At 41.9% G+C, this 72,089-nt stretch overlaps 1 long non-coding RNA gene across 1 annotated transcript; it reads left to right on the forward strand.

The window, feature by feature from the left end:
* Positions 1-6,177: 6,177 nt before the first annotated feature.
* Positions 6,178-54,279, forward strand: LOC123648360. The gene is made up of 3 exons (XR_006738587.1): positions 6,178-6,215; positions 16,540-16,603; positions 54,183-54,279. It is a non-coding gene; the product is annotated as an uncharacterized LOC123648360 (long non-coding RNA).
* The last annotated feature ends 17,810 nt before the right edge of the window (positions 54,280-72,089 follow it).

Genomic DNA, 72,089 nt, shown 5'->3' on the forward strand with positions numbered 1-72,089 from the left:
CGTTTTATTCATGACTCCTATAGTGACTTTCTCTGTCTTGGCAGCTCTGACCCTCTGCTGGTTCAGATCAGCCTGAAGTGCTGCCTATAACACCTTGCTTCCCCCATCCCACACCACAGAATCCATGATTTGAAACTCAGTCTTTGATAAGCTTTTTGGTTGTTTATTCCAATTTGTTTTTGCGTTTATTCCAGCCTTGAGAGATCATTTAGAACTCCCTTCTGCCGTTCATATGTCAGCTCTCTGACTCAACCTGAGTCAGAGGCATGTTGACCAAGGTGTGCATCACCGGTGGGTTGGTGACCAGGCCACGCCCACGGCCGCAGCACACATTTAGAGTGTTCACCGGGGGCTGGCACGGACCCGTTAATCCTGGGGTGTGATGGTATGACCAGCTCTGTGTGCTGGCGCTGTGCTGCCGTCTATGCTGCCCTTCCCTATCTGGTCACTAGGGAAACGGAGATGACCTTTAGACTGAGTTGAAAGTGGGCAGAATTTCAATAGAGATGGGGAACGGGAGGGGGTTTCTAGGAGGCAGTGCTCCACGTACAAAACATGAGGGAGGAAAAAGGCAGCCACTGTGAGAGAGAAGGGCCTGGAGCAGAGGGACAGGTACAAAAGAATCAGAAGATCATGGCCAGATCCCTGAGGAACTGCATGTCAGGTAGGGGAGTGGCCCTTTGCTGGGGTCAGTGAGGAGCCAGCCCCGGCGTTCAAGGTTTTTGGAGCAGAGGCCTGACGGGCTCAGAACAGCCTTATAGGAATTCCCCTGGCTGCTGGGCGGGGAGGGGCAGGGCCACAGGAACAGACTAGAATCTAGTAGACAAAGGAGGTTAAAGGCCTGAATCGGGACAGAGTGGCAGGGGAGGAGAACGGGAGAGCAGAGAGAATCCATTCTGGAGATAAACTCAAAAAGACTTGGCAACTGTGTATGTGTTGGGAGTGAGTTGGAAGGCATAGGGTGTAGGGTAGCAAGAGAGAAGGAATCATTAATTATAACTCCAGGGTTCTAGACTAGGAGAAGCTGGAAAATGTTAATACTTGGATCAAAAATGGAATAATCAGAAAGAGCATTGGATTTGGAAAAAGAGAAACTGTGAAGGAAGAATTAGAGTTTAGGCCAGTCAGTGGGATTGGTGGGATTCTAATGAAGAGGGGCAGGTGGGTAGAAAAGTGAGGGGGTGGGGGTTTTGGAGAGAAGTTGGAATTAGGTGAGAATTTGGGTGGTTATACAGAAATGAGAACTGAAGCTACAGAATTGGTTGTGTTCAGTAAGGAAGAGCGTGTAAAAGCTGGTGAGGGCTCTGGACAGATGGGCTGTAAGCTGTAGAGTATCATGCAAGTGGAAATTTCTATGATTAGCATCAGAATTACATGTATGAGATAGGATAACAAGAAAGCAATGAAGGAGAAAGATAATGTAGGAGGAGACCTGAGATACTGCAGATCGTAATAACCATAATTAATCAAGATTTGTTTTGTTTTTGCAAGTGATAAGAAACCATTCAAATTGGTTTAATAAGAAAGGAATATACTGACTCACATAACTGGTAAGTCCAGAGTAGTCCAGGCTCAGATGTATTCAGTGGCTCACAGATGCTGGGATTATTTGTACTCCCTTCACTTTGCTTTCTTATGTTGGCTCAGAAATCTTCTCTTTATGGTGACAGAAGAGCTGTCAGGAGCTCCCATCTATCTTCTCCAGCAGGAAGAACAATTTTCCTCTAAGCAGTTCCAACGAAGGGCTCTGCGCTACTAGTCTGACCCTGGTGTAGCTGACGTTACGTGCCCATCTCTAAGCCAGTCTCAGTGGTCACGAGCTTGCTATGTTTTCATGTTTATAACCAAGTCAACACATCTCTGGAGTTGCCAGGAGAGAGAGTAACACCTAACCCACGTGGACTGAGGACAGTAGAGGGCTGATTCTCTAGAAGCAAATTGGGGTGCTGTCCCCAGAAGAAGGTGGAATGGATGCAATAACAGCAATGACTATTTGCTACAGGAACCAATGGGAGAATTTCAAGGAGGGTGGTAGTCAACGGTGACAAATGGTCAGAGAGGTTGAGGACGATAAGAAGTGAATGGGCACAGACTTTAGACATGGTGGCTGAGTCATTTGTTTGTTTAAAAGATCACAAATACGGGAGGAAAACAGATTTTAGTGAGTGAAGGGGTGAGTGGGAGTAGAAACGCTATAAAGGCCGGGGTTTGCTATTTTAAAGAAGTCTATCAGTGAAAGGAAGCGAGAGACCAGCTCTCCCCCAATTCTATCCCACAAGAGCGAGAGGCTGTGCTAGGAACTGGGAGGGCTGAGATTAATAATTCCTATTTGATGTCCTCAAGAAACTTAGACAGGAAGAGGTAATTATAAATGAATGAATTATGGGAAGTACTTAGTGACTCCAAAGTTTCAGAGTGGGAAGGTACAACAGTGAGAGTTTGACACTGAGTCAGAATAATCACAGAATAGAGAATGATGAAACCAATCCAAGGGTATCAGGGAAGGCTTTTCAGGGGAGGTGGTGTCTGAGCTGGGTTTTGTAAGATGAGTGGGAGTTCATTTTACAAAGCAAAATGGGGAAAGTCATGCCGGGCAAAAACAAAGACTCCCTAAGGGGCTCCTAGGTGCACACGGCTAGAAGCACCAAGGGCAGAAGAGCAGGTGGGGAAGGCCTGTGTGGTAGGCGAGGCGCAGGGCTTTGTCCAGCAGGCACTGGGTAGGGGCAGGGACGGGTTTTCAGTCGCGGAAAGCCAGGGTCAGGTTAGCGTGTCAGAAGAATCTCTCTGGACTCAGTCTGGCGGGGAGCTGACTGGGGACAGGGGAGCCAGCTCGGAAGATGTGTTGACAGTCGTGGAAAGGAGTGGCACAGTCCTGCACAACAACAGGGGCCGGGAAGAGGGGACAGAGGGGAAGGATCACCAGGAGAGGGAGAGCCCCTGGCACCTGGGGATCACGGAACGGGGGAGTGAGAAAGAGGGAAGGTTTGCAGAGAAGTGATGGGGCCGAGGGAAGGAGGAACGGAGTCCCCGGGGCGGGGGACACCAAGGCGCAGGTGGGGAGCGGCCGGTGGGGGGAGAACAGTCCCGGGGAGGCAGGGAAGGCCGGCTCCAGACACCGGTGGGGGCGGCGACAGGCTGAGCATCCAGCGGGGAGGAAAGATGGAGAGTAACAAGGATGCGAACCCAGAACAGCACTGACGAGGGCAGGGGAACAGTGGGAGAGCTTTAGTTTTCTCGGTGAAGAAAGCGGTGAGATCACCTGTCGGCAGCGCGTGGGCTCCCGAGTTCCCCGTGGGGAGATGGGACAGTAACAGAGCAATCAATCACTGAGTCACCCAGCGCCGCCCCCGCGCGGGCTCCCCTCTCGGCTCCGCCCTCGCCTCGCCCGGGTCTCGGGTTCCGGGGGGGGGGGGGCGCCCAGGGGCTCCCGCCGGCCCCCACCCGGCCCGGCGTCTGGCCCGGGGTCGAGGGTGAGCCCCGGCACGTGTGTTTTCGGAGCAGCTCCTACAGGAGGCTCTGAGGTGGATCGTCCCCACACAGGGCAGAGAATCACCGAGTTCAGGGGACCGAGCCCCGGAGCTCGCGCCGGCGTGGGAGAAGACGGGGGGCCTCGTTCGCAGAAACCGGGTGGGCGTGAAGTGACTCAGGAAGGGAGGACGAGGAGGAGGTGGCTGTGCCAACAGATACGGGACGAGCGGGGGCTCCTAGTCTCACATCCAGCGGATCCGCCTCTTGCGAGCATCGCTAGGCCGATCCTCACCCCTGCCAGGCTGCCCTTTTTATAGCTTCCCCCCCCCCTTTAGTATCTTCCTTGACGTTCACTTTAGCCTGCGGCCACCGGCATCAGCATGCAGGGTGACAAAATGCGATTTGCCAGTGGCCGCGCGAGAGACTCAGCACTATAAACGCTGAGCTGAGGCTAACCAGGCTTTGCTGAAATATCCTGGCCGTTCTTTTAAGGCAAGGAATGAAGATGGGGAGGGAGAAACCCGTGGGAGGCAAAGGCGCTGGGGAGCTGCGGAGTGGCGGCAGTTTGTGTGCAGCACTGCCCTCTGCTGGTCGCAGGCAGACCTGCAGCTGTATGGCGACAGCATCCCTGACTGGTGAGGAAGGAGGACAGGCGAGCAGGGCTTCTGAGTCGTTAAATCTCCCGCACCATCGCTAAATCCACACGTATGACTTTTTAGGCCCAAACTGAGCCTGCAGCTTTAGGCTTGGAGACTTGCCAGTTAACTATGTTCAAATAAAGACACAGATTGTGTAGGGAAAACATTAAGGCCCTGAAAAAGTTTCCCTGGAAAATATTTTGATGTGCACGTAATGGCTACAGTCACCTGGAGAGACGCTGAAGAGGTAGAAATCTTTCCTGGAATTAATGAAGGAATTTCGAAAGATGTCTGGTAATTCTATGTTGTTAATAATAATGGCCAACATGTATTGAACATTTATAGTTAATGGCACCTCCTGTGCATTACATCAATTAACTTTCACAACCACCCAGTGAGACAAGAACTCTTATCGTCTGTACTTTACAGATAAGGAAACTGAAATATAAGGAGTCTAAGTACCTGGCCAAGATCAGAAAACTTTGGCAGAGCAAGGGATTAAACCCAGAACTATTACACAGCTTCTTTGCTCAGCTCATGCCAGTTGCTTTATCACATAGACCCCAAAATGTATAATTGCTCCAACATTATAGAGGTTTATTTTGTGCTCATGTAGTGGTCCCAAGCAGGTGTTTTTTGTGACTGGGTGCCTCTCCTCCATACCCTGTGATTCAAGGACTCAGACCTCTTCGGGCTTGTGGCTCCGCCATTGTCTGGGTCTGGTCATGCCATGCACATCTAGCCACCCACAAGAAGAGAGGAGGGCAAGGAGAAGGTACACAGCGCAATGGCAAGAACTAGTCCTTTGGCCATACTTAGTTGCAAAGGGGCCTGGGAGATGTAGTCTCTGCCTGCTCAGTCCCTTTCCAGCAGCAACTCCACACCATGAAAGGGGAAGCAGGGATTCTGGCAGTCAGTGGACCGTCTCTGCCCTCCCTCTAGTAAGTGTGATGGGATGGTTCACCGACTTAGGTCACACCTTTGGTTACTACCCCAGGTGAGTGCCACAGCAAGACCCTCGGGTCTTTTAGCAATAAATCTTTGTAAGTTGCTTTTCCTGTTGATAAAGCACTTTTATACCTATTATCCTATTTAATCCTCAACTCTTGTGAGGTGGGTTAATTACCTTCATTTCACAGCCAAGGAAAGCAAAGCTAAGCAGTCAGGTGGCTTGCCCAAATTCCCACAGCTGGGACTTGACCAATTTACTCTCATTGCCAGATCCTGGAAATAGTGGCTGTTGCTAAGCTTAGGTGGGGCTTGACCAGAAAGCTTTATGGTAGGGACAGAGGAGTAGGCAGCGCTGTGAGCAGAAACAGGCACTCACAGATCCATGGCCTGAATTGACACTGCTCATTAAACCTGGTGACTCTGTACAGTCTCTGCCAGGAATTCTAAAGTTGGAAAAAGTTGAGAGAGAACGGTGGTGATACAGGGAGGAATGACAAATAGAGCCTGTAGGAGAGGCGGCAAGGTTCTTGGAATTTTCCTTATCTTCCACCTTGATCAAATGTCACAGAACATATAGAACCATGGCTTTCCTTTCACAATTTAACGATTTACATTGCAGATTTCATTTACCTTGGCCAATTCTATCATGTTTTTGGTATAGAGTTTTCATTCTGGGAGGTTATGAGAGGTCTTTACTCCCCCCCCATTCGCCCCTCTCCCCTCTCCTATCAGAGTCTCTGATAACAATCTAGTAATGAGGTCCTATCAGACCATCATTATTTTAATTGTCACCAAGCTTTCATTCTGGGCTAGTTTAAATGTTTGAAGTTTTTATATTTTTATTGTGAAATGTTTATACAGAAAAGGAGGTACTCAACAACTGCATTTAAAATGTTAGCATTTTTCCAAATATCTTTGTGTTGTTGATTTCTAGGGAAAATCAAGATGGAGGATGAGAAAAGCCGCCAGCCAGAGTATCTCTGTAAGAGAGACAGATTTTAGAAGAAAGTAAAAAAAATAAAATAAACAGGCAGACAAACACAGATCGGATGAAGGTCAGAAGGAAGGGTGCCTGAAAATACAGGAGACTCCACGGGATGAAGTTGCAGAGGAGAACTGGAAAAAGGACCCAGAGAGGCTTGGAGACCAGCAACGAGGGTAGGTGGAGCAGTTAAATTTTCCCTCCTTTGCATCTCGGACTGCCGGTGGGCTCCTGAGCGGTTGGAGAGACCTGCTAACACCAGACCAGTGAGCGGTGAGCCTCTTGCGGACAGGGCACTTCCCAGCCCCAGCCCCAAGCTGATCGGCAGGCACCATATTGCTTCATTCTCCCCTTCCCCTGCCCTCCCCAGGGCCTCTGAGATAGACAATTTAGCCACCACCGGGAGGCATCTTTGGGGAATGGGACCTTTCCTTTTGGGGCCCTACAGTGGACTGAGGGGTACTCAGACTGTGAGCTCCCTACACACCAGCCCTCCCAGGTGCCACTTGCCTGGTGACTCCAGGAGAGCGGGGCAAATCCCAAGGCGGAGAGACATTGATTTCTAAATTAAGCCCCTTATGTTAGGAGAATATACTTTGTTTGCATTCAATTATTTTACATTTGCAAAGGTTTGTTTATAGCACAGAATATGGGCTATCTTGGTGAATGTTCCATGTGCACTTGGAAAGAATGAGCTGCTGTTGTTGGGGGAGGTGTTCTATATAAAAAAACATTCAGGTCAAGTTTGTGGATAGTGTTGTTCTGGTCATCTATAACTTGCTCTACGTTTCCTATTGATTACCAAGAGAAGAGTTGTGATGCCTCCAACTATAATTGCAGATTTGTCTATTTCTCCTTTGTGTTCTTTCAGTTTTTGCTTCACATAGTTTCAAATTCTGTCGTTAGGTGCATACACACTTAAGATTATGCCTTCTTGAGGACATGAACTGTTTATTATTATGAAATGCCCCTTTTTATCTCTGAAATATTCCTTGCTTTGAAATCTACTTTGTTTAACAATAACATAGCCTCCAGTAAGGTATATTTTTCTCCATCCTTTTACTTTTAACCTATGTTTGTCTTTATGTTTAAAGGTAACGTTCTCGTATTCTGTCTTCTACTCAATTTTTGTTCCTCTGTTTTCTATTTCATACCTTCTTTTGGATTATTTGAACATTTAATACTATTATTTGATTAACTTGTGTTTGAATAATTAGTATTCCATTTCAGTTTATCTATTGGCCTTCTGCCTATATCTTTATTTTTTTTTTCAATTTTTGGTGCTCTAGGGATTACAGTATACATACCTAAGCTTTCATCCTCAGAGATAATAGTTTACCACTTCAAGTAAAATATAGAAGCCTTACAACCATATTGGTTCCTTTGCCTTCCCCCTACACTTACATACATTGAAATTTCCACTGTACAATTTTATGGTTTTTGCTTTCAATAGTCATACATATTTTAACTGAAGAGGAGGGAAATAATTTTTATTAACACAAATACTTACTGTATCTATTGCTCTTTCTTCATTTCCTAAGTTCCAAGTTTTCCTCTGACAATATCTCTCTTTAGCCTGAAGAACATCTTTTGGCATTTCTTTTAGAGCAGGTTTGCTGACAATCAATTCTTTTGTTTTTTCTCCATGACCAGAGACCCCATGGAGACCATGACTAGAGTCCACCCTTGAGTCAAAAGCACAAGAGAAAAAAGTGGGGAGGCATCCCTGAAATTCACCCCATATAAGTCACTTTTTCAAATTTTGACTCCCTTTCTCAATTCACCTGCTTTTCATTACTTTTCAGAGTCCTCAGATAGTTGTCTTTTGTACTTTGTTTAGTATTTGTAGTTATAATCAATGTAATATTCTCTCATGGGCTTACTATATCTTGGCCCGAGTCTGCTTGTTCCTGTCTTTGGTTTAATTTTCTCTTCTTTTTCTGGCTTCTTAAGGTGGAAACTTAGATAATTGATTTGAAACCTTTTTCTTTCTAATGTAAGCATTTAAAGCTATAAATTTCCCTCCAAGCACAGCTTTATTAATAGTTACATCCCACAAATTTTGATATGTTGTATTTTCATTATCTTTCAGTTCAAAATATCTTCTAATTTTTCTAATAATTTCTTCTTTGACCTATGATTTAATTAGAAATGCACTATTTAGTTTCTAAATTTTAGAGGTTCTCCAGATGTTTTTTTTTGTTCTTACTGACTTCTAATTTAATTCTGATTGGGTCACAGAACATATTAAGTATAATTTCAGTTCTACTAGGGGGACTTATGAATCCAAAACAGTGGAGTAGACACAAGCTGGCATCACTTCCCCCCACAGAAACCAAAAACAAATACATAGCACTAGGATTATCACCAACACCCCAGAACTAAAATATGAAGATGAGTCAGTTCCTGGGGCTACAGACAAATAAAGATACTTGGAGCAGATAGTAAGAGAATCAGATATTCGTATCTGTGATGCCCCTGCCCCCAGTCTGCCTGGCACCAATTGCACAGAAAATTTCCCCCAACTCACAGTTTCTATAATGGAAAAAGTAAGATGGAGGAGGACAGCCAGCTTCCCCACAATCTTGCATTCTTTGGCAGAAGAACTGTCCATGCCTCAACCCACAAGAAGGGTTCATGACTGCCAAAAGGGAGAAATACACTTGAGGACAGCCAGAGAAAAAGAAGGGAGACAGAACTACCATCCCCAGCCCTGGAATCTGCTCTGTGCTCTGTAACTTGGCCAAAGAAGATGCCAAATCAGAGTGGCTGTTCACCAGCACCATGCTGTAAGAGGTATGTTCCACAGGTCCTCTGGGCATGAACCCCTAGCCAGCCTTCCCACAATGCCAGGATATCCCCTTTGGGACCTCCCCCATTTTGGACAGGTAGCGCTCTGGTTTGCCAGAGCTGAGGCAAACCTGGGCTTTAGGCACCATCTAGTGCGGAAAAGGAGGCAGTGACCTAGTGGGAAAAAAACATAAGAAACTCAGCAGATAAATTACAAAGAATCTCTAAGCAAACATAAGCAATAAAAACCAAAACAAGCCAAACAGCAAAGACTGTAATAACGAACTAATCTTTCAATGCAAAGGCATAGATGTACATCCACAAGAAACAACAGCAAACAGGGAACCATGACTTCCTCAAATAGACAAAACAAGGAACCAGTGGCTGACCCTAATGAGATGGTGATACATAAGCTCTCTAACCAAGAATTCAGAATAGCAGTTTTAAGGAAACTCAGTGATCTCCAAGATAACACAGAAAAGCAATTCAGAAATTTATTGGAGAAATATAACAAAGAGATTGAAATAATAATAAAAAAATCAAACAGAAATCTTGGTATGGAAAAATATATTTCCTAAACTGAAAAATTCACTGGAGGCTCTCAACAGCAGAATGTATCAAGCAAAGGAAAGAATCAGTGACCTCGAAGACAGGCCATATGAAATTACATAGTCAAAGGAGAAAAAAGAGAAAAGAATGAAAAGGAATGAGGGTTGCTACAACATATAGAAAATTACCTCAAAAGTTCAAAACTAAGAATTATTGGTGTTGAGGGAGTTGAGTAGGAGCAAGGGGTAGAAAGCTTATTTAAAGAAATGACAGAAAACTTTCTAAAACTTAAGAAAGATATAAATATATAGGGACAGGAAGGTCAGAGAACACCAAACAAATTCAACCCAAATAAGAGTACCCCAAGGCACATAATAATCAAACTCTCAAAGGTCAAGGACAAAGAGAGGACCCTAAAAGCAGCAAGAGAAAAGAGGTAAATAATATATAAAGGAGCCCCAATTTATAATAGACTTCTCAACAGAAAGGAGGTCTGGAGGGAGTGTAATGACATTTTCAAGGTATTAAAAGAGAAAAATCCCTGCCACCAAAGAATACTTTTTCCAGAAAATCTAATGGTCAAACATGAAGGAGATAAAGTCTTTCCTAGACCATCAAAAGGTAAGAGAAGTCACCACCCCCAGATCTGTCTTGTAAGAAATGCTAAAGGAAGTTCTTCAATCTGAAAGAACAAAACACTAGAATGCAAAAATAAAACTATAAAACCCACTGTAAAATTAAGGACACAGACAAACCTAGTGTACTCCAACACTGGAATTTTGGTGTGTAATCCACTTATAATAACTTTAGTATAAAGCCTAAAAGACAAATCTATCAAAAACAATAATATGTACAGCAACCTGTTAAGAGATAGGCAATATAAATATATGTAAATTGAGACAACAAAGTCAAAATGTAGGGGGGATGGAAGTAAAATGTAGAAGTTATTTTAGTTTTTTCTTTATTTTTATTCTTTTTTGTGATCAATCCTATTAAACATATTGAGACTTGTTTTTTGGCCAATGCAGTTATCTAACTTGGTGAATATTTATGTCTACTTGAAAAGAAGGTGTTATTCTGCTGGTTTGGGGAGTGATGTTCTGTAAATGTTAATTAGGTCAAATGTGGTTCAAATCTTCTATATCACTGCTGATTTTCTATTTGCTTATTCTGTCAATTACTGAGATGGGAGTATTGAGATTTTGCATTTCTTGTTTCAGTTTTATTAGTTTTTGCTTTATGTATTTTTTGAAGTTCTGTTTTTGGATGTATATACATGTAGATTTATGTCATCTTGATGAAATGACCACTGTATTATTACAAAATGTCTTTTTTATCTTTGACAATAATCATTGTCTTGAAATCTATTTTATATGGTATAAATATAGCCATTCCAGTTTTCTTATGGTTATCATTTATCTAGTATACCTTTTTCCATCCCAGCCTTTAACTTTTCTGAGGTTTTGTATTTAAAGTAAGAAAGTGGGTTTTCTTATAGACAACACTTGTTGGATCTTTATGTTTTATCTAGTTTGACAATCTCTGCCTTTTAATTTGAGTTACCACTTATATTTAATGCAATTATTGATATAGTTGTGTTTAAATATAATACTTGCTATTTGTTTTCTATCTGTCACAATTAATCTTTGTTCCTTCTTTTCATCTTTTCTTACCTTCTTCTGGATTTATTGAGCATTTTTTAATATTCTATTATATCTCCTCTAATGGCTTATTGGCTATAGCTCATTCTTTTTTTGTAAACTTATTTTCATAGAGGTTGTTCTAGAGTTTACAATATGAATCTTTAACTTCACACAATCTATTTTCAAAAAATATTACACTACTTCACAGCTTTATATTTCTGCTTCTTCCTTCCATCTTTTGTATTGTCATTGTCATACATTTTATTTCTAAATATATTGTAAACTCCATATACATTGTTATTATTTTTGCTTTAAACAATCAAATATCTTTTAAAGTAAGTTTAAAAATTAAAAATGAGTATTTTATATTTAATCACATACTTTCCATTTCTGGTTTTCTTTATTCCTTTGTACAGATCCAAATTTCTAGCTGATATTTCTTTCAACTTAAAAAATACCCACTTTTACCTCTTTTAGTGCAAGTCTTCTGGCCATGAATTCACCCAGCTTTTGTTTCCCTGAAAATGTTTTTAGTTTTTGTCTTTATTTTTGAGCAATGTTTTTTTCTGGATATAGATTTTAGATTAATAGTTTTTTTTCCAGCACTTTAAACATGCCATTCGATTTTCTTTTGGCTTTCATTGTTTCTAATGAGAAGTTAGTAGAATTTTTATCTTTGTAGAGAGTAAGTGTGTGTGTGTGTGTGTGTGTGTGTGTGTGTGTGTGTGTGTGTGTGTGTCTTTGTGTGTGTGTGTTTATGTGTGTGTGTGTGGGTTCTGGCTGCTTTTGGGATTTTATCTTTGTTATTTGTTCCTAGCATTTTGGTGTGATTTGTCTTTATCTCACTTGGGTTATACTGAACTTCTTGGATCTGTGAATATACAGTTTTCATCAAGTTTGGAAAAATTTGACCATGTTTCCTCAAATCTTACTTCTGAACTCCCCCTCCGCACTCCACCCCACCGCCCGACTTTTCCTGGGACTCCAGTTGCATGTATTATCCCACAAGTCACTGGGGCTGTGTTTATTTTTTCTCTCTGTGCTTTAGTCTGAATAGTTTCAATTGTTATGTCTAAAACATAACAATTTTTTTGATCTTTTCTTCTGTAGTGTCTAATCCCCATTAAGCAAACCAGTGAATTTTCCCCCAACTTTGTTCAATACCATTTTTCCTTAATGATTTTAAATTCTACTCTCACAGATGTTTATACTTAATGTACTTTCTGTTTAATTGACCTATTTTTGTATTTGTACTCTAGAACCATGTTAATTTTTATTACTATAGCTTAATATATGTTGATATCTGGTAGGGTTAGTTCTCCCTTAATACTTTTGCTTCTCTATTCTTGCATATTTATTTTTTCTTATGAACTTTGAAGTCAACTTCTAATGAAAAGAAAATTCTGTTGATATTTTAAAAATTATATTAATATGTCAGCTTAGGAGTAACTAACATTTTTCTGTCTCAGCTTCCTATGCATAATTAGGGCTTCTCTTTACATTTTTTTCAAGTCTTCTTTTGCATCCGTAAGTAGCATTTTAAAGTTTTCTTCATATAGATCTTAAATATTTCTTACTGTGTTTATTTCTAGATATTTTATATTTTTGTTGTTATGGCTATCATAGATGAGATCTACTTATTATTTATAAGTTCTAAGTGGTTATCGCTTTCATATAGGAAGGCTATTGATTTTTCTGTGTTAATCTCGTCTCAACCACCTCAGTGTGTTTCATTATTGTTTCCCACTCAGTGCTGATTGTATTTTTCAGGGGTACATAATAATATCAAAAAATGGCACTTTCTTAAATTTGCATGTTCTTTTTCATTATGTCCTGATATTGCTTTGTTTGTTATTTTTCCTCTCTTTTTGAATATTTTAAACATACTTATTTAAAAACATTTTTGTATTATTCCATTATCTGTAGTTTATGGGGCATAAATTTTCCCAACTATTTCATCTGTTGACTGTATTTCAAGATAGTTCCTTTATTCATGTAATTAGACATATTTTATTAATACCATGAGCTCATCTTCAGTAGGAATAGTTTCCTGTTGAGTCCCATGAGCCAGCATCATGCAGGCATCTGTATCATTTGGTTCACATTTGCCTTGCTGGGTCTGTTCTTAGATAATTTTTATGTTTATTTTTTGACTATAACTTCTTTTAGTTATGGTAAGGAGGAATTGTGACTAACACCTACACATGGTACAGTTTTGGAAGTTTGATTTATGGAGGTCTACTCTTTCACCACCCACAAAGTTGGGCAGATGGTCAACTTCCTGCTCCATCCTTAGACCAGTGGGCAGAGTTTTTCTAGCCCTCATTTCATGGGAAGAACAGAACTTCATGGCTTTTAGCTGTATTCAAAGAGGTCATTTCTGCTTCTTATCACCTGCAGGCCTGAGGCCTAATCCTCTGTTCCTGTGGATCTTAAAACCCATCTTCTGTGCCAGCACCTGCATCTGATGTTCCTATGGACCATTTGCTTTTATTGCCTGCTCAATTTTATGGGTTTGAGTTTCTACTTCTTTCTTGGGACCTAGGAACTTTCCTTGCTTAGCTTTGAGTTTGGCTATGAAATGATAATGACAACAAAACAACAATAACATTTTGTTGTTATATTTTACTTAGCATTTATATGGGTTTACAGCGTAATGGGAAACTTCCCACATCACTTCAATTGACCAGGATTTCCTGATGGTCCTTTAAGTAATTCTTAATTCATTAAGTAAGGCACATGTCCTTTCCTGTCACAGATAGGAATATGTAACCTCAGCAAGTAAAAGATTCCAATTGTTCCTATTCATTCATTCACTCAGTTTTAATTTCACCACATCTTCCTTTCTACTCTTTTACATACAAACATTTATTGAGCAACTATTTTGTGCAAGGAATTGAGCTTGTTATCTGGCATATAAAACTTAATGAAGTGAGGTCCCTTCCTTATAAGATATCACTCTCTTTGGAACAGAGTCAGGGGATAATTTTAATGCACTATAGCAAGTGTCTGAAATAGAGGTAGGGGCCTTGCATTTGTGGGAAATGTTTAAAGGTTTTGTGTGTGAATGGGAAACAGAGATGACCATATGTCTGTCTTTTTCTTTTCCACGTCCTGGGAATAATGAGGAAGAGTGAGTAAGCAGGCCACAGGGGTGGCTGGGTGGGGGGAGGTGGGTGCAGGGTGGGGGGAGGGAGTGGAATGGGGTAGGCGGGGGGGGGGGAGCATTGTCTTGGGGGTCAGGACCCTTGGCTACTACTGCTTCTTGCTGACCAATCCCAGAGGCCCTTCAGACCCCATCCACCCAAGGTCCTGACTCAGCAGTTCTGGAGTGGGGCTCAAGCACCGGCATATTTAGAAGCTTCTGTAGGTGATTTTCATATACAGTTAGAATTGAAAACCATTGACCTCATTACATGACTTTGGGTAAATCACTTTAATTCTTATTCCTTCTATGCCTTGGTGTCCTCAACTATAAAACAAAACAGGTCATTTCCAGATCTAGAAATCTCCTCTAACACATAATAGTTGCCCAAGAGAGGGCTATGTTCACAACAGTTGTTATTGTTGTTTTTGTTACTAATACTATTATGTAATCCCACTGATTCTTAGAAGCTTAGATCGTGTGTTTACTGAGAGAAAAGTATCAGCCAACTCCAACGGCAAGCAGACTAGTTTTTCTATCCTCCAGTGTTGTAATCTGGCGTCCCCAAATTAGGTGATGGCAATTGATGTAACAGCTTTCCCGGTCGATGACCTGCCTTTACACGCTACATTATAAAGTAATGAGGCTGAGTTTTACTGTTTGTGGAATTGAACTTACTGATTTACAGTCACACCTCCGGGGTGTGTGTGGGTAGGCACAAGAGTGTGAACAGTAATTGTTAGTGAACCCAGTTGGAGGACGACAGAGAGGCGCTCGGAGGCTAAGGTTCCAAATGTTTCTCATTAATTATCTTCAAAACAAACTCTCAGCCTAAAAGCCCCAATTAGGGAACAACACATGGCTTAGAAAGCCGTGGTGGTAAATTTCCTGATGTACTGGTTTTCATTTTGGGAATTAGTATAATGCAATGGAAAAAATGTGGACTCTGGAGCCAGCCAGACTGGGTTCAAATTCTGGCTTTACCACTCACCAGCTTTATGACACTGGGCAAGTCACTCCGCCACTTTGTGACCCAGTTTCCTCACCTGCAATCTGGAGCTCATGGTAATAATGGCACCTACAGAAAGCTGTGGTGGATTAAATCAGTTAAAACATGCAGAGCACTTAGAACCATGTGCCTGGAACATGAAAACTTTCAAGTCTTGTATGCAATTATTTGCACCAAGGCAAAGACTTAATCCATAGGAATAAATATTAAAGACAGTTGAGGCAAATGTCAGGCTTGTTGTGAGGATATTTGGGGCATGAGTTGGCCTTGACTGAAGCCCCTACATGGCACTGCCTAATCCTTCTACCTGGAAAGCCAGCCTTGCCTGGGGCATGAGCTCAGCCCCGGATGGCCACACTGACAAGCCCTGAATGAGGATCCTACGGACGATCTCCAGGGTCTGACCAATGGACGCTGGGTCAGGCAGCTGATGGCCCTCTTCCCTCTGCCTCTCCTTTTGGTCTCTCCCGCACTCCTGTCTGTCCTCCTGTCTCCCGTTCCTCCTTCTTCCCCCCAAGCCAGGCCTGGGCTGCATGAGCCTCACGTATGGGCATTGCTTGGCCTAGAGATCACCCTCACCCATCCAAAGTGGGGCCTTTGTGCCCAGTTTCTCTTCTTCTTCCCAGGAGATGGTGGGGACTTGCCTGTGGACGAGCTTCCTGGATCCAAACAGAAAAGAGTCACCCTGGCTAGGAAGGAATGGCTGGCTGCTTGGGTTTGCTGTTGCCCTGGCAAAGCCTTTTCACACACACATCTTGCTGAGGGCAGTTTTCTGAACACAGACATGCCAAGCTGGCTTCACCTCTTATTAACTGGGACTAAGGAGTCAAGACTGCTTAGGTTTTAATTAAAAGAATATGAGGATTGGGGTAAACCGTGCGGCAGTAAGAAACAGGAGCAAAGTAAAGAGAGTAAAGCCATGCTTTGTTCTCATTGGAAAGTTCAATGTTTGGAGTTCATTGAGCTGTTATTGAGTCCTTCATATTATCACCAAAGAGGAGAACAAAACCAACCCATTGCGGGAAAACTGACTAAATCCGTCTCCTTTGATGAATTCTTCTTAGCAACTGGTTTTCATAAAGTTGAGAAGCAGCGTAACGTTGTGTAAAGGGCAGGGGACTCTCATTTTTTACTTTAATGACTTTTGTGGACCTCTGAAATGCAAGCTCCTTTACTCTCACCTAGCCCGACTTCAGTGTGCACATTTCCAAATGCAGAACTCCATGTCGTACCAACAGTAGAAGCTGGAGAAATCCAAAGCTGATGAGAAACTAGCGGGGTCCCTGTTTTAGCTTCCTGGGACTTCTGTAACAAAGGACCACTAACTGGGCAACTTAGAACAACAAACATTTACTGTCTTACAGTTCTGGAGTCCAGAAGTCCAAGACCAAGGTGTCGGCGTGGCCATGCTCCCCCTGAAGGCAGCAGGTAAGGGTCTGCTCCAGGGCTCTCCTAGCTCCTGGTAGTTCCTTGGCTTGTGGCAGCATAACACTAATCTTCACGTGGTGTGCTCTCTGTATGCGTGTCTATGTCCAAGTGTCCCCTTTTTATAAGGACACCAGTCCACTAGGGACCCACCCTATTCCAGTATGACCTCATCTTAACCAATTACATCTGCAACAACCCTATTTCCCAATAAGTTCACGTTCTGAGATACTGGGAGTGAGGACTTCAACATATGGATTCGGGAAAGATACAATTCAACCCATACCAGCCACAGCTATGCCCCCCACACTCAATTCCACCAAAATGGAGATCTGCTTTGCACAGCCCATTCTGCGGCTCGACACTTGAGTGCTCAGAGGCTACACATTTAATAGAACCCCCCTGGTGCTAGTTCTCCCTGTGCTGGAAATGAGGCCAGAGACGTGGGCAGGGCCTGAAGCATGCAGGGCATTGAAGGCCATGTGAGCATTTTGTACCTTATCCTAAGCACAATGGGGTGTCATTGATGTTTACAAACAGGAGAAGGATGATCAGATTCTAGAAAGATCCTTCTAACTTTAGTGTTGAGACATAGAATGGAGTTGGGACAAGGCTGTTGCAGTTATTCAAGCAAGAGGACAGAGCTTGCCTGAACTTCAATGGTGGCCATGGGAATTCCGGGAAGATGAGTTGGAGAAATGTCTATGATTTATGTATCAGGGTTTGTAGAGAAAAGGAATCTAAAGTTTACATTATTTTAGCAAGAGAACTGCCATTTGGGGATTGCTGGCAAAGGGAACTTTCATTTGGGTTCTTGGACATGGACACTGTAATTAATTTTGGCACAGATTCCCTTATTTTCAAGGAAGTCACCAGAATAAACTCTCCCGTTGTAACAAAGTAAAGCATGTTGGTCTTGGAATAAATGATGATGACGTGGTAAACTTGAGTGTGGCAGTTGAAGAGTGAGATGTTAAATGATGAAGAGTTAGAGAAAAGTTTTCCCGAAGTAAAATACTTAGACTGAATTATTGGTATCCCCCATGTTTTAGGTTCCTATTTGTTCCTGCAACAAACTAGCATAAACTTAGTGGTTTAGAACAATACAAATGCAGTATCTTACAGCACTGTAGGTCAGAAGTCTGACGTTCTCTCAAGGCTATAGTGGAGGTGCTGGTGGGCCGCGTGCCTTTCTGGAAGGCTCTTCTGCCCTTCTGAGGCCACCCACGGTCCTTGGCTCTGGCCCTTCCCCCTGCCTTCAAAGCCAGCTCTGACCCTGCTGCTTCTTCCACTTTTAAGGGCTCTTGTGATCACACTGGGCCCACCTGGATAGTCCAGGGTGCTCCCCCAGCTCAAGGTCAGCTGATTAGTGAGCTTAATTCCATCAGAAACCGTAATTCCCATCTCCCACATAGCCTAATGTATTCACAGGTTCTGGGGATCAGGATGTGCATGTCTTTGGAGGCCATTATTCTGCCTTCACACCCTAAATGGTGTTGAAACTGGTATAATGCGGGAAATGCAAGGTCGAGCCGTGTCTTTGTCTTATCTGGGCCCTGGTGAATTGAAGAGGGGGATCCCCCTGACACAAATGGGGGTTCCCAGGGCCAGTCGTGCTGGGGCAGCATGCACAGGCCTGAGGCCAGAAGGGGGTGATGCTAACTGCTCTCTGGGGTGGAGGGGTCGGGGGTCTAGACCAGTGTTGGCATGATCTATTCAAAGACTCTTGTTGAGGTGGGGCAGCTTGAGAGGAGCTAGACAGGGCCCCGAGATTGGGGTTTTAGAGCCTGTGAGCTCCCACAGGAACACAGGGAGCCGCTTCAGTTATCCCCCAAGCATTCAGGAAGCACCGCCATCTGTCCTATGCAGGGAGTTAAGTTTCCAGGAATCAACGATGGGGTGGGGCTGGAGGTCATGTCCCCAGTTGCAGCGAATCTGTCTGTGGGAAAAGCACATCCTGGAGAAATGAGTTAGGAAAGAGCCCGAGGTGAACCGGGAGGCTGGGAATGCAGCCATGGAACCACAGTGGCAGGTGGGAGTGACACGTGCCCACCTGGGCTGCGTTTCTCAGGATGCCCAGAAACGTTGGGGGAGAGACCCGGGTGGCAGACCAGCTGTTCTGCTAAGGCAGGTGGGGTTTGAACATTCAAAGAGATGAGGCTTTGCTTTAGGCTACTGAAGCAGTCATCCAGATGTCGGATGGAAGGTAGCGCCCCGGGATTTAGAGAGGAGGGGCTGGGAGCTTGTGGAGGAGGGAGAGGCAGGCTGAGTCTTGGGGGGGCAGGGAGTGGATTCCTGGGTCCCATACTCCTGAGAGGACTGTGGCTTCCTGAGGTGAGCAGGGTGCTGAGAGAGCACTGGCCCAAGGGCATTCTGTTCACGCTCAACAGCCCAGGGGTCCTGAGGAACGGGAACCCCCCACCTCTCCCAGTCTCTATTGGGGAGGGGGCTCAGCTGTAGGAAGGGGGCACTCTTCTTCTTTTGGGGGTTCATTTTCAAAATGGAGGGGTGCTTCCCGTGTGTGATCGCAGGGAAGGTGCCTTGTTCATGAGGGACTTTGTCCTCAGGCTTCTCACCCTCCCTCTGCCCCACCTGCTCAGCCCCTGCGCCCTTTCCTCCCACCCGCTCTGTCCTTATTTACAGGAAAGGTTTGTGGACAAGACGATTCACTTCATAAGATATTTTCTGCTTAATCTTTAAAAAAAGTTATTAAAGTCTTAGTCTCAGACACGTAGCCCACTATTGTCCGTAGAGGTACATGTTTCTGTGACAGGGTGTTGGCCCAAAATGCCTAGAACAGACCCAGCCGGTATTATTGCAACAGAAAAGAAACAGGTAACCGGCTCAACAAGCAGCTTCTCACATCTGTAATTCCAGCTGGTTCTGGGAGTAGTGAGAGCTAACACCAGCTACTTGATGCACGTTCCAAAGGGCATTTTGTTCAAGCCATGTGCCCTTTTCCTTAGAAATTGTCTGGTTCTGCCTTTCTTTCTCATGCACTCATTCAGCTGCGTGCCGTGAGCCTCCACCCACAAGGAACTGACTAGAGACGAGAACTGCTCTCAGGAAGCAGAGTTACACTGTGAGGCAGCTCGTGAGTGGATCCCACTTAGAAATAGGTGGATTTCTAAGACTCACTGGAAATTCTGTCAGGGTTCAGAGAGGGTAGGAGAAGACTTTTTGAAATCAGCCCTGAAGGATTGGTTCAGCAGAGAGAAGGAGGTAGGGCATTTCAGATGGAGTAGGGAGAGAGCATAAGTGATGTAGTACATATATATGGGATGTATGTGTGTGTGTGTGTGTTCATGTACATAATAGTTATATGTGTAAATGGTGCAAAGTTCAAAAAGTTAAAAAGATACATAGTCTGTCTCCTTGTTTCTCAGTCACCAAGTTCCCCTGCTTAGAGGCAGAGTTTATATTTTAAAATATTTGACAAATACAGAGAACCCATCCACAAGCCCACTCCTGGCTGAACCATCCCTAAGAATGGAAATAAGAAACATGCATGTTTTCATTGTTTTCCCTGCAGTGCATTATGTGGCCACTCTTCACACCACCAAATCCTCCCAGAAAATATTTCACACACCATTTGGGGGGCCAAGTTCCTGCCTTGGGATGCAGAACATTTGAGAGACCTGTACAATGTTAGCCACTCCTGCCCCCACAGAAATCCACAGCAATCTCTGGAGGACTTTGGGCTCCTACAGGGCAGGGGTTGTGGATTGAGCCAACAGTATCGAGATCTCAGGCACTGGAGGCCCAGCTGACATGTGGGCTACAGCTTAGACAGAAAAGGCATTGGCCCATTGGGAGACCAGGCCAGCCTGGGGCAGAGGCTAGGCTACCCCTGCCTCCAAGCCAATGTGTAAAGGGGGTGCCCAGGGTACCCACAGGAGCAGCCCTCATGGTGGGTACCGACAGGAACAGGGTTCACAGACTGTGGGCAAGAACACAGAACACACAGACGCGCTCTGGCTCTTCCCAGATGGGTTTCCTGACCAGAAGAGAACTCCCGCATCGAAAGGTTATGTGGGAACGATTCCGATTTTTCTTCCCCTGCTGTGAAATCAATTAAAAACAGGATGGATATAAAATGGTTTTATAACCTCCTCCACCTCCTGGCTTCCTTTCTTCTTGGGGATGGGCCAGTCCAGAGTGGGGAGAGACAGGAGTCTCATGGTCTGAAAATTCTGTGGCAGTTTAACTAATAGTGACCTATTGCTTCAGCTCTCCCCAAGGGACCTGAGGCTGGAGGAAAAAATGTTTCCCTGGAACATGGACAGATGAGGGAGGGCCCCGGAGAAGACGGGGGCCGGGGAGGGGCCGACCCTTTCAGGTGTGGGCCAGTCCTCAGCCTCAGCCCTTGCTGCCTACATGCTTAAAAAGTCTAACCTGGAGAAATAAGGCCACCAGTTGTAGAAGAGAATTTATTTTCCACAGAACAATTCAAATGACTTATTGTGTTTGCATGTACTTGCTTTGTGTGACCCAACATCAATAATTTTTATTCCTGCTTTGATCTACGAAAAATGATAGTAGATAGCTTTTATTGAGTACTACTTTGTGCCAGGCACATCTTAGGCACCTTTCTTAAATTAACTCTAATTCTTATAACACCACTGAAGATTAAGTAGTATTTTCTCCCATTTGAAAATAAGGAAAATGAGGTTCAATGAGGCTAAGTAACCTGCCCGAGATCAGACAGCTAGCAAGTGGCAGAATCAGTGTCCAAACCCAAGTGTGTTTTCCACTCCCCACTAAGTTAAAATAATAACAGTTCCCATTTGTCGAACTCTTACTATGTGCCAGATATTTAACACATGTTGTTATCTGATATACTCCTAACAAACCCGTGAGGGAGGTTACTATAGCTCCATTTTACAGATGAAAAAGTCATAGTTAAGGAAATAGTTTGAGGTAATAGAGCTGACTTGGTGAAGTTTGGCCTTGAACCCAGGTCCCTCTGGATTCTCTGATGCTGATGTTCATTCCAAGGAAGCCATGCAACTTCAGGGGCCCAGGAAGGTGCCCCTGCCTCAGTGCTTCCTGTGGGTGCTCTGGGACCAGAGATGGGCCCCAGCTGGCTGTGCCCGGTGATCTGAGGTTGAACTGGGCTGTGCACAGAGCACGAGAGCAGCCTCTGCCAACACACATTGTTCTCAGCAGCATGTAATGTTTCCTAGGGCCTTGGCCAACTTGGCTGAGGCATTTTAGACATCTTGAAGGGCAGGGTTCTGAGCATCTTAAATGGATCGACAGATTTTGCCAGGAAGTACTGCCTCTTACCACAGAGCTGCCCACATTTTTCCCAATGAAGAGTATTAGTAGCAACTAGGGTCCTATTTTTACACCTGATGCAAAATCACATAATGAGCTTCCATGGCTTATACGTCCCTACTTCCCTTCTTACTCACCAGGCAGCTCTGGTCTGCTTTTAGGCAACCCCGATCTGCTCTGCACCACTGTGGTATTTTCCAAGGCATAGCCTCCCTCAAAACATCTTGGGGAGTCTTGATGCCCCAGTCCACATCTTCACTTCCCTTTACTCACTTGCCCCATATTCCCCTCACCCTGAAACCTGAGGTCCATAAGCAATAGCAATAGCAAGGCAATCCAAGGTTGGGCTGGCATTGAGAAATCGCAAAACATGTTTACATCTGTTATGTCTTCCAGGGCTCTTATTGACCCAAGGAGGAAATGCAGTATGAGTACAGGTTTCAGAGAAGAAATTTAAGACCCTGTTAGTGTCCAAAGTAGGACTAGAATGTGGATTTCCACCGGATCCCATTGTCCCCATCTCTCCTGCCGCAAACTCTATTCCAAGACATAGTTGAGGAAATAGCCACTGCGATTCAGCAACGTTGCCCCGTGACTAAAGAACATTGCAAACTTGAAATGTTTTTCTCAAGGATTCCTTTAAATTATTTTGAAAACTCAGCCTGAAAGTTGTAAATACCCATAAAGGTGAAGCTTATGTCTGAAACAATCTGTTTCAGAGGAAGCACATACCCTAAAACTGAGATTGTCACACAAGTTGATTTATCTCACCAGCACCAGTAACCAGTCATTCACTTACTCACTGAGTGTCTTCCAGGGGCCAGGTACTGTGGATTCTGTGCAGAACAAGCCAGACACAGTCCTGGCTCTCCTGGAAAAACTTGTAGTAAATTTTGTGCTATTGGAGCAGGGAAGCCTAGTCAACTCTAAGGTCTGGGTTGGCTTCTCTTGAGGAAGTAACATTTAAACTAAGACCTGGAGGATGAGTAGAAGCTGGCTGGGTTGAGATGAGGCACGAAGTCCTCCAGGTGTGGCAGCCATGAGCATGAGCCTCGTAGACCTCCAAGATCAAGGAACGTAATTGCCCAAGGGCCCAGCTGCTGCACTCTGAAATCCATCACCACGCTTGTGCCAAGGCCATGCTTCCATAGCTACTCCCAGCAATGACTGAGTGTGGCAAGGGTGCTAAGGTAGCCTTTTCCTTCAAGGCTATGACTCCCCTGGTGGCCAACTTTGCTCGAGAACAGCCCTGTAGCCTTGCTGGACTTCCCTAGATTGCTGGGTGGTCTAGCATGTTTCTCCCCACCCTTCTTCCCCTCCCTCCTTCACTTGCAGTCAGACTTGTACTGTGCTCATTATCCACCCCCCATTTTCCTGTGTGCCTGGGAGTGGATGACTTCACACAGGGAGGGGGACAAGGTAGCCAGAAGCAGGGACAAACAGAGGGGAAAGGGCCCAGGGCAGGGCTGGCACATTCTGTTGTCTCAGCAGGAGGAAAAGTCAGACATGAAGAGCAACAGTTTACTCCAGGGATTGTTTTAAGACTAGAATTCTTTAAAAATTCCAAAACAACTCTGGCTAAAAGCACCCTGTTTCAGGACAGAGTCCCAAAGTGTTCCAAGGCATGAGAGAAATTGTTTGCAAAGCCATCCTTTAGTCTACCTGTAAGAGCTTTGCCCATCCTCTAACGTTTTAATCTTTGTGGGTGTCAGAAGAAGGCGACTCTCAGGAGTCCCACCTTCTCACTGGGAGAAGCCCAAGCAGGCCTCAGACTTGCTGTTCTTGTCCAGGTGCCATGTGTGTTCTCATTGTGCCGATGGATGCTGAGGCTATCAGCACCTGACACCACTCAGCATCTAGAGCCTTCTAACCAGCAGCTGAGGCTCAGATTCTTCCCAGCTGCATGGGGAGAATGGCCGCCCTGAGTCACTTGGCAGATCTAGTTCTCATTGCATGTTAATAAATTGATTTTCCGGTGTTATTTTTAAACAAATAAAAGAGTACCATTAACATCAAGGGAGGGCATCAAAGAGGGAAAGAGTTACAAAAAGGCAACATGCAGCCTGTGGGTATGAGGTGGAAGATGGAGCGGGGGTGGATTTTGGCTTTTCGGTAGGCATGGCTACCCCAGCCAGGGCTTCAGTGGTGCCTTTCAAATCTATTCTTTATCTATGGGATGCCTGCGGATTAGGTAGGAGTACCAAAATACTGTAATTATAAAAAGAGGAAATAATGACTCTGCTGGTGATCATTTAAGGAAGTATTTTAGGACAAATAATAGGAAGTACATCTTTACAAAGCCTGGAGCCTATAAATGGAACCCATTACCCCCATAAGGTGTTCAAGAAGAAAGTAAAAAATGGGTCCCAGCAGAGGCCAGATAAATTCATGGATATTAGATGTAATAATCATTAGGATCAACCTATGAAGACCAAGTCACATGTTCCTACAAAAATGTTCCTGGTGCCCCTCTCAAGGAACCTGTGTTCTGGCCACAGCAAGTTCCTAAATATTTCTGGAGTGCAGTCTTTTTTCTCAATGCCACGCTTCCACCACACTATTGCCACTAGGTTCCCTTGCCACTCTTCCCTAAGACTCATAAACTACCACTTACTCGTCAAGACCTGGTTCAAGTGAAGCCTATTCTAGAAAACCTTCCCCAAATCCTCCAGGGCAAGGGTCGTCATTCCTTCCTCTATACCCCCAAAGCACGCCATACAAAGCACACACACACATCCATCATTGCACTATAATTGTTTGTCTACTTAACAAGACTATAAACTTCTCCAGGGTAGAGATTGTGTCTGATTCACGTGGGCTTAGCACAGAGCCTGGCCTCTGGCCCCTGCATAAGAATGAATGAATGAATGAATTTTGCACTGTATCAACCAATGGTCTCAACTACAACATTCTTGTGACATTCTCAGAAGATTTGCTTCTAATATCAGTTGGACAATACTCTTCTGCCAGGACATATTCTTGTGTATCTCAGCTAATACATATGCTGGTCTCCAAAGCTGCCATCTTTGTAGTTGAAGTGAAGTAGCCAAGAGAATTGTTGACATTTTAGCGTCTTTAACTTAACTGCATCTCTCAGACAAGTGAGCCAGCCAGTTCCCCAGAAATTTGGTCTAGAAATATTGCCAATGCACATTCCAGTGACTTGGAGATGTTAGAAAAACAGACATATCACCTTTCAGGCTGAAATCACTGGGAACTGCATTTTGAAGTTGGGTTTCCTTCCAGATCCTTAGGTTATCACTGACACACAGTCTGTGGAAACTTTGTGAGATCACCAAGAAGCTGAGGTCTGAAATTTTCAAGAAGTGTTTACTCACAGATCAACCAAATACAACATTTGCATGTTTTTTTCCTTAAAGAAACAAAACAAAAACAACTCCAGCAAACAATCCAGCGAGCAAAATGCTGCCCAAGTCAAACCAACGTGAGGGGCCCACTCAGGCACAAATGTGGAGATTCTGATGATGGCAACTTGTAGATGGAGGGAGGGGAGGAGGAAACCTGGAAAATAAGAGGAAATCTAAGAATAAGGAGGGGCCCTGCTCAGCCAATTAAACAGCTATCCCTAGAGAAAGACTCCTGGAAGTCAACAATTTTGGGTTTCAACGGCAGTTTTAACCCCTTTAGAAAATCATTTGAACTTAACTGCAAAATTTTGGTAGACGATTTAAAAATAAATATCTGTACATGCTATTAACTTCAAGGCAAATGTAAAGTGCTTTCAGGGGCCACATGCAGGTGTACATTCATTCACCAAATAGCTGTGGGGCAGTGGTATGTTCAGGGCCATCTGCCGGACCCTGGAGATGGAGCAGGGAGCAGGACTGAGGTTGCCTCTTCCCCTGTGGGGTGGATAGGCTGGTGAAAAGGATGGGCCCAGGATAACTGATTATAATAATGGCCAATGAGGTTTTGTTCTGGCGCATCCAGAGGATTCTGCTAATGTACAGTAAGGGAACTTGATCTATTCCAAAGAACGGGGAAGATCTCCCTAAGGAAGTGATTCTTAAGCTGATGCTTCATACTGAGGTTATAGGGAGAAGAATACTTCAGGAAGAAGGAGGACTCTGTAGAGTTGAAGCTTCCAGAATTGCTGCAGCACAGAGCAAGAGGAAGAGTCGTGAGAGGAGGCTTGAGAGATAGGCAGGGGCAAGACAAAAATATTTAACAACTGACACATGAATATAAATTTGTAAAGAATTACATAATGCCCAAATTTTAAAATGGGTTCCATTTTAGTCTCTATATTTGCTAAATTATAGATATTATTCAATGTCTTTCTTACTCAGCGATTTAAGTAATAATACAAATTGTTCATTTTTTTGTTTGATGTACCTGCCACCAGATAAATGATGCCCCTGAGTCATGATAAAATTTTTCCAATAATTTTCCCATTAAATTGCTGGACATTAAGCAATATGTAGACTCTGTAAGAGCAAAATTGATGTAACTTCAATCTGCTAAAATAACAGCAATTACATTAACAAAATTTCTTAGCCCTTATAATACTTTCTTAGATTTTTATCTGTTCAATGTATTTATATTTACTAAATCATGGAAACTCTATATTGGAATCACATGCTTTGCTTTAATCTCATCCTTAGGATAGATGAGAGCTCCAGCGAGCAGGTAAGTACTGAGCTGGGAGTTTAGTATTTTGGCTCCTACAGGCTATAGATAAGTTCTCTGCACTTCAGTTTTCTCGTGCATAAAATGGAGATTATGATATCTGTAGTTCTCAACTGAATTAGTATACGTTTAGAATGGAACAGAGCTGGCCCTCTATGCCCATGAGTTCTCACTTTTAGTACTAAAATTAATATTGCAAATGCCCAGGACAGGTGAGCATTCCTGTTTTATCCAAGCTCTTCCAATAAATGAAGGAAGAATTCGACAGGGATGAATTTCACACTGGTCTCCAAACCATCCTTATGCTGCCCATCTTTCTCAAGAGTGCCCATTAGTCCTGAAGAAACTCTGCCTGGCACCTAACCAGGACCTGTAGTGGCCAAATTAACATCCACCCTTCTGCTCTCTCACTTTTTATCCCATACGCTGGGAACCCAAGTCCAACACAGGCTGCTGTTCCCACGTGTGGCCAGGTGAGGGTGACTCTGAGGGAGCAGTGGCCTGTGGTAGTCGATCACACCCTGAGATGGCCCTGGGACACCAGCATCCCTGTCAGGCATAACATCACCCCCTTACCATGCAGTTTGGAAACACTGTGGTTAGGGGAAGTTACCAGGACACGGCCTGGAGCATGGGAAGGCTGGTGCGCTGAATAACCCCAGAATGACCCCCAGGCAATACCATACCCCTACCCCTACCGCCCCCACCCACCCCCCAGGTTGGGAGGAAGGAAGCACCAAGGCACAGGTACCAGCCAACCCTCTCATTGTGGAAGCCAAGGGAAACTGATTGGCACAAGTGCCAACCAACCGGAACAGACTCAGCATTAACTCTTTAGTTGATGGCTAGTGAGGAGGTAGGGGAGGTAGTTCCAGAGTATGGGAGGATTTTTGTATTTAGAGAGCCAGTACAACTAACCAAACAGGTAAACACAAGTTGAATGTTAGCCTTGGGAGCCATGTTAATGGCTCTGGGCTGCATCCTACAGGTATGGAGAGCCACAAGGGTTTTAAGAGATCTGATATATGCTTTTGATGATGTTTTCTGAATACAATATGAAGGACAGGTTGAAGGGAGGCAAGGAAGGAGGCCAGGAAACTAGTTGTGATGCCCTTCCAGGAGTTTAGGTTGGGATATGAGAGATATTTAATATGTGCAGTTCTCGAGGCTTGGTGATTAGCTAGACATGGGAGGTAAGGAGAAGGAGGAGTCAAGGAGGACTCCTAGGTCTCTTGCCAGGGAAATTAGACAGATTAGGTCACAATAGGAGAATCAGGAGACAGAACAGGTTTGTGGAGAGGACATGACCAGTTTCGTTTTGGGTATGTTCAGTTTGATGTGCCTATGACGTATCTAGGCAGAGACCCAGTGGTCAGTGGAAATATGGGTACTACATGGGAAAGAGGCCTGGCTGGAGGTGATGATTTTAGAATTCTTACATACTGAGTGCATGAAATCGCCCAGAGAGAGAATGTGGAGTGAGAAAGGGATAGGTCTGGGTCCTGAGTAACAACTATATGTAAGGAACAGGTAGAAGATGAGGCATCACAGGGTTAGGAGGAAAACCAAAATATTGTGCCATAACAGAAGGAAGGATAAAGGTGTTTTGGGGATGGTCGATGGGCACTTAGCATCCATTCCTACTTTTTGTCTTCTTGGACAGCTGTCTATTTTGTCTTCTTGGACAGCTCAAGACTACTTTTCCCAGATTCCCTTACAACTAGAGACCTGGATGCAAATTAGGTTCCACCAGTTACATGTACCATTCTAGAACTGAGGCAGAGGCTATAATCCCACTGCTTTTGGCTGTTTTCTGTTGGCAAGTACAATGTTGAAGTGGTGGAGCTTTTCTACAGCAGTGCGCCTGTGTCCAGTCATTAGCTTCACGGTTGCTCAGTTGTCATGGTGCTGGTAGCAGCTTCCTAATACCTAGGCTGTAGCCATAGTAGCGTGTTCTGGATCCTTCTTATACCTTCCTGATTTTGGCAAACGTACTACCTCTGCCTGGCAGGCCATTTGTGATGGGCATTCCTGGAGATCCAGCTACATCTCGAGACCTTCCAACATTTCAGTATTAAACCTGATTCCTATATTAAATCCCTCTGCTTAAAATATAAAGGGTGGCTTTTTTTCTTATTAAAGCCTGACTGATATGGAATATTTCAGGGAGGGAATGATTGATTGTATCAAATACTGCCAAGAGAGCAAGCAATATAAGAACTGAAAAAGTCCACTGGATTTGGCAATTTGCTTGTTGGTTATTCTGATGTAACTACATCATCATCTTATTGAAGCTGAAAGGAATATGCACAGCATCAATCCATCTCCCTACTTTAGAAAGGACCTCAAAACTCTTGCAGGATCACAGAAAGAGAATCACAAGGTAGAAATGGTAAACTTAAAATAGGATTCCAAATCATACTTCCGGAAAACATCAGCGTGCACCTCACAGAGGTCTCCAGGGGGCTTCTATCTTAGCATCACTAACCAACTGCCCTGGGCCTTTGCCAAAATCAGAAAGGCATAGGAAGGAATCAGGACATACTACTATGGATACAATCTACGTATTAGGAAGCTGCTACCACCACCAAAGAAATTCCTTTGATCCCCTCCTAAATCTCTGGGTCCAGACTCCCAACTCTTCATTTTCCTCAGGAAAAAGGAAGAAACTCTCCCTAAAGGATAATAAATCCTGTAGCAACATACTTGCCCACAAAATACAATATGATTTGGCAGGGAGGTTTCTGTCTTCATTACTTCCACCTTGCTATTCTAGAAAAGGCTTTACAGTTTATCTTGCAATAACCAAAAGGCTAGTGGGAAGGTTAGGCATTCACAAAGCAATCTTCCCCAAGTTTGAATTTTTCTACCTACCTTAGAGGAGTAGGCACAAAATGTACGCACATGTTTAGATGTCTCCCCACTTACAAGGGGATATAATTATTTTACCATGACAATCTCAGGGGGTTTATATTGTAAGAATTAATAATGTATTAGAACATGGAATCAGATTGCATAGAAATACACACACACACACACACACAGAAACACACTGTTGCCTGTGAAACTGGTAAACAGCTAAATAAGGTCTGTAGTTAACAGTATTATACCAATGTCAATTTCCTGATTTTGATATTGTACTACAATTACATAAGATATTGCCACTGGGGAAAGCAGGACACAAGGTTCAGGGGACTCTAGGTACTATTTTTGTAACTTCCCATGAGTCTATAATTATTTCAAAATTAAAAAGTTTAAAAAATGAATTCGAGGGAGACTATCTAAACTCTGTGACTCTGATATGATAATAATCTGTTGAATGTCAACAGTGAAGTAATTTTTGCCAAAAATTTATTACCTGAATCTATTTAAGCATTTAAAACTTAAATTCCAGTTTACAGGTAACACCAGAGAACAGAAACAAGTAAAACTACACCATGAAAAAACAATCAAGAAATTAGAATGTAAGACGTTTTACTAAACAACTGGCCTTCATGATGAGTCTTCTTCAAAAAGTCAATGCCACACACACACACACACACACACACACAAAGTGTATGGGTAGTGATGATATGGTAAATTAAAAGAGATGAAAGCAACATAATCAAATGTAATGCATTGACTGGTTACTAATTTTTTGAATTATTTATGTTTTAAAAATTATAATTTAAAAATTACATATATTTTAACAATATATGTAACATGAAATTGGCCATTTTTACCATTTTTAAGTGTACAACTCAGTGACATTAAGTACATTCACATTGTTATACAATCATCACCACTATCATCCACAGAACTTTTTTCATCTTGCAAAACTGAAACTCTGTACCTATTAAAACTAAATCTCTCCCCACCTCCTCTAGAAACCACCACTATTTCTGTTTCTATGAATTTAAGTACTCTAAGTATCTTGTATAAGTAGAATCATACAGTATTTGTCCTTTTGTGACTGGCTAATTTTACTTAGTGTGTCTTCAAGTTTCATCCACGTTGTAGCATGTGTCAGAATTACTTCATGTATTTTTATGGTATATTATTAGGTGTATAAATGTTTATAATTGTCACATCTTCTTGATGTATTGAGCATTTTATTAATATATTATATCCTTCCTCATCCATAGTAACCTTTTTTTATTTAAAGTCTCTTTTATCTGATAGTAGTATAGCTACCCCTGCTCTCTTTTGGTTGCAGGAAATATCTTCTTCCAGCCTTTCACTTTCAACCTATTTTGTCTTTGGACCTAAAGTGAGTCTTTTATAGGCAGCATTTAGTTGGATCATGTTTTTTATCCATTCTGTCAGTCTCTGTCTTTTGATTGGAGAGTTTTTATTCATTTACATTTAGTGTAATTACTGATAAGGAGGGACTTATTTCTACCATTTTGCTATTTGAGTTTTATGTGTCGTATAGATTTTGTCCTTTTATTTCCTGCATTTCTGTCTTCTTTTGTGTTCAGTTGATTTTTTATCATGAAACATTTTAATTTCCTTCTCATTTTCTTTTGAGTATATTCTATAGCTACTTTTTTGTGGTTATCATGGGGGTTGATTACATTTAACATCCTAAAGTTGTTACAACACTCTAATTTGAATTTATACCAGCCTAATGTCAATGACATTAAAAAAAAAAACCCTCTCCTATCCTATACAGCTCCTTCCCCACACCTTTAGATTATAGATGTCACAAAATTATATCTTCATACATTGTACGTCTACAAACATAGACTAATAACTATTTTAGTGCATTAGTCTCTTAAATCAAAAACAAAAATTGGAGTTACAAACTAAGGTTACAATAAAACTAGCTTTTCAAATTGTCCATGTATTTACCTTTACCAGAGATCTTTATTTCTTCCTACAGCTTTGAGTTACTATCTAGTGTCCTTTCATTTTAACCTGAAAGACTCCCTTTAGCATTTCTTGCAGGAAAAGTATAGTGCTAATGAATTCTCTCAGTTTTTGTATATCTAGAGATGGCTTAATTTTTTCCCCCTTTTTTTCTGAGACAGGGTCTCATGTTGCCTAAGGTGGTCTTCGATTCTCAGGCTCAACCAATCCTCCCACCTCAGCCTCCCAAGTAGTTGGGACTACACGCTGGGCATCACCACTCATGGCTTCTCCCTTATGTTTGAAAGATAGTTTTCTTGCCAGATATAGGATTCTTAGTTGACAGGGTTGTTTTTCCCCCTTAAGCCCTTGGGATATATCAACCCATTGCCTCTGTCCTCCAAGTTTTCTGATGAGACAGCTACTAATAATCTTATTGGGGATCCTTGTATGTGACAAATCACTTCTCTCCTGTTGCTTTCAGGATTCTCTCTTTATATTTGGTTTCTAACATTTGATTTAATGTGCCTTGGTATGGATCTCTTTGAGTTTATCCTGCTTGGAGTTCATTGAGCTTCTTGGATATTCATATTCATATCTTCCATCAAATTTGAAGAATTTTCAGCCATTATTTTTTTAAAGTGATCTCTCTTCCTCTTCCTCTGTCTCTTCTCTTTCTGAGCCTTCCACAATGCATAAATTGGCCCATTTGTGTCCCACATATCCCTTAGTTTCTGTTCACTTGCCTTCAATATTTTTTTTCTTTCTGTTCATCAGATGATAATTTCAATAGTCCTATCTTCAAGTTCACTGATTTTTTCTTCTGCCCATTCAAATCTGCTTTTGAATCCCTCTAGTGAATTTTTCAATTCAGTTATTGTACTTTTTAGCTCTAGTTTCTTTTGGTTCCTTTTCCTATCTTTTTATTGTTATTTCCATTTTGTTCATACACTTATTTTTTACTTTATCCACATTTTTCTCTTTTCTTTCTTCTTCTTCTTCTTTTTTTTTTTTTAACTCTGAGTATCTTTACAATAGTTGTTTTTTGAAAGTCTTGTCTAGTAAGTTCGCCATCTAGTCTTTCTCAGGGACAGATTTTGTTGATTTCTTTTCCTTTGAATGGGCCATACTTTTCTGTTTATTTGTATGCCTTATAATTTTTTGTTGAAAACTAGACTTTTGAATCTAATAATGTGGTAACTCTGTAAATCTGAATCTCTTCATTTTCCAGGGTTTGCTAGGGTTTCATTTTATTTTGTTTTAAATTGTTGTAGGATATCTTTGTGCCAGGGATCCGCCTGAGGTATAAGCCTAAGGTCTATGCAGTTCTTTTCTGAACCTGTGCCTTTCCCTGGACATGCACGGTGACTTTCTAAATTCCCTCATAAATGTGGTAGCTTTTGAACGTTCCAGTCCTTAATTGTCTGGCTTCCATAAGGGAGAAAAAAAGAAAAATGAAGGGGGCAGAGAAAAGCATCAGTCTTTTAAATTCCCTGGAAGTTGCTTTAGTCAGAGGAGGCAGGGCTTGTAACAATGGCAGTGGGGTTGCAATAAGGCTGCCCTCCCCTGTTGTACGCACCTTTGGAATCAGCAATCAAGGCACAGATCCTTGATATTTGGAGGACAAGGTCCTTATTGACCACTCTGGCTTCCACAAGCTGTGTACAAACTGCTCCTGGAACATGTGCAGTGTTGCCTGCAGCTAAGCGGGGTGGGGGGGGGATGGGTATTCATACTAAGAGCTGAAATTGACCAAAATTAATCACAATTTACCACCCAAGCCTTCCCATTGAAGTTGCAAGCCTTGGAATAGAGTCCAGAGTTCCAAAATAGTTACATCAGACAGATCCTGCTAGGTGTGGAGATGAATTCCAGGTGTTCCCTACTCTGCCATCTTCCCAGAATTCTCTTACCTAATTGGTTACTAATTTTCGAGAAACAGTTACAAAAGGCATTTGGGGATGTCAATTATATTTCAATAAACTTCTATTAAAATATATTTGGGGGACAACTGGGAAAATTTTGATATGGACTGGATATTAGATGATGTTAGGCATTTATTGTTTATTTTCTTAAAGGTACTAATTGTACTGTGGTTATACAGGAGAACACCTTGATTCTTTAGAAATGAATGCTGAGGTATTTCTGGGTAAAGAGCCATAACATCTGCAGCTTTCTTTCAAATGGTTCAACAAACAAACAAGAAAAGCGTAGATATATAAAGAAAAGATGGCATAACGTTCACACTTCTTGAATCTACAAGATGAGTATGTGGGTGTTCATTGTCCTATCCTTTCAACTTTTTTTGTATTTCAAATTTTTTATAGAAAGTCATAACAACCAGTAGATAGGAGATGCGAGGGAAGTGATTTCCTGTTTGGATACCAGTTTCGTGGCCAGATGGATGACAGGAACCATCCAAATTTGCACATGCCTGATTTAAGCATGTCATAAATAGTTGGGACTATGTGACTCCATTCACTTAGAGGCCAGAATCTTCAAGGCCTGTTATACCACTCTAAATAGTTTCTAGTTCATACATGAGCAAAAGGAAGCCCATAAATAGTTTTAAGCAGAAGAGTAACAAAAGCATATTTGCACATTTTGGAAACATCATTCAGGCTGAGGAATGGCTGGAAAGGTAGCAAGGCTGGAAGGGGTGTGCTTGTTAGGGATTGTTGGTTAGTCTCTCGGGCAAATTATAATGGGACCTAAACTAGGGCAGTGACTGTGGAAATGGTGAGAAAGAGGGTAGATATGAGAGAGTTTTAGGAATATGGAACGAAAGATTATAAATCTCAAACACCTATTAACTTCAGTTAAAATTGAAGACTTAAGTCATCACATTTGATGAGAATCCCTGTAAAGTGAAGAAATCATACTGTTGCTATAAATACTTTAAGAAATTAAGTGCTATGTTATGTATGGCCCCCCTCAGCAAAATAAGGAAAGCAAGTTCATAGAATATTTACATTTTAGCAACAACAGGAGTACAATGAAAAAAAAATCCAGGTGAGGCAAGGGTCTCAATTAAAATGTACGTGTTGTGAATCATGAATTATGATTCCAGTTCTTCTCTATGGTGAAAAAGAGCAAGGAGTTTGCCAAGATATACAACTTTTATAAAACTTTTATTTAGTCTTTCAGAAATATAACTTTCAAAGGCTTGTGACTAACCTCAGAGGATAGAAAATGCATTCTTTTAAGAAATTATTTGTCTAAGTCATAAATTTGTTTGTTATGGGAAAGTGAATTTACTTGCATAAGTTGTAGGTGGACTCAGTAATTATATTAACTAATCTACCATTCAGTGCATGATGTTAGATAGAAAGCACCCAACTAACTACTTAGTCTAGTTTTCTCCTTGTAAAGCACTTGAAATTAAAGCATGCCTTTGACCAATTCTGATCCAAACACATGACAAAGTTTTGTTCTTCTGTAAGTGGTAGAATAGTCAGAACTTGGTGATCAGTTTGAAAGATTGGGCAAAGAAGAATCTTCCACAGTAATGCCCAGGTTGCTGACTTGGCTAACTAGGTGGTGGTGAAGCTGTTCAGTGAGACAGGGCACAGAAGAGGAGGAGGAGGAGCAGGTTTTCAAGGAAGATAGCAAGTTTGACTTTGAATATGAGGAATTTGAGGTGCCTCTGGGACATTCAAGTAGAGCTGATTAACAAATAAACGGAGATATGGATGTGGAACTTAGAAGAGAGATCTGAAAAGTTACATTTGGAGCCAACTGTACATGACTCAGGAAGAGCCACTCAGCCGAGTTTGGGACTCTCGTAATGTAATTTGACCCACTAAGGTTCTTAATACCTCAATGCTTTGCTCATTGAGAAAAGGCCATATTGACTTTGGAAGAAAATCAACAGTCACTGTGTTGAATATTGCCCCTGGGTAATTTAAGAGGAAACCAGCCACAGCACTGATGTTGAATGACCAAAAGGGCATGAAGAACCCTCCATCTTGCTCCACCAGGGTCCAAAGTATAGTACGTATTCGATAACTATTTGTTGAATGAACAAATGGCCAAATATCTCCATTGCCCCCAGCCTGACCCAAAATATGTCCTCATAGAATGAAACTAAAAATGCACTGGATAGAAGTATTTTTTTAATTAAATGGTTGCCCCTGGGTACTTCTGGGATGGGTAATGCTTCAACTTCCATCAGTTATGCAATTCCCCAGCAAAATCATTTTTTGGAAAATGGGGAAAGGAAGAAGCTTGGGGGAAAGTGGGAGGGGTGGAGAGAAGAGGGCTGCAGTGGTCAGGCTGTTTCCTTCTCATCTTTCCCTGGGGTGCATCTGGCCTGGGCCCAGCACTCTTAAAAATACAAAAAACATCCTTCTCTTCCTTTCCATTACTTGCTTTCAATGTGTTTCTGGGAACCCCCTGGGAATAGCAACCGAGTCTGAGGCCTGCTTCCCACCTCCACTTATTTTTTGTTATCTCACTGCAGTGATCTTTGTGACTAAGCAGCAACTTGAAAAGCCAAGGAACAGCATGCCTCCCCAACAGTAATTTTGAAATCTCTCGGGGACCAAGGTTTGCAAGTGGTGCCGCTCGCAATGGACAGGCAGGAGGGAGAAGGGCGGGGAAAGGAAAGCCTTTGCTGCAGCTGCAGAGATCTTAACCAAGGCTCGGCGGGCCAGTCAGAGTGAGAGGAGTTGCAGACCTGGCAGCAAGACTGCCCCCACCCTCCACTTTGGTTTTGGCCATTGCTTATTATTACGTTTTAGCTTTTTCTTTCCTTATGTCACTGTTGGCTTCTGTCTTGATGAGCAACAGCTCACAAAGCATAAACCTGTTGCTGGAATGTCATCCATTAGAGACTAAAATGGAATATTTGTGGAATAACCTTTCCCCTCTTGTCTGCACACAGCCCTGGGACCAACAATTCTACAGTAGAGAGTGGAGACTGAGGCCACCAACCACATCACTGAAGCTTCCAAAATGCTCTTCCCTGATATAACACAAACCTATCTGGGAAGAAGGAAAGGTTCCAAATGAACAGGTTAATGGCCTCAGTTAGAGACCTCTTCCTCAACAGCTGCCATCCTCAGATAGCAGGTGCTCAGTAAATATTTGTACCATGTACTGGGGTTCAGTTAGGTTAAAATGGTCAGCATGAAATGCCAGCCAACCCATCTCCTACCTCTGCTTTGTTCTAGGAGCTCCAGTGTCCTGTCTTTAGCAGCACCTAGGGAGAACTCTCTCCCAGCTTTCTTCTCCTCATCCTCCAAAATTCTGGTGAATTCATCACCTGAGTTAAAATTATCATCCTCTTGCAAAGCAGACTCAGAGATTGCTTCAGCTAACAGCTGGAGTTAAGAGTTAATATCCTAACTCCAGCTGTTTGTTAAAGCCAGAGCAACTTGACTTAATGTAAATGGATGAGTGGGTGTTGGTGGTAAAAATCACTCAGAGAATGACCAAACAAGAGGTTCTAAGATTCCCTGAATAGTTCTCCTCCTCGGAAGACGTAGAGGTGTGGCGAATGTTAGGTGCACCCCATCTGAGCAACACCTGTTGTTTTGGGAGCCAATGGTTTATTTGCTGAAGTATATCTGAGGAGTCTGATGTGGTTTTTCTGTTTCCATTCTGGGTTCTGATTTTGCTTTGTGGGGCTCTCAAGGGACAGGTGCATCCCATCTGCTGACTTCTTGTTGGCTCTGAGGTGACACATTCTCATTAAGGCAGCTCCTATTTAAATGTTGTGGCTTCTGCTGTTTGTGTCTCTGTATCTTTCTCCCTTCCAGCATTCTTTCTCTCCACTGGTCCCGGTGGGCTCAGATGGACCACTTGATGTTCTCCTGCCTCAGTCCCCCACCTGCATCCCATCAGTGTGGAATATGTTAATTACTCTATTCGTCTTTTAATTCACTGGACTATAAATAGGAGCCAGGGACAGCCAACAGCTCCATTTTCCACTGGAAAATGCCCAGGGGTGGTTAACAAGAGAAGTGCTCACAGGAAAGGAAATGAACAGCTGGATGAGAGGTCAGGGTGTGTACTGGGGAGGAGGACCAGCCAACGGGAAACCTCTACCCGATGCTGAGGCCATGGACATATTCTATACCAAAGCAGCATTTGAAGTGGAGCTCTACACTTGCACCTCATGTTTCTCTATGAGAGTTACTTGTTAAGCATTCTCTCAAAAGGTGAGTGTTTAACTGGGTGAGCACATTTTGTTTCTGAAGTGGGAGGGGTGGAGTAGACTGGAAATGATATCATTGTCATCATGATCATCATTGTACAATAAAGCACATGGCTGGCCTCTGTCCCTAGTCCTGAGAGGTAACCTAAATCCTTGGAATTTCATGAGGGACAGGAGCGTCTTTGTTATTCAGGCCCCTCAGACTATACCTGAGTTTATGCCAATGCCACGACTCTGGATGGGGTCTGGCTCTTCCAGAAACACTAATCATGTGATTAGGGGGTTGGGGCTTTGAGCCACATGATATCAACCCAACCTCCGGGGAGGGGAGGGAAGCTGGAGATTGAGCCCAACCACATAGCCAATGACTTAATCGTTCGTGTCTATGTAATAAAATAAAAACTCTGGACATGGAGGCTTGGTTGAGCTTCCTGATTGGTGATACATGGATATGCCTGGAGGGTGACACATCATGAGGACATAGAAGCTTTGTGTGTGAGACTCTCCCAGACCTTGCCCTTTGGGTCTCTTCTTTTGGCTGGTCCTGATTTGCATACTTTGTAATAAAACTATAGTCATAAGTGTAGCACTTTCCTGAGTTCTGTGAGTCATTCTAGTGAATTGTCAAACCTGGGGGGAGTAGTGGTAACTTCTGAATTTGTAGCCAGTTAGTCAGAAGTGCCAGTGGCCTGGGAACCCTGGAACTTACAGCTGATGTCTGACATGGGCCAAATCTTGTTGAGTCCATGCCCTTGAACCCATGGAGTCTAACACTAGCCAAGCAGTTAGTGTTAGAATTGCATTGCAAATGTCACCTTCATCATTATCATCATCATCATTGCCTTACTTTTTTAAGTTCTTACCAAATGGGTCTTTGTATATGTAATGGGAACCACACATTTACACACTATACTCAAACATGCAAAAAAAAATGTTGCTCTCACAATGGGTTTTGTCTGCCTAACAACCTCCACTTTCTCTCTCTTAGTCATTGAATAGTGGGGGAAAAACAGAATTTAAACTTAATAATTTACAGTATCAGAATGTCTTTCAGTTTAAACTTTTTCTCTTATGACTCTATCTCTCTAAAGCACATGCTCAACCTTCCAGAGTCTCCCTTCCTACTCCCAATCCTCCTTCCTACCTCCAGTCCTCTTTAAGGTGATATTTAGATTTTGGGGCAGAGTCATGGCCTAAAGGTCATCAATGCCATAGCAGAAAAAGAGACTCAAATTATTGGACCCATACTGTCCTTAGACTTGAGCAAGAGGGGACCTTTCCCTGAAGGGGCTTGCTCTAGCCTCCTCTAGGCACGACCAACACAAAAGGACAAGAAGTCCAGGCAGCCAAGGGCGTGTTCTCACTGGAGTCTGCACCTCCACTTCTGCACCACACATGGGGTACCCAGGATGCTAGAATCCCTTTCTTCCAGACTTCTCCAGTCTACTTCCAGGCCCTGTGCAGGCTTCTTCCCCAGGTTCATCCTCCTGGTGGTGGACCTCAAAACTGGAATGCACACCCTTAGTTCCAAGAGGTGGCCAAGAAGAAGCTGTACCAGGGTGAGTGGGGGTGAAGGAGCCTGGCCCTGAGGCCTGGGGTTTTATGGCCCTGTGCATACCTGCCAGACAAAGTCATGCTTGGGAATAGGTGGGAGAATGCTAATCCCAGAGCTGCATTTGTACTCTCACCTTGGAGCCTGCTCTGGATTCTCACTGTTCTCTGATGTACTGTGACTGGCCTGACCCAGCTCTTGGACTGGTGACGACTGGGGTGTCAGGCCTTTAGCTATGATGTGCTGGCATCTGTCACTGGAGTCTGTGGTCCTTGACATTTACCCTCAATCATGAAGTCCACATACAAGGGTTTGCTTTGTCCTGACTCTAGGACTCAGCTGCCAAACCAGCCCTCTCATCTCCTTCTGTCCCCTCACTGAAGCACAGGAAAACTTCTAGAACCCCTACATGCCATATGTAAGCTATGGGAAAGCAGGAACATTGCCACCTCTCTGCTCGTGCTGGGCTACCACTTCTGCTGTCCTGGATGTGGCCACACGTGAGGGTTCCCTTACATAGTTGCACCATTCAATACCTAGTTTACATATGGTATGCAGGAGTTCTAGAAGTATCCCTATGCTCTTGGAAAGTGGTTAATCTGAATTGAAATGTGCTATATCAAATACACATCAGATTTCAAAGACTTAGCCAAAAAAAAAAAATAAAAGAATGTAGAATATCTCATTAATTTTTTATTGATTACATGTTGAAGTGATAATATTTTGGATACACTGAGTTAAAGTATATTATTGAAATTAATATCACTTGTTTCTTTTTTTTAAGATTTTTTTATTGTTTTATTTATTTGTCCTGGTTTTCTGGCACTCTGGGAAGTCAAAGCAGAAAGCTTTTAGGGGTTCAACCTTGAGCAAATGAAGATAGAAAGATGGTTAACTCTTTGTAAATAGCAGAGCTGTTGCAGTACCCCCAAAATGGCCAGGTCGACATGACTCAGCAGACGACCTAGAACTAGGGGTCCAGGATGAACCATTGTTTCATTACTTCCTCTGGAAAGCGTTACAGGGCCTGTCTCACCCTTCTCCCTTTCTGAGGGTGACCAAGAGTGGTAGCACATGGCCCATCACTGCAGCCACACCAACAGAACAAGGGAGCCATTGGTGGGCCAGCCAGAACCTGTGGTGGCCCTAAGCAAGAGCTCCACCCGGTAGAGGCAACTCTACTGGCTGGTGAGGGCTGCCCAACCAGATACTCTGTCGGGATGTCTAAGGCACAAGGAGAAAGTCTGCTGCTAAAGGCAGGAGCAGTGGGTGCAGAGGCAAAACACAATATGTGCATCATCAGCACAGTGGAGCCCCAGAGCAGGGATCCACAGGTGCCAGTTCTGAAGAGTTGCCTACCAGGTACTGTGACAGTGTCACCAGAGCTGCTACTGGAGTAATGGGGCTACGACTGCATCCTATACCATGTCCTAGTTTCCACAGAGGCCTGACCACGTGGCCTGAGACAACTTTCTGTCTCCTTTATTTCCCTGACCCTCAGTAGTAGAAAAGCCGAAGGTCATATCTGTATCATGAAACCTGAAACCTGTGAATCCAATATACATGTAAATGCCACAAAAGGAAGCGACCAAAAGGATCCGGATGCAGTTTGCCTCCTTAATGAAGGACTGGTGGTCGTGTCAGCGCCACCACGTGGTTCTACCCCAGATGTTATCGGGAGGGCAGCTCATTCCTAACCCTCTTCTGCTTGGCTGACCCCGACTTCAGAAGCTGGAAAAGTGTAACATTTCATTCCCAATTCCAACAGCTGGATTTCAGCAGCCGGGTTGACCCCAGGTCCTCCAACTTGCAGGCATCAATGTGTCTGTTAAGATTTGATTCAATTGCTTTACTGCCCATCAGTGTACTGTGCAAACTCAGCATCCTCTACTTATTTCTCAGAGTTCCTTTAGGGTGCTTGAGGGTCCGACCCTGAGTTCTTTCATCCGTCTTGATTTCTGCTCTAAGTTTTGCCTCATGTATATATTATCCGTTTGCTACATTAGGTCAATGCATCAGACATTGCCACATTCCCTTCGGAACCCCAAGTCCCACTGCCCAAGGCTGTGGTTGTGCAGATTTAACGGAAGGTTCAGGGCAGCACAGCCTAGCAGTGCAAAAGACAATTTAAAACTGAACTTAGTCATCCTTATTCTTAAACACCTCTCAGTCATCTCCCTGCCTAGAGGAATTTTCATTTACGTTTTACTTACATTTCCTTCTCTCTAGCTCACTTCCTTCCTTCATCCACCAGTTATAGTTTGACCTCTTCTCCCACCAAAATTCCTATTTATTTGTTAAATGGAGCAATTTAGCTGTCTTTGACTCACCACGTGATCATTATCTAGGCTGCCCGATTTATCATTAAGGTGTGTTCTTGAACAAACCCATAGTTCCCTCCCTAAACAAAATTTTGCAGTTGGCTTTTAAAATCATTTTCCTCCCTCCCAGCAAGCCAAAGAGAATAAGCCAGGGCTTGCACATTCATGGGACTGCCTACAGAACATGTCCTACAGAATGTTCCTGGAGTTTGGTCCCCAAGTACTGTTCTGAGAAGACAGCCCGTGGAGAACACATACATGGGAGGTGCATCACAAGATTGAGGTATTTTGAAAATATGTACCATCATTTCGTGTGGTAATTGGGAAATTAAGTATTTTCTTTTAAAATTAACAACCAGGGAACTTCTGTTTTTATGATGGGGACTATGTAATTTGAACAAACCCTTTGACTGAGGGCAAACAGAAAAACTAAAAATTTTATATATATATATATATAGATAGATAGATAGATAGATAGATAGATAGATAGATATTTAAGTCTACTTGAAAATATCAGAGAGTTAATAAGGTAGTTAAGGTAGAAGTATCTTTCCATGATCTGAGAAAAGCCAGAAATACGTAGAGTTGAGCCTGACATTTGAGGCTGTTTCCCTTGGAAATGTTTAATCATTCCTGAACTGCTGAGAGGCAGAGCAGAATTGTAAGCAGCTTCAGGGGTTAAAAGATGAAAGTTCGAGTCTAGGAGCCACTAAAGTACTCCCATGCTTTAGATTGGGACCATCGAGGTCTGAATTCTAGGGGTAAGGATAAGCTAGTAATAGAACCATAGTTATAGCCAGAGTGCCAGTAAAAAAGAGAGAGAGTGGTACAGGAAAAATAGTTGAAGAGCTACAGCCTTCAACTTAGAATTTTCTAAGAATGATAAAATACATCAAGCCACAGATTTAAGAGCTACCATGAACCTCAGGGAAGCTAAATATAAAGAAAACACACACATCATAGCAAAACTACAGAAAATAAAAGACAAAAACTCATAAAAGCAGTTCAGAGAAGAAAAAGGATTATTTTCAAAAGAGAAACAAGTAGACTAACAAGTGAAGCAATGAAAAAATTCTGAGAGAACTCATTGCCAGCAGACCTGAACTAGAAGAAATGTTAAGAAAATGCTAGAAGCATTAAGAAAATGATGCCAGAGAGAAATGTAGATTTATTCAAAATAATATCAATGCAGTTCACTTAGGTTTTACAACTGTTGATTGTGGTGGTGTTTATACAACTGAATATATTTGTCAAAACTTGTAAAAGTAAACACTAGAAAGGATTAATTTTACTTATGTAAATTATAGCCTAATAAAAAAGGACAAAAATAAATTTACCTTATAGCTTTGAATCTATTCTGAACTTTTATTCTATAGCATTGATCTACATATCTATACTTTGCCAATAACACAGTAAATTGATAACACTAACTGCATGTAAATCTTAAAATCCTGGTAGTGAAGTCCACACATTTTGTTCTTCTTTTTCAAAATCATTTTAGCTATTCTAAGTCCTTTGTATTTACATATAAATTTTGATAATTTCTACAAAAAATATTCTGATTTAGATTGCATAGACTCTATCAATCAATTTGACATAATTAACATCTTAACAAAATGAGTCTTCCAATCCATGCAGACAATATATTTTTCCATTTACTTAGATTTTCTTTAATTTCTCCCATCAGTATGTATACAATTATTTTCAATAGTTTTTTTAAAAGAAAATAACTTACATGAGCATCAAGAGGGCATTTGTTAAGTAAAATTATTGCACATATATATAAACAATGAAATATTATTTAGTTTTTAAAATGATTCATAACTCCCACAATGGTAGTGGGAGTAAAGAGGGTAGAGTGAAGCCATATCACAGAATCTGTCTCCCTAGTAGCTAACAAAATGATTTTTTAAATTGTTGTAAAAAGATGGAGAAAGAACCCAAAATTTAACCAAACAAGAAAAGGAGCTCAAAATTATGTTATAAACTTCAAAAAACATTGGACAAAGAAAATGCAGAAAGTTCGAGTGCAGTCCTGCATGAATTCTAAGACTGCCCTCACCTCCACGAGAGTCAGAACTAGAGAAGTGTTGCAAGAAAAATCCTGCGGATTCTGAGTAATATCTACCAATTCAAAAACAAGCAGACTTATGGTGGATATGAAAGGCAGATACTACAGCATAAGGATAATTGGTTCTGCTGGATATGGCAATACAATAAATGAGGAGCCAAGGGAACATTTGGAATTGTCAAAAAGAAAGTACAGAAGATATCCTTGAAGTAAAGGATAAAAAATGTGTACTTAAGGGCATAGTCTATATCTCAGAAAACTGACACAAAATATTAGATAGTGATTGACACATTGTCTGGTTAAGTTGCTGAACGTGAAAGAAGTCTTCAAACATTCAGCCAGAAAAAAGTCACCAAAAGAAGGAAAAATCAGCATGGCCTCCAAATTCTCCATAGAAACATTTATTACAGAAGACAAGGGAGCAAGAGATAGATGTTCTGAGGGTCAAAGTATGACTCAAAGATACTCGGTACAGCTAAAATTGTCAAGCATGTGTAAAGGCAGCAGGCGTTCATTTTCAAATATGAACAATTCATGAGTCCTTCTTGGAAAACCAATTCAATAATGAAATCCAGGCAACCAAGAAATAAATAAAAATAAATAACCCAGGAATGGAGAATTCAAAGAATGATTGTTATCAACAATTAATCCAATGACATAGATAATGAAACTAAACAGCTGGGAAAATTCTGGTTGCAACACAAAATTTAATGTTATATACTTGAGCAAAGTGATAATAATATAACCAACAAAGAGAGAGACGTGGGGGAAAGAGGTGAGAAGAGACAGATGCATGCTGACCTATTTACTTGTCACAATCAGGAGTCAACTAATGCTGTCTAAAATTGAAAAAAAAAAAAACCCACAATTTTGATGACTAATCCCTTAATTTTTAAAATCTTTTCTCTTAACCTTAAACAAATTTTATAGGAATTACTATTTCTTATAGTGAAAGATTATTGATCTAGGACAGCTATTTCTTTAGTTTCACCTCAGCATATTTTTCTTCTGTTAAATTCAAATTAGAGTTTTAAAATTACAACACATAAAACTATCTGGATGAATATCACAGACCCACACTGTGCAAAATAAACCATGTATAAAGGAATACATACCATATATTTCCATTTATATAAAGATCCAAAAGACAAAACAAATGTATCCCTGTGTGGTGGGGGTAGGAGACTAGTGACTGGGGCTAGGCATCAGGAAGTGTGGGGAATGTCCTATCTGTGGGGTACACCACGGGTGTGTTATATAGATGTAAAAATTCACTGAGGTGTACACTTAACATTTGTGCATGCTACTGTGTGTATGTAGGTTTTTAAAATTCAAATTAAACTAAATATAATGCCTTTTATTTAAAAATGGCACAGATAGTAAAGTTTGATTTTCAAGAAACAGATTATTCTTCTTTCTATATGTATGCAAAGAGGTATCTGGAATAAATGTCATCAAATGATAGCAATTGGTAATTTCAGAGTGAAGGGATTTTGGTGATTTATTGCTTTCTTTGTTGTATTTTCTATATTGTTTGAACTTTTATAATGAGCACAGATTACTTTTAGCAAACAATAAAATTATTTTTAAATAATGATTCAGGTCTATATTTGTGGATCCAAAAATGTCTCAGACATAGTTTTCATTAAAAAGGAATTTTAAAATGTTATACTATGATCTATTTTTTCCATTCAAACAAACAAGCATATTACAGTATATGTGTATTTTTTTAATTTCAAAGTCTTATGGGGGTACAAATGTTTTTGGTTACATAGATTGCTTTTGTAATGCTTGAGTCAGGGTTAAAAGTGTGCCCGTCACCCAGATAGTGTTCATTGTACCTGTGAGGTAGGTTTTCACCCATCCCCTCCTCTGCCCTCCCCCCTGCTTGATTTCCCTTGAGTTTTAATTCTTTTTATGTGCATGTGTGCTCATCAGTTAGTTCCAATTTAATAGTGAGTACATATAGTTTTTGTTTTTACATTCTGTGGATACTTTAATTAGGATAATGGTCTCCAGTTCCATCCAAATTATTGTGAAAGACATTAACTAATCCTTCTTCATGGCTGAGTAATATTCCATGGTATACATATACCACATTTTGTTAATCCACTAATGAATTGATGGGGACTTGGGTTAATTGCATGTCTTTGCTATGGTGAATTGTGCTGAGATAAACATTTGAGGGCAGGTGTCTGTTTGAAAAAATGTCCTTCTTTTCCTTTGGATAAATAGTAGTGGAATTGCTGGATCACATGGTACGTCGACTTTGAGTTCTTTGAGGCATCTCCATACTGTTTTCACTAGAGGTGATACTAATTTTCAGTCTCACCAACAGTGTATAAGCATTTCTTTCTCTCTACATCCATGTCAGCATTTATTGTTTTTGAACTTTTTAATAAAAGCCATTCTGACTGGGGTAAGGTGGTATTAGTGACATTGAGCATTTTTTCATATGTTTATAGACCACTTATCTAGCTTCATTTGAGAAGCTTCTGTTCATGTCTTTTGGCTACTTTATAATGAGGTTGTTTGATTTTTTTCTTGCTGATTTACTGGAGTTCTTTGTAGATTCTGGTTATTCGCCCTTTATTGGATATATAGCTTGCAAATATTTTCTCCCATTCTGTATGTTGTCTATTTGCTGTGTTAATTATTTCCTTGGCTGTACAGAAGCTTTTTAATTTAATTAAATCCCATTTATTTATTTTTGTTTTTGCTGTGATTTCTATTGGGGTTTTCGTCACAAATTCTTTGCCTAGGCTGATATCTAGAAGAGTTTTTCCAACATTTCCTTCTATTAATCGAATTCTTATGGTTTCATGCCTTACATTTAAGTCCTTTATCTATCTTGAATTAATTTTTATGAGTGGTGAGAGATATGGATCCTGTTTCATTCTTCTGCATGTGGCTATCCAATTTTCCCAGCACTATTTATTGAATAGGTTTCTTTTCCCCAGTGTATATTATTGTTTGCTTTGTTGAAGATCAATTGACTGTATGTGGTTGGTTTATGTCTGGGTTTTCTGTTTTGTTCCATTGGTCTATATCTCTACTTTTGTGCCAATACCATGCTATTTTGGTTACTGTAGCCTTGTAGTATAGTTTGAAGTCTGGTAATGAGATACCTCCAGATTTGTTCCCTTTGCTTAAGATTGCATTGGCTATTCAGGCTCTTTTCTGTTTCAAAATGAAGCATAGAATTAGTTTTTCTATATCTGTGAAATATGATGTTGATATTTTGATGGGGACTGCAGTGAATCTGTAAATCACTTTGGGTAGTATGGACATTTTAACAATGTTGATTCTACTACCCCATGAGCATGATATGTTTTTCCATTTGTATCACCTGCGATTTCTTTCCTCAGTGTTTCATAGTTCTCTTTGTAGAGATCTTTCCCCTTCTTAGATGAGTATATTCCTAGGTATTTTATTTTCTTTGTAGCGATTGTGAATGGTAATTAGTCTTTTATTTGACTCTCAGCTTGACTGTTATTGGTGCATGGGAATGCTACTGATTTGTGTACATTGATTTTGTAACCTGAGACTTTGCTGAATTTATTTATGAATTCCAGCAGTCTCTTAATGGAATCTTTGGGGTTTTCTAGATATAATATCATATTGTCCACAAAAAGCAATAGTTTGACCTCATCTATCCTGATTTGGATACACTTTATTTCTTTCTCTTGCCTAATTGCTCTCTGGCTGGGATGTCCAGCACTATGTTGAATAAAAGTGACAGTGTGCATCCTTATTTTGTTCCAGTTCTTAGTGGGAACGCTTTCAACTTTTCCCCATTGAGTACAATGCTGGCTGTGGGTTTCTTGTGTATGGATTTTATATTTTAGAGATATGTTCCTTGTATGCCTAGTTGAGGGTTTTTATCAAGAAAGGGTGCTGAATTTTGTCAAATGATTTTTCTGCATCTATTGAGATGATCATATGATCTTTGTTTTTGCTTCTGTTTATGTGGTGAATCAAATATGATCAATCTTGGAGAATGTTCCCTGTGCTGCTGAGAAGAATGTATATTCAGTACTTTTTGGGTAAAATGTTCTGTAAATGTCCATTAGGTCCATTTGTTCCAGAGTCCCATTTAAGTCTAGTGTTTCTTTCTTTATTTTCTTTTTGATGATCTGTCCAGTTCTGTCAGTGGAGTGTTGAAGTCCCCAGCAATTATGATGCTGTGGTTTATCTCTTTGCTGAGATCTAGTAAGGTTTGCTTTATGAATCTGGGCATTCCTGTGTTAGGTGCATAATTATTTAGGATTGTTATGTCTTCTTGTTGAATTGCTCCCTTTACCATTATATAATGACCATCTTTGTCTTTCTTTATTATTGATTTAAAGTCAATTTTATCTGATGTGAGTATGGCTATACCTGCTTTCTTTTGGTTTCCATTTGCGTAGAATATTTTTTTCTCTCCCTTCACCTTGAGTCTGTATGAGTCCTAGTGGATTGGATGTGTTTCCTGGAGACACCAGATATTTGGCTTGTACTTTTTTATCCATTCAGCCTGCCTATGTCTCTTGATTGGGGGATTTAACCCATTCATGTTGATTGAAAGAATTAATATATGGGATGATGTTCTGTTCATCCTGTTGGGTAGTACCTTATTGGTGTTTTTATCTCTTGTACTATTGTTTTATATGAGCTCTGAGCTTTAGCTTTTGGGTGGTTTTACTCTTGTGGGTGATTATTGTGCTGATCCATGTATAATGCCGTTGGGAGTATTTCCTGCAAGGCAGGTCTGGTCTTGACAAATTCCCTCAGTGATTCTTTGTCTGGAAAAGTGTTTATTTCTCTTTCATATGAGAAACTTAGTTTTGCAGGAGACAAAATTTTAGGCTGGCAGTTATTCTGTTTAAGCAGACCGAAGATCAAGCCCCAATCCCTTCTGGCTTGTAAGGTGTCCATTGAGAAGTCTGCTGTTAGCCTGATGGGTTTTCCTTTGTAAGTTACTTGATGTTTTCACCTTACACTGCACAGGAATTCCTCCTTCATGTTGACTTTGGCCAGTCTGGTGACTATGTATCTGGTGATTGCCTCTTTATAATGAATCTCCCAGGTGTCTATTGAGCTTCTTTTATCTGGATGTTTAAATCTCTAGTGAGACCAGGGAAGTTTTCCTCAGTTTTTCCCTCAAATAGGTTTTCCAGCCCTGTGTGTTTTCTTCTTTATCCTCAGGGATGCCTATGATTCTTGTATTGGCCATTTTACATCATCCCATATTTCTTGTAGTCTTTTTTTATTCCTCTTAATTCTCTGTTCTTTATTTTTGACTGACTGAGTTAACTGAAAAGAGTTGTCTTCAAGCTCTGAGATTCTTTCTTCTGCCTGATCTAGTCTATTCTTAAAACTTTCCATTGTATTTTGTATTTATTTAAATGAATTTTTCATTTCCAGAAGTCCTATCTGTTTCCTTTAGAAAACATGTCTATCCCTTTAGTGAATTTTTTATTCATTTACTGAATTGTTTTTCTGGTTTCTTTGAGTTGGTTTTGCATTTTCTCTTGGATTTCCTTGAGCTTCCATATAATCCATATTGGGAATTCTTTGTCTGTCATTCCAATATTTTAATTTTCATTAGTATTCATTGCTAGAGAGGTGATATTCCCTTTTGGGGGTATCCTTTCATTCTGATTTTTCATACTTCTGGAGTCTTTCCCTGATTCTTTCTCATCTGGAGCAGATGTTGCTTGTTATTTTTGGATTTTCTTTTGTTTAGATAGGGCTTTTTCTCCTCCCCTCGCTTGTATGGATGTGTTTGTAGCATATGTTGGGTATGAAACTTTTGCTTTGCTTGTGGGTGTTTTGATGGTGATCTATGTTCTGGATGGTTATAGATAGCACTGGTTATGGATATCCTTAGTGTGGTGGTTTTCTCGGCTGCTAATTGTTTGTACGGTGTAGCTGTGGTAGGCTATATCAGTGAGTGGATTCCTTGTCTCTCTTTGATGAAGGATAATGGAGCTCTTTGAAATCCATTATCTTTCCCCAGCCCAGTGGTCTTCTTAACAGTGGGAATTGTATTGGCACACCCAGTTTAATCTCTGAGACAGTAGGTGGTGCTTTTGGGTGAGAATCAACTATATCTTGTATGATTGAGTCAGTAAATGTTGTAAAGGGGTGTGTAAATTGAGCTCCTTGTCAGTAGGTGGCACATGCTGGAAGGAACAAGCTGCAATATTGTTTTGGGGTCCTGTGACCAGCTCTAGTCACTTAGGAGAAGTGCTAGAATGCTCCAGGTTGTGGGTAGGGCCCTGGAACTTCCAGGTATGTACTTATTCTCTGCCACAGCAGAGAAGAATGGGGGAGTGAGGCTGGGTGAGGCTGGGCTGGGTGAGCTTGCCCTCAGCCTCCACAAAAGCTGGCAAGATAGCTGTTTCAGCAGGGGTCACGGGTCTGCTCCCAGCTTCTGGGTATACCCACCAGGGAGGAGCTGAAGTGGTCCCACCCAACCAGAAAGTCTGCTTTTGGAGGCAGGGCCATCTGAGATTCACAGTCTGGCTGTCAGTAGCAGGTTTCACTCTTCTCCCCCCATCTTCTGCTCTGTGGCTTCCCACTGGCATCTGCCAGCAGGCAGGAGCTCAAGTTAGCTGAGCTCTCCCATGATTGTGTTGTGGACTGGGAGGTTCCCCATCCAAGATCCCAGCCTGAGCTGAGAGCACAGTCTTCCTGTAGGGGGAGAGGTGCCCTGTGAGTACACTGCAGCTAGTACCCACACTGCACTATCCTCTCAGATCTGCCCACGTGGGCTCCCTCGCTTCCTGAGACTAGTTCACAAATCTCCCCTCTGTGGCCCCAAGCAACATGATCGAGACCTGGAGGTACAGGATCTGGCCTGTGGGCCTGTCTCTGGGTCCCCAAAGATCAATCCCTGGCCATGCCAGGGAGAAGCGTGCTAGTCCTGATTTGCCTATGAGGTGCTCAAGCATGTTTGCTGTCTCTGTGATTCAGGGTGTGCCCTGCTCTGATGGAGCTGCTGGGCAGGCAGCATCAGAGAGGGCCAGTGAGCAGAGATCTCACAGTCTGAGCACCCCTCAGTCTGCTGCAGTACCTTAAGAAGAAAGCTTTGATCCCCACTCTCTGTGAAAGCCTTGGTATGGTGGTTCAATTGTCTCTCTCAGCAGCCATGGGTTGGGGAGACGAAGGGGAGGAAAAGAGTCTGGATGGAAGAAAGCTAGCGCTCTGGTCATCTCTGTCCCTCTCTGTGGGAAACAGTCTGCCTGGCATGTGCAGGCTCTAGAGGCACGCAGATCACCTGAGAGCCACTGAACCCCTGTGGCTCCCACAGTCTGGGCCAGAGTTGGGAAATGTTTGTGTGGGAATAAGCGAGCTGAAACCTGAGGAGTTGAAGCCCCCTAGGTAGGAGAAAGGCACATGGTGGGTAGAGAAACAATATGGTGCCTGCTGTCCTGGCTCAGGTCTGTGGTGACAGGAGGTATCCTAGGGCGGGTAGGGGGGCTGGGAGCCTGGTTCTTTTTCCACAAGAAGCTCCCAACTCACTGGCAGTAGCAGCTTTTGGGCTCGTGAGGGTAGAAAGTCTCTCTAGCTGCTCTGGAGCTTGCCAATTGTCAGAGATATGAGGAAGGGAGAAACAAACGGTTCTACCTACCCATTTCACTAGACTTCAAGCCTCTCGGAGGTTGATCTCTGCCAATATTTTGCTCCTTCTTGTTCTGCTCTGCAACTTCTTTCTGTGGAGTCTCTTGTAGATTCTGGCACCCTTCCCTCAGAATTACACCCAATCTATGTTTTGTTTGTCTGTTTGTTTTTTCTCTTTCATCTAAAACTTTTCTTTCTTACTGAGATGCCCTAGCAGCTGGTGTCTCTAATCAGCCATCTTCTCTATGTGTATTTTTTAATGTCTACAAGTACAGACACTAAAACAGTCTGGAAATCCCAAAAGCAAAATTTATTGGCAGCAATTATCTCTAGATGGTAAAATTACAGATAATTATTTTCCTTTCATCTTTGCACTTCTTTATAGTACATTAATTTTTTAACTTTTCTGCAGTATTTAAAGTTTTTATAATAAAAAGTATTACTTATGTAATGAGAAAAAATGCTATTTTCATTGGTGGAGTGGGTGAGGAAGAAAGAAAAATGGAAAAATAATCCCTCAGAAAAGAGAATTGAAAGAACCCCATGAATAAACTGACTAGACTCTGAGAGTTGGAGGGACAGCCAGGCCACATGTGTGAGAAATTGTTTCTGCAACTGGACTCTTGTGGCCTAATAAAGAATCTGACTTCTGAAAAGTGTGGTCAAAAGACTGGAGAAAATGAGTGTGTGGGTTTGGCACATGTAAAGGTAAACTTAAAGTGGTTAAATGACAAATCTCCAAAAGTTGGACAGGGTAAGTCTCGATATTACAATATGGAAGAAAAATTATGAGGCCAATATTTCTGCATATAGTGGTAAGTGAAATTTTTTTCTGATAGTTATAAAACTGGAAGTTGTTCTCTTTCCAACAAAAAGTCTAGGTTCATAAATTCCTTCTCATTGTTGAGGAGCACCTCAGCATATAAGCAAACAAAGATGTAGAGCTCAATGCTATACACAGAAAGAAACCATGTCCAGGGTAACAAGCAAGAGACATTTTGCAGAGCCTGAATAGAATGTCCCAGAATTGCCCAAATATAGTGGGAAAAGAAAAGTGAAGTTTTAGACTAACTTCATGAAACTATATTTAAATGAGATTGTTGTGCATTATACAGTACAAAGAATTAATATCCCTAATATACAAAGGGTTCTAATAAATCAAGAGGAAAAGATTAATATCTTTATGGAAAAATGGCAGAGCACATAGACAAGAAAAATAAAAATTGATAACAAATGGCCAATATACACACGGAAATATGTTCAATATGTCTAGAAACCAAAATGCAAATTAAAAATAATGTGATATAATTTCTTTGCCTAAAAGATTGGCAAAGATTAAAATGCTGAAAATAGCATGTTGGAGAAGTGAATACTCTTATTAACACTGTTGGGTACCTAAACTGGTACAACCTTTCTGTTAGGAAATTTGGTAGTATGTATCAAAATGTTACATAGGCATTTCCTCTTGCTAATTAATTTTATTTCTAGGAATTTATTATATGGTGATAATCAGACAGGCAGGACACATCTTGATATTACAAAACACACACGTACTCAAACTTACACATACATAGATGCAATATGTCTATTAATGGTTTGTTGAAACAGATTATGCTACATTTCCCACATAATAATATGAAACCATTAAAACATAGATCCATATTATTTGTGGCTACAGCACACTGATAAATAAAAAAGCAAGTAGCAAAAAGCATCCATAGCATATTCCCATTTTAATTTGGTGTGTGTGTATGTGTTTGTGCCTGTATCTCTGTGTATAACACACACGTATGCACAGAAAAGCAAGTCTGGACAGATATCTGGCAAATATAGCACCTGCTCTATTTGTGAGGTGAAATTACAGGTGATTTTCAAATTTATGGTGTTTGATTTATTTTTACAAGGAATATAAACATATTTCATAATCAAAAAAATAGCTAATTTCAATTTAAAAAATATAAGCCTTTAGGAACTTCAAACAAAGGAGAGACAGTTCTCTGTAATTATTATAAAGGTCCTGATATAAAAATCTACCATTTTGAGTCCTTTTAACATGGCACAAAAAGACAGAAAGACAATGAAAAGGATCAGTGAATGATACAGAATGGTGAAAGCTTAAGTGAGAGTTGTTCATATTTCCTTAACCACATGGCTAAGGATTTCACCATATCCTTGTAAAAAGAGGTAACTGAGGTTAACCTCAAAATCACACTGAACCTTTTTATGGTAGGTTACAAGCATATGTTTGCTTAAATTGATTTTTTTAAAGACTTAAAGTGTAGAGCCACTTCCAAAATGGTGGGAGGAAGGACTTCCAATATCTGCTCTTCCATAAGCAATGACAACTCTAATAAAAATTGTCAAAATAAACTTTTTCAGAACTCTGAAAATTAACCAATGGTTTGCAATAATCTGCAAAGCACTTATTCAACAAAAATGGTTGAATCTTGGTAATAACAGCAAGCGTGTGGTGTTTTACTTTGTCCTATTCACATCTTCTCCTCCCCAGCTCTGTGGTAACCTTGAAAACCAATAACCTCGTAATGAGGGTAGCCATAAAAACCAGCAAATTACCAGCCACTGGAGGGAGCAGAATGAGTTTGGAGTTCTCAAAAGCTCCCCCCCCCCCCCCCCAGAGAATTGTCTCTGACCTATCTGGCAGTTTCCTAGAAATCCCCACTCACAAGGCTTCTGATGGTTAATTTTATGTGTCAGCGTGAATGGGTCATGGTGCCCAGATATTTGGTCAAACATTCTTTTGGATGTTTCTGAGAAGATATTTGTTAAATGAGGTTAATATTTAAAGCAGTGAACTTTGAGTAAACTAGATTACCCTCTAATGTGGGTGGCACTCATCTAATGAGCTAAAGGCTTTAATAGAATAAAAACTGATCTCCCCCAAGCAAGAAAGATTTCTGCCAGCAGAAATGCAATTTTTCTCTGGGTCTCCAACCTGCTGGACTACTCTGCAGATTTTGGACTTGCACCTCCACAATTGCATGAGCCAACTCCTTAAAGTAAATCTTCTCTGTCTCTCTCTGTCTCCCCCTCCCTCTCCCTTTCCCTCTCCGTTTCCCTCTTCCTCTTCCTCTCTCTGCCTATGCACAAAGAATAGTTCATGTTAGCACACAGCAAGATGGTGCATCTGCAAGCCAGGAAGAGGGTCATCACCAAGAACTAAATCTGCCAGCAACTTGATCTTGGACTTCCCAGCATCCAGACTTGTGAGAAATAAATGTATGTTGTTAGGCCACCAGTTCATGGTATTTTGTTATAGTAGCCCAAGCTGACTAAGACACCTATCTCACATCATATAAAAAAATTAACTTGAAATGACTCAAAGACTCAAATGTGTGAGCCAAAACTATAAAATTCTTAGAAGAAAACATTAGCATACATCTTAATAATCTCAGATTAGACAATGGTTTCTTAGGTATGACACCAAAAGCATCATCAAAGTTAAAAACGTCTGTACTACAAATAATACTATAAAGAAAGTTAAAAGACAACACATAATGTGGGAGAAAATATGTTTAAATCAAATATCTGATAAGGGACTTATATTCAGAACATATAAAGAACTCTTATAACTCAATAATAAAAACACAACCCAATTTTTAAAATGGGCAAATGATTAAAATAGACATTTCTCCAAGAATATATATTAATGGTCAATAAGCTCCTGAAAGGATGCTCAACATCATTAGTTATTAGGGAATTGTAAATCAAAACCCAATGGGATACCACTTCTCCCCTACTAGGATGACTATAATAAAAAAAATGTAGACAATAACAAGTGTTGGCAAGAATGTGGAGAAGTTGGAACTCTCAAAACCTTGCTGGTGGTAATGTACAATGATGCAGCTACTTTGGAAAACAGTTTGGCAGTTCCTTAAAAAGTTAAAACATAGAAGTACCATATGGCCCAGAAATTCTATGGCTAGGTATTTACCCAAGAGAAATTGAAAAGCATATATCCATACAAAACACATGTACACATGTTCATAGTAGCGTTATTCATAATACCCAAAAGTTGAAAATAATTCAAATATCCATCAACTGATGAATGAACAAAAATATATAGTATATCTATACAATGAAATATTACTCATTAAAAAAATGAAGTACCAAAACTTGCTATAACGTGGATGGAACCTTGAAAACTTTATGGCAAGTGAAAGAAGTCAGACACAAAAGCCATATATCGTATGATTCCATTAATACGAAAACTCCAGAATGGGCAAATCTGTAGAGAAAGAAAATAGCAGTTTCCAGGGATTGGAAGGAGGAGTGGAGAGTGACTGCTAAGGTGATACAGTTTGAATATTTGTCCCTTCCAAATCTCATGTTGAAATTTGATCCCCAATGTTGGAGGTGGGGCTTGGTGGGAGGTGTTTGATCATAAGGACAGATCTCTCATGAATGGCTTGATGCCGTCTTCATGGTAATGAGTGAATTCTTGCTCTGTTAGATCTGATTGTTAAAAAGAGCCTGGTGCTCACTGCTTCATCTCTCACATGTGACATGCTGGCTCCCCTTTGCCTTCCACCATGAGTGGCAACTTCCTGGGGTCCCTCGTCTGACGCAGATGCTGGCACCATGCTTCTTGCACAGCCTAAAGAACTGTGAGCCAAATAAACCTCTTTTCTTTACAGATTATCAGCCTCAGATATTCCTTTATAGCAGCACAAATGGACTAAGAAATAGGGAATATGGGATTCTTTCTGGAGAGATGTAAATATTCTGGGATTAGACAGTGGTGATAGTTGCACAACTTTGTTAATATACTAAAACCCACTGAACTGTATGCTTAAAAAATAACAATTTTGGGAGATTTTTAAAAAACATGTCTTTTTATTGCATAAATTCTTTACATCTTTTTTTAAAAGAAAATATACATAATCAAAGCAGTTAATTATCAATTATCCTACTACTCAGAGATACGCTCTGTTAATATTTTGTTTCATATCCAATTTGTAAAAATTTCTCTTTATTTTATGAAAATAATGAGTATACAGAATTTTAAATACTAATACTTCTCTTTAAGCCACTGTTCAGCTGTTATCTCACATTTCCTTCTGTTGTCATCCTTGGAATTTCCTTTGCTATTCTCATGGTTGTATTCCCTGATTCCTTGGTTTCACGTCTTTTTTCTTTTTTTGAAACAGAGTCTCACTCTGTTGCCCTGGCTAGAGTGCAGTGGTGTCATCATAGTTCACAGCAACCTCAAACTCCTGGGCTCAAGAGATCCTCCTGCCTCAGCCTCCCAAGTATCTGGGACAACAGGCATGTGCCATGTTGTCCTTGCTAATTTGTTCTATTTTTAGTAGAGATGGGGTCTCACTCATGCCTGGCTGGACTCGAACTTCTGAGCTAAAGCAATCCTCCCGCCTCAGTCTCCCAGAGTGCTAGGATTACAGGCATGAGCCAGCATGCCCAGCCTCATGTCTTCTTTCTTGCTTTAATCTCTTGTTTGGAGGATATGAGGGGATGACTTGGGTGACAGTCCAAGCAATATGCCTCTCTTGGGTCACACTGTTGCATTTTGGGCTGGTGGCCCTCAGTCTCTAGTGAGCAGTTGCTATCCCAGGATCTTGATTTACCATCATCCTGGAGAGTCCCTTGTTTCTCTCCTGTGATGGAGTTCCAATTTCCTTTATGCCATTCTTCTTCTGACTGAGTTTAATCCTTTATTTTGGTGTAGCACATCCTCCACTGGATTCCTGAAGAAAAGATGCATGGAAGGTAAATCTTTCGAGGCCTTGCATGTTTAAAAATGTTTATATTCTATGCTCATTTTTGAATGATAGCATGGATAGATTGAGAATTCCAGGTTTGGAATGTCAAAGACACTGCCCATTCCCATCTGGCACCTAGGCTTGGCTCATGATGTGCCCCACCAATCTGGAAAATCATGTGCTTCAGTGTGGGAAATTTTCTTGAATCATTTCATTGGAAATGTTCTCCCCTCTGTTTTCTCTGTTTCTTCTTCCTGGAATTTCCGTTATTTTGCTTTTGGACCTCCTATACCAATCCTTTGAATTTTCTCCTCTTTTTTTTTTCTTTTTTTTGTATTTTTGCTTTACTTTCTAGGGGCAAGGGTTCAACACTATCTTCCATCCTTTCTAATGGCTTTTCTTCTTAATTTTGCTATCACTTTTTTAACTTTGAGGAGCTTTTTTGTTCTCTGTTCCTTTGTGGGATGGGGGTGTGGAGAAGATACTGATTTTATGGATGTAGTATCTTCTCTTAGCTCTCTAATGATAATATTCATACTTGTTTAAGTATTCTTCCCCTGATGTCCTCCAAGTTGCTTTTTCTTTGTTGGCTTGCATCTTTGTCTTCCAGATTAAAGACTTTCCTCAGATGTATGATATTCTTTGATTGACTGCTCACAATTAAGAATTGAGGACTAAAAGACTGTTTGGAAGCTCTGAATATGTAGGTCTGGCTTGAAAACCCTAAACTTTACTGTAAGGTGATCTGGGTAGGCCGTTTGTTGGGGAAAACCTATCTTTACACCTTTGCTTTGCACTTGCCAAATAAGCCAGAGAGTTTTCTTCCTGTCTCTTTCCAAGAGGGTAAAGGTCTGGGTGCCATCATTCTGGTACTGAGAGAAGGGCTGGCAGTTTCTATATTCAGCATTGAGAAAATACACAATCACTTAATTCCCTGTTTTAGGTACTCACTGTGCCTGTCAATCCACTAACACCCCCAGTTCCAGAAAGATTTTGTACTGCTTGTTCCTGAGACTTTTGGTTTGGTTCTAAGCTTACCCTAGCTCTGGTTTAAGATTATTCTTTTCTATGTCTAGGAAGGAAGAGTTATTATGACAGAAAAGCTGAGAACAAGAATCAAATCTTAGCTTTGACATTTCAAAAATATAAACCCTAAAGGACTCAGGACATAAAGTTTATGTCACTATGGAGGAAAAAATTTCTAAAACTTGGAAATAGACAAAAATGATGGCTGCATGACCTTTCTTAAAAGCCTTTGAAGGGTCATCTGTCTCACTCAGGGGATGTGCCTTTGGTTGTGGTCCAGATATGTCACAACCCTGAAAATTTAGAGATTAACTTATAGAAAAATGATAGGGTATGAAGATTTTTGAGGGGAGGGTGGGGGCTTGTTAGAGAAGATAACCCCAATGCTTGCATCGTTTCTACTCTATAGAACATTACCTTGTTTTGTATTTACTTAGCAATCTTATTTCAGTATTCCTTCCCCACAAACTATATTATTCCTGTTTCGTAAATCTTCTCAAAACTCACTCTTATTTTGTTGCTGGTTCCTTCATTAATTAGTTAATAAAACTTTGGCATGAATTTGTCATCTATGTGTAGAAGAATTATGTTTTTTTAACAGTTTGAGAATTATGCTTTTACACCTTGTCTTAGTCCATTTTGAGTGGTTTATAAAAGAAGACTTGAGACTGCGTAATTTATAAACAATAGAAGTTTATTTGACTCTCGGTTCTGGAGGCTGGAAAGTTCAAGAGTGTGGCACTGGCATCTGGCAAAGGCCTTTGTGCTGTGTCATCCCATAGTGGAAGGTGGACAGGCAAGCACACACACAAGACAGAGAGGGAAGGGAAGGGCCCAAACTGTCACAATAACTAACCCACTCCTGAGATAATGCCATTAATCCATTTATGAGGGTAGGTCTCTCATGGCCTAATGACCTCTCAAGGCCCTATCTCTGAACACTGTTACAATGGCAATTAAATTTCAACATGATTTTTGGAGGGGATGTTTAAACCATAGCAACCATAAATGAAAGATATGGAAGAATATTTCTCAGTGAGGATAAATTGATTTTCTTGATCCAGATTAGCTGAAGATCCCTGGGATGGGAGAGAGGAGAAGAGTCAAAGAAAAGCAAAAGAGCACAGAACTGGCAGGCTCTAAAAAGGGATCTTTTTCTGTCCTCTACCTCCAGGAAGGGTTTCAGGGAAGATAACATGACAGAGACATCAGGTAAGTTGAGGAGGATCAGAGAGAGGACCTGGTATCTTCTTCTCCATGTATTCCATGGAGGAGACAAACCTAGTGCCAGAGAAGTAGAGGAAAGATGTCTACATGGAGTGTCTGGGAAAATGGGTCTAACTCAGTATCCCAGAGTTTCTGTGCAGCTCAGCATGGTTAAAGGATTAATCAAGTGTTTCCTATGTGTATAAGTAGCTAAAGGAGAGCTGGACTTGGAGAACCATTGTGGTTGTGATAAAGAAGCCAACCTGTGTGGACCCAACAACTAAGACAAAATTAATTGAGGACAAATCAGCAGATGCCTGTGTAGATGTATGACAAGATGTTCCCCAACCTGGCCTCATGCCAATATGACCTATAAGTCCCTGGAACTTTGATGTGATCCTAGGAAATGAAAAGGAACCATAAATTGACTGTGATGAAGTTTGCTTCACTCAGCAGAATGGGAGCTTGAAATTGAAATAGAGCTATAGGATATAAATAATTTACCTTTTTTAAAGAAAGTGGATTATACTGTACTTACTATTGCATATTCCACTCAATAATATAGCATGAACATCTTCACAGGTCAATAAATACTCTCCTACAGCATCATTTTTCATCACTACATAGCATTCCACCATATGTGCTAGTTTAATAATTTAGAAAAGCTCTGTACATTTCTCCTTCCAACTTGGTAGGCACAATTATTTTAGTTATTAAGTCTTAGGTTAAAATAACATCTACTTATTGGAAAGAACCATAGATTGGGTGGACCCCAACCAACAATTGTAGTCAAAGATTTGGTGATCAGTGTTGGCAAAACCAAGTTAACTTCTTTTTCAGAAAGCCCTTTAATGAAACTGGTGATGTTTAATTTTGGCTGGCCATACCAGAGCAATGCTCATGCAACTCTTTATAAGGAGAGCTCTAGGGTTGGAGAACACCTGCTCAGGGTTCCTCCATAATGTGCATCTTAAGTTATAGCAAAAGCCAACTGTCTACCCACCCCTAGTTCTGTGTTCATGTGGCCAGAAACTGGGAGGGAGGGATGTGCCTGCTGGTCACAGGTTGGTGTTGGGCTTACCCCAGCCCATAACACAAAGCAACCAAAGGGCTTATTCCAGAAGGCATGGGGAAGACTGCTGTGGGCTTCCATAGCTGAAGGAAAGATTCCTCTCATGATGTGGACAGAGATACCAGTGCCTTTATAAAGCGCGGCAATCCCATAGCAGTACTGTGATGCCCTCAGCCGCCCTTGGCATTACACCCTGTGCAGAAGCAGAGGTCTCAAGAGTTAATCAGTTACCTGTCAATTACCCCAGGATGCTGGTTTTAATCATTCCCTACTTCTTTGAGGGGCTTATATTTACCACAAATCAAAGCTCATCTCCTCCAATTGAGACCCATGCTGGGATATTATTATTATTTTGTTGTTGTCATCATTGTTGTTTGCTTGTTTTGTGACTGTAGCCTTGAAAAACCCCAGTGTGTTTGGATCAATATGATTTGGTCAAAACAGATCTCTATTTGTTCTTGCTATTTTGTACATTTTATTCTAAAAAGCAAAGACAAAATATCTATTCAACGAGGTCACAAAAAACTTTTTAAAGAACTTGTCCCAGTGATAGAAATAAAATACAAATTGCTAGTTTCTTTTTCCAAGAGAAAGAAATTGTCATTTTCCCCCCAAATGTTGAGAGAAAAGAAGAATATTTACAATATGTATTCTGATACTAAACCAATTACAGGCAAAAATGTGACTGTTGCACTGCTATTTTATTGTTTTAATAGTGTTGTGTTATATTCAGGGCATATCATCTTCATTAGTTGGAAGAACAAAATTAGAATCATATGCAGACTTTCTTGGTAATTCATTTAATTTCCTGTTTTCTGTCTTTTTGGTGACTTCTGTAGAAGGACTACTTAAAAAGTTTCCCCTTTGAAAATGGCCCAAGGAGCAAAGGAAACTTCCATTTTAATGCTCTGTGAAAGGAATGCATTTCACAAGGTCTAACTTCCATTCCAAACAGTAACCAGACAAAGTGGAGGGGAGTGAGAGAATGCGGTGGGGGCCAGGTAGGTGGTGGGTGTGGGGAGCAGAGGTTAAGGCTTGTCTGCCTCATAAAACATGGTGATAATGTGTTTTCCACGTGCTAGAGGCTAAAATGAGTGATGTGAAGCCCAATTATCTTAACTGAGTCAGAAAAATAACATTGACTTAAACAATAATGGGTAACTTGTACACATCAGAAAATAAAAATTGTCATGTCATTAAGGAGTCTTGAAAATAAGATAGCTCTACGGCTTGAAACGGAAGACCTAGACCAGACTTCAACCCGCCAGTGCTTCCCTCCCTCCCCCCACCCCCACACTTCCCACACAGATCCCGCAGACTGGGACAGTTGGCATAGGTCACAAAGGCAGCTGAAATGAATAAAACAGCTTCATCCTGGATTCCTGGATACCTGTGCCATGCATTCCCACAAGACTCGGGGCTTTCCAGGCTGTAGGACCTGCCTGTTTCCCCAACTTCCCTGCAGAAAAAAGGAGGAATCCAATGAGGGGAACCGTGGGCTGCTGGGAATATCATGTCTCTATTCACAGAGGTGAACTTCAATGATCTAATGATCTTACTATTAAATGTATTATACCTTGTGAGAGACAATGGTCTTGTCTGGGTTCACAGTACAAAAGTCATTGATTCCAAGGGGACTGGCATCTTTGCTAAGGATAGAATAAGGAGAGAGATATATATCTCACCCTTACTCCTCCCCCCTTAAAAAAGAACAGGAATAATTAAAGGGCACATGTCATAAAATCTGATTTGGAGAATACACGATGAAATTTCATCCTTATGAAAAGAAAATGTTCTATTTTTCCCATTATAAATGCCTTTAGTTCCTGCCAAGCCTCTTATCCCAAATGTCTTAGAATATCTCGGTATAACACAGCACAGATAGGGCAGCACAAACACTGAGTTATAATTTAATTCAACATATACTCATGGAGAACAGTTATACTAAGAATACCTTCCTCTGCCACCAATAAAAATAGCTCTTGATATTAGGATTTTTTTTTAAATTCTCCCATTTAAAAAAAAAAAAGAGTAATGTTTCCATTTGGATTTTGCCACAGGCACACTGGGTTGGGAGTGGAAAATGTGGTCAGTCTTTCTCACGATGGGGCAGGTTCTCATGGCCCAATCCTGGGCATCTGGGTGGCGTTAGGGACTATGCAGAGGCACCAGCATGACTGTGTTACTTCCGAAGGCCAGGCGGTCATGGGAGACCTAGAGGGCAGAGACTACAAGTGCCTGCCATGAAGTAGGCAGTTCATAAATGTCCAATGTTGAGATAAGCTCCTTGGGGTCTGAAATCTTAAGATCTGAATTATCAATACTCACTTTATTGGCTATAAACATAGACTCATGGGAGGGATGTGGGGAGAATTGAGGAGCTGTTAAAGGATACAAATTTTCAGTTAGGAGGAATAAGTTCAAGAGATCTATTGTACAGTGTGATGATTATAGTTAATAACAAGGTATTGTATACTTGAAAATCACTAAGAGAGTAGATTTTAAGTGTTCCCACCAAAAAAAAAAAAAAAATTGATAAGTGTGAGGTAATACATATGTTAATTAGCTTATTTCAGCATGGAATACACTGTATTCCACAATGTGTACATATTTCAAAACATAATGTTGTACACCATAAATATATACAATTTTTATTTGTCAATTAAGAAAAGAATAAAAAGACTCATCTCTTCATGTACTGGCTCAGGGAAGTTTGAGAACTTGAATATTCATATAGCAGAGGAGGTTGTTTAAATCAAGCAAAGCTCTGTTCTTTTTTAAACATGCGGTCCTTTTATTGTACTGTTCTTTTTTTTTTTAATGACTTTGATTTCTCCTTGCATTGCCTTAATCATTTGAACAGAAGGGCTCCTCTTTGAGCCTTATGCAGAAGTCTCCATCTAGCATCTCTGCTTTGTGCAGGAGCCAGGCCATGTCTGCAACCCTTAGGACCTATGTCTATTCCCAATTCCCTTGGGCTACCTCCACACCAAGCCATGTGCATGGCACTGGTTTTTAATTCCCTATTTCTGGCACCCAAGTGGGGAGTTACACTTTTTCTCTGAAACTCATTTTTAATGTTTAGACTTTACCTAGTGCTTCTATGCATGTATCATGGGAGGGGGGCATATCTATGTCAGCTCAGGCCCTCCTTACTGCAGGAAGTTCTTTCCAACTCCTTTATATCAAAGAAAAAGATTCTACTGAGTTTAGAGACCTTGTAAGAGCAAAGTCTGATCTTTAAGGGATGCATTGCAACAGAATTAATCTAGCATAAAGTCTAACAGATCAAGTTGATATTGATCATATAAACTCTGTTTCTCCATTCTAGAATCCAAAAGCTATTGTTCCCCTCCCCCACCATCATCCACTGGCTACCATTACTTACAGGCAGAATTATATTTCTTAGAATCATTGGATAGATTTTTCATCACTGGAAGAGAAGCGTGGCAGCCTTCAAGGTCAGGCAGATAATGCAAATGAGAGAGTGTGGCCAGATGTATGACAACAGGAAGTGGTGCAGACTGTAGTAAAATGGAGATCTCTAGCCACACCTAGAGGTTTCAGATTCCATTTTAAAAGCTAGTAACATCCAAAATAAACCATGCACAGGCTGAATTCACACCAGCTTACCAGCACTAATTAGTACAATGTTCCCCTTTATGTAGCAGGAAATGAAATTTAGACAGAATGAATAATTTTCTCAAGGTCCTATAACTGCTTAGCGAAAAGCCAGGACTAGGCTGGCCTCAGGTTTCTACTTCTAAGATGTAGCCCTTTCCCCTGTGCCATGCTGCCTCTGGCTCTTAAAACACCCCTTTAAAATAAAGACCCACTTACATGTGGCTCTCATTAAATTAAATGTGGTCACAAACTCCTCCTACCCAGATTTCCTTTAATAACAAATTCTGTATAGCATCAGAATATGGACAAGTTGGTCAAAAGCCCAAGCAGAAAGACAGGCCCAGGACTGTTTTAAAGAAAAGGGTTAATGACTGTTGCATAAGTGTGTAGCTCAGGTTTCCCCACTTCAGCAATGAACCTGAACAACCACAGAAAGCCTTGTACATCACTGAGCAAGTCAGAACTCACACCTGTCTCACCCGGAGAGGGCTCCAGAAGCCCTGACACCATCACTTTCCAGTCTCGGCATGGCTGGGGGCCAGATTTTTACCTACAAAGCACCCTGAGAAATTATTTTGGCCTAGCTGGTGAAGGCTGTCCACAATCACTTCCTACACGCAGACCCCAGCTGGCCACACCATGTGACCTGGAGCAGAGCTAAGATTTGCTTTCAGTCTCTCAGAGGCATTACATGTGTCTTGAAGGAGTTGACTCTGCAGGAAAGGGGCAGTGTGGTGTAGTGGTAAGAAGATACTTTTGGAACAAGACAGAGCCACTTCTGAATGCCCTCTCTTCTGCTTTATTCAGTCAGCCAACAAACATTTCCTGAGTGCCCACTGTCTTCCAGGCACTGTTCTCAGCCCTAAGGAGACAATAGCGAACCCAACAGAAAGTCCCTGCCTTTGGGAAATTCACACTTACGTGGCAGTGGGGGGAGATGAACAATAAATAAAATGAATAATTAATTCTATGGTGTGCTAGAAGGTGGTGGATGCTAGGGATAATGTTAAGTAGGGATGCGGAATGGAGAGTGCAGTTTGAATGGTGTGCTCAGGGACGGCTCGCTGAGCAGAGGCTTGAAGGAGGTGAAGGAGTGAGCTAGGACGATACGTGGGGTGAGGGCTCCACACGAAGACCCTGCGCTCAGAGCATGCGCAGAGGGAATGGGCTGGCCTGCGAGTGGGGGAGAGTTGACAGAGGCAGTGAAAGGTGATGAGGCCATTGTAAGCACTTGCCTTGCGTGAAATGGGGAGCTGCTGTGGGACACAATGGGGAGAACTTCCCAGTGGACCGAATGATGGGTCAGAGAAAAAGAATAGCCAAGAACCCAAGATGTTTGGCTCAAGCAGCTGGAAGAATGGAGGTGCCATTAACTGAACCAGGAAGGAAGACTGTGGGAGAACTTGGTTGGAGGGAGGGACAGAACCCAGGAGCTAATTTTTGGAAACATTAAGTGAAGATGATGAATAAACAATTGCGTTACGAGTCTGAAGCACATGATGGAGGACATAAATTTGGGTTCATAGAAATGGTATCTAAAACTGTGACACTCAGTGATACCAGATTGATGGTAGACAGGGAAGAGAAGAGACTCCAGAACCCAGCCCTGGGACACTTCCACATGAAAAGTTTAACGAGCCACTGTGTAGGAGCTGGGAGGCAATAGTGGGTGCCCAGGTCAGGACCAAGGTTAACACCCTAACTTGTCCAGAAACAGGGTGTCGTCCATGACTTGTTCATTTGGGATACAAAGCCTACCGCCCTTGCCTCAGTACAGAACAGCCTGGCATGGGGGTGGGGTGGGGGTGCCTGCCTAGCTCCAGAGCACCCCAGGGTATCAGCTGAGGCCATAGTTTTGCCTGCTTCCCTGTTTACCCCCTCCCTTGGCCTGATCCTGTGGCATTTGCTCCCTCACAAGGGTGATTTTAAGAGCAATCCCATGGGCAGATCTCCCTTTCAGTCAATTTCCCAGGGAATCTGTCCTAAAACAGTGGCTTTGGGGCATAGCACTTACTTTGATAGTTTGCTCATTTTTAATATGATGATAATTACCCCTACCTGGTAGAATTGTCTTAGGGATAAGAGACTTAATCCGTAGAGTGCCTAGTGCAATGCCTGGTTAGTAGTAGGCAGTCAACAACTGGTAGCTACTCTGTGAGAATCAGATTTTCACTATTCCACCTTCTTAAACCTGAAAGATTAGAAAATCTGCCATCATTGTGCTCAGGAGGGCAGCCTGTCCTTCCTTGAACTCTCTAGACTATATTCAGATGCTTCTTTTATGTGCTCTGACAGGACCTTCCACTTCTTGACTCATAATTACATGCTGTGCTATTCTAGAGTATAGGTGCGTATGTAATTCCTCCTGCCCTTCTTTTCTGTAAGCTGTGTGTCTATCTTCTTCATGGTTGTAGCTCCAGATACAGGAACATTGTAAGCATTCCATAAGTATTTATTGAATTGAATTGAATCGAATTGAATTGACATCTGCTTGAGTTCATGGACGAAGGCCAGGCTCAGTTTGGCTCAGCTCTGGGAATGAGAGACCCCAGTGACTATTCACCTACCAATCCATCCACCTATCCATTAACTCAATAATTATTTATAGAGCACTACTACGTTCCAGGCACTAGAAAAAATAGTGACTAAGATGTTGTAGTCAAGTGGTGAGGTAAACAGTGAACAATAAACCAAATAATTAAACAACCATGAAACGTGCTGTGGAGGAAAAAAGGGGGTAGGGGGCAGGGAAGCCCTTTAGACAGAGTGATTGGAGTCCTCTCTGAGGAGAAGGAATGTAAGATGAGACCTGAACAATGAGTAGAAGCCAGTTATGGGAAAGGTAAAAATGTTTCTGACCGAGGAAGATCCTGAGAAAGGGAAGAGGTGGATGTGTTGAGGAAAGGAGAGGAAACCAGCAGGAAGGGAGCAGAGTGAGCGAGGTGAGGGCTACACTGAGGGGGGCGGGTCCCGAAAAGACAGTCTAGGAGAGTTGTGCTTGGTGCCAGCTAAGAGAATGGCAGGTAGGGGAGCAAGTGTGTGGGTAGGAGGAACTAGCTAGAAGTTGTTGCAAAAAATGGTGACAGTGCAGACGGAGAAAAGAAAATCTCTTCCATACATATTTTGAAGGGAGACATGATAGGATTCATTAAAGTGGGAGGTGGGGGAAAAGAACGACCCAAGAACACCCCTTAGGTTTGGGGCTTGATTCACTGAGCAAAGAGTGATGCCAGTTGCAGAAACGGGCAAGGCTGAGGAAAGAGGGCAGGATATTAGGAGAAAACCAAGAGTTCCCTTTTGGAAATGCTACATTTTGGAAACTCGATAGCCTGATCCGGGACAGCCAGCTGCAGTCATCTCCCTTTCTGGTCCTGCCCTGGGCAAGATCGGAGCCCAGACTCCACTGGGATTTCCTGAAGTTCCTGGGGCAGCGGGGAAGCCCAGGAAGACAGGGCCTACAGTTGTGGGGGTGAGTGCGCACCCAGGGAACAAAGCACAAAGCAGCACTCGTCTCCAGCAGAGATCAACACTCAGTGTTCTTGGAAACCAAGCAGGAGCTTAAATGTCTGCAGCTAATGACCAGAAGGAGAGGTGTTGTCCAACCAGGAGAGCAGCGCGTGTCCAGTGCTCGGCGCGTTGCCCTGGATTCCATGAAGAAGGGCCGCTCGTCCCACACGCCACTGGAATGGAAACCAGATTTGAAGGCAAGCGCAGGTCTGCCAGCTGGGCACCATTCAGACATCTGCAGACAATCAGGAGCCTCCTTCTCACAACTGGCTTCACGCTAAGAAAAGCAAATTTCTTCGGTGGCCACTGGTCTGTCAAATCCACAAAGTATGCTCTGGGGTTTGGCTGGTTTCTGGGAGTCTAGGATGGAGGAGGAGAGTGGCTTGGAGCAGTGTCCCCTAGCTCATGCCCAGGGGATGTGAGAGGATTGAGCCCACCAGCCACTTGTTTTCAGGGAAATTTCAGGAGCAACTCAAATCCTAATGCCCTTTGGCCGTGAGCACCACAGGAATCCTGCCACTGCTCAGCCTGGGTCACAGAGCTCCCGTTCCTCAGCCCTCAGGGCCTCTCTTTTTGCCACTGTGTTTTGGCCGGTTCTCAGTGCAGCCCAAGAGTGCGTTCCCTATATCCATCAGGGATGAATGAAATCTTCTGTTTACCTCCACTGTTCTGAGCCAGTGATATTATTTTAAAACACTACCATCACTATTTCCCCTCTGTGATAGGGCTGTTCTTATTAGCAATGCGAGACTTAATATATTAATACAAATGGGCAACGGCCAGCCCATACATAGAATTCTGGTCAACAACTTGCAGCAACCCACCCAGGAAACCCACCCCTTATCTAAAATTAAACAGCCCAGAAACCAGCCTGTTACACATAAACCTTGTGGGAAGCTAGATTGCTATCTCTAGTGACAATCCAGGAAGCTAAACACTAACTTCTGCAACAGTCAGCCCCAAATGGCCAGGACTTGATTAGGAACTGACAGGTTTCCTAATTTTCATCCCTGCTTCCAACTTAGGACCAAGCAGGGAAAGTCAAATAGGCAGCCGTAACCAATCACACAGGATATCTGCTCTTGGTGGGACCCCCTACAGCGACCCCACGCCAGTGGTCTCCAATTGTTCCTGAAGCCTTCACTTTTTCCCACTCTAGAGATTTCCCACCCCTCTCCTTGCCTTTGAGTCTTCTGCCCAAACGTAAGTGACAGTGGCTGATTCCCTTGCTACAGCAAGCTCTTGATAAATAGCCTTTGCTTTTCTCATTTCATTCGTCTTCATTTATTTCCACAGCCATTTATTGATTTTTCTTTTAAGAATTTCCAAAAATAATTGTATCTGGGCAACCATATTGAGCCCCAGTGTAAGAGTTAGGTTACAAATTAAACTGCTACGACAAAGAGACCCCAAATACAACGGCCCAAATATGACAGAAGTTCAATTGCCTCCCATATGCCTGTTTGCAGGTAGGGTCAGTCAAGGATGGGAGGCACACTCTGTTCCTTGAGGCCACTCAGGGGCTCAGATCCCCTCTTCCTTGTTGCTCTGCTGTCCCTGGAATGTCAAGCTCACTCACGTGATGGGAATCGGCTCAGTGCACCATGTCTGTGTTCTGGCCACAGGAAGGAGGAAAAGAGAGTAAGCAGCTTCCTTTTAAGGATGTGATCTGGAAGTCGCACTTGCTGCTTTCTCTTGCAACTGGCCAGATTTAGCCCCTTGGCCTCACCCCACTACCAAGGAGGCTGGGAAATGTAGTCCCTACAGGTGCCTAGCTAAAACTTGGTCTTTTTTTTTTTTTTTTTTTTTTTTTTTTGAGACAGAGTCTTGCTTTGTTGCCTGGGCTAGAGTAAGTGCCGTGGCATCCGCCTAGCTCACAGCAACCTCAAACTCCTGGGCTTAAGCGATCCTACTGCCTCAGCCTCCCGAGTAGCTGGGACTACAGGCATGCGCCACCATGCCCAGCTAATTTTTTTCTATATATATTTTAGTTGGCCAGATAATTTCTTTCTATTTTTAGTAGAGACGGGGTCTTGCTCTTGCTCAGGCTGTAAAACTTGGTCTTGTTACTAAAACACAGAGTCAGAGAAAATGGATATCAAAGGGCAATGTATGGGCTCTGCCATACTCACATGATGCTGGGTACTAAGAGATGCAAAATATACATCACTTTTGCCCTCGCAGGTTACCAGTCAACCCCTGTGTTAGTATGAAGGCTCAACCTTCTAGCCAGGCCTTTAAGACCTGCCACACTCTGACTATCCCTCTTACCTCTGTCTCCAAAGATCCCCTCCCTCTCCCCGACAAACACAGCCACCCTGCTCCTTGCCCAGGTTACTGGGGATAAGAACCACCTCCAAATTAAAATTAAGTCCTTTGAACATATATTCCATCAAATTACTTAAAGAGTTTTAAGGTCCTGTCCCTCAATGCTGGGGAGGGAGAGGGTGGCGGAGCATTTTCCCCACTGTGGCGTTCACTGCACTGGGTTGTCATTAACTGTTAGCCATCTGCTCTTTTGCCCAACTGTGAATCAGCCAGGGACCAAGTCTGTCCTCTCCGTCATCACAGCCAGGCCCAGGCACACAGAGCTGGTGTTGGATGAGCACGCTGGACAACAGCCCTCACTTCCTAGGTGTCGCCGTCTGAGGAAGACCTCTCCATGCAATGTGGGCTACTCTTACCTGGCCCTACCAGTCACCTGGTGGCAGCCCCTGAGAGTCCAGACAAAGCACTTTGGAGGAATCATAGAGTGTTTTAAACTCATAACATCCTGATATACATGAACGAACTAGAATACCACAATCTCCAAGAAGCTCCTGGGATGCCCGTAAACAAATTAAAGCTTCCTCCATGTAGAGAGGAGGCAGCTCTTGCGTCTCCTCCTCCAGAGGTCTGGCCACTGGCAAGTGACTTTGCTCTGTCAGTCTGTCCCTGGGAGCAGCGTGTTCTGTGGCTCATTTTGACTTGGCACAAACTAATCCCCTCCTCTCAGATCCTGGCCCTGAACTCACAACCATTCCAGGGATTCAACAGGCTCTGCTCTCATCCAACCACCACAGAACCTCAGGCTAGTCCATCTTAGGCCTGTGAGTGTCCTGAGCAGTTTGAAATCTCTTCAAATCCATGAAAGATTTATTCAACATCTATTTGGAGAAGAGGCTAACTCAGAAGATCTACATGGCAGGAGGGTGCATGGAGGCTTCTTGGTGGTAGGATTCTGCCTCTCCGTGACTGGTGTAAGCAAATCAGCTCTGACCTCAACTTGCATCCTCTGCTCAGGCAAATAAAATGCCCATATAACTTTTATTTGGAAAAAGCCCCATCACAGTCTCAACACCTCCCGTTTACCACTCAGTAGCTTATTAAGTGATTCCTTCTGTCAACTGCAAGAACCAAACTCTGTAAAATAACTTAAAGAGGTTTATTCTGAGCCAAATATGAGTGACCACAGCCTGGGGAAAACACAAACTCAAGAATCCTTGAGTAAGGGGTCTCCAGGCAGTCGGATTACAGTTTGGTTTTATATGTTTCAGGGAGGCAGGGGTTATAGGTAAAGACATAAATCAATACATGGAAGGTATACATTGTTCAGCCTCAAAAGGCAGGATTTTTTTAAGTGAGGGTTTACAAGTCATAGGTATATTTAGAGATTCTTTAATCTGTGATTTGTTAAAGAAGTAAGGTTCTAAAACTTGAGGTCCATACAAAGAGTGCTTAAGTTAAAATAAGGGGGTCTGTACCATATGATACCATGCCAGGAAAAAAAAATGACCCCTTTAACTAGATTTTATGGATTGTAAGGCATGACTTAACCCTTGCCTTGCATGGCCTTAGGCCCTGTTTATAATTCGGTATCTAAATGACCACAAAGAGTCTGTTTTGTCAGTCTTATGATCTCTATTTTAACATCGATGCTGGCCAGTTGTGTCTAAACTCCAAAATGGAGGAGCTACAACAAGAATGTCTGACTTCCCTTCCCATCATGGCCAGGAACTCAGTTTCTCAGATTTTTCTGGGGTCCCCTTGGCCAAAAGGGGGTGTGTTCAGTCACTTCCAGTTCTCTTCCTGGAAAGAGTTCTGGTAAGTATGGTTTTCCCCATCCCATTCCATTTCCAGGAATCTCTGAGCAAACCTCACAGATTGCTGCCCTGCTCCCTAGCCCAGACCCCACCTCTGACAGCCCAGCCCTGACTTGTGCAGCCCCCGCCTGCCCGCGCAGCCCTGCCCCGCTAGAGCCAGCCAGAGCCAACAACCTGTCTCTCCAATCCCAGCCCATCCTTAAGCCTGCGCTTGTCTTCCTTACATCCTTAGAATATTGGTGGGAAAACTGAGTATCAAAAAGTCAGCTGCACTTCATGCCTCTTGTTCTGCAAAGAAACGAATTAGGGTTTTCAAATAAGACAAACTGGGCTTGAGCAGGAGTGGGAAGACTGCCAAGTACAATCTCTTAATTCAAGGTTGCTTGTAAAAAAAAAAAAAACACTTGAACTGTTTCCATTTTTTAACAAAGTGAACCTTTGATGTTAATTCTGACCTTAAAAAAAAAAAAAAAAGAGGAAAAAGAGAAAGAAAGAAAAGAGATGCTTTACTCCTCATGATTTCAATCCCAAGAGCTGTGTGAAGTCAAGCCCTCAATAGCGCTGACTCACACTGGCCCCGACCATCTCAGTGCGAAACCTGCTTTGCACAGCACACCCCACCCATAGAGTTCCCGTGGCTCTGTCTTAGGGGAGCTTCATCCAGCTTTATTCACTTAGTCTCCGTCATTTGGGGTGGAAATGATTTAGTGATTTCTTTACATTTACATGATTACATTGTTCATGTTTCAACACCTGCAAATA

The sequence above is a fragment of the Lemur catta genome, chromosome 12, assembly GCF_020740605.2.
Source record: "Lemur catta isolate mLemCat1 chromosome 12, mLemCat1.pri, whole genome shotgun sequence".
NCBI classification, from domain to species: domain Eukaryota; kingdom Metazoa; phylum Chordata; class Mammalia; order Primates; family Lemuridae; genus Lemur; species Lemur catta.